Here is a 72,089-nt window from a genome sequence, read left to right as displayed (position 1 = left end):
TTGATGAACCTGCTAGCTTATGCCTGGATGAATTTGATAACTTTGTTGCCAAACAACAAAGTTTCAATGATTGTGTTAGCAGACAACTAGAACAGAATGTTCGCATGCTTAGTCATTTAAGTGCTTGTGTGGACAGGAATGTCAATGATCTTAAACTTCTGAGTAAACATGCCTCTATGGTTACTACTCAGGTAGAACAAGTACTTAAAGCTCAGAATGACTTGCTCGATGAGTTGAATGACAATTCCGTTAGAGTCGTCACTAGAGGCGGTAGAATGACCGAGGAACCTTTGTATCCTGAGGGTCATCCGAAGAGAATTGAACAAGATTCTCAAGGAGTTAGCACTGATGCACCTAGTCATCCTAGAAAAAAGAAGAAAGATGATAGGATCTTGCATGCTAGCAACCCTGTTGCTGCTACACCCGAGAGTCCAAATGATGCCTATGTTTCTGATGCTGAAACACAATCTCGTGATGAACATGAGCCTAGTGATAGTATCAATAGTGATGTTCATGTAGATGCTCAACCTAGCAATGATAAGGATGTGGAGATTGAACCTGTTGATCTTGATAACCCACAGCCTAAGACTAAGAGATACGATAAGAATGACTTTGCTGCTAGGAAGCATGGTAAAGAAAGGGAACCATGGGTTCAGAAACCCATGCCCTTTCCTCCCAAACCATCCAAGAAAAAGGATGATGAGGATTTTGAGCGCTTCGTTGAAATGATCAGACCTGTCTTTCTGCAAATGCGTTTGACAGATATGCTGAAGATGTCTTTGTATGCTAAGCACATGAAAGATATTGTGACTAATATGAGGAGGACACCTGAGGTTGAGATTCCCACCATGCTTGCTAATTACACCTTCAAGGGTGGAACTCCTAAGAAACTAGGTGATCCCGGTGTGCCCACTATACCTTGCTCCATTAAAGGCAACTACGTTAGAACTGGTTTATGCGATCTTGGAGCTGGTGTTAGTGTTATGTCTCTCTCTCTTTATCGTAGACTAGAACTGGATAAGTTGACACCCACTGAAATCTCTCTGCAAATGGCCGACGAATCAACTGCTTTCCCTATCGGCATTTGCGAGGATGTGCCTGTTGTGGTTGCTATCGTCACCATCTTAACAGACTTTGTTATCTTGGATATTCCTGAGGACAATGCCATGGCGGTCATTCTCGGAAGACCCTTTTTAAACACCACATGGGCTGTTGTAGATTGCAACAAAGGCAATGTCACTTTCCATCTCAACGGTAATGAGCATACGGTGCACTTTCCGAAGAAACAATATCGAGTACACTGCATCAATGCTATCGAAAAAACTTCATCGATTCTTATTGGGAGCTTTGAATGCCCTATTCCTCGTGTCAAGATGAAGTATGATTTGCTTGTTGGGTAGATACACATCCCCATTGAGGTGACCTAGTGACTATTCGAGAATTCTCCGTTCTCTTTTGCGATTCAAAAAAGTTTGTCAAAGAGGCTTGATCAACCTCACTGACGGATTTCTTTCGATGACCATGAGATGGATGAATCGAGGAGTCACAAACCTCTGTTCCAAGCTTTCACCTTCGGTTGTTTAGAAGAAAAATGACAAATTTATTAGTTTTCCCTGTTTCCTGTTTTAGCGTCCGGTAGAAAAGTACCCCGAAAATAAAAGTTCTCTGAGCGTCCTGAAAATCTAGTATGATTTTTTCTGGATTTTTTGAAAAATACTGAGACGAAGAGTTTGTATGGGGGTTGCACCAGTGGGCCACAAGCCCTTGGGGCGCGGGCACCCCCTTGGTCGCGCCACCCAGGCTTGAGGGGCCCACAGGCACCCCCTCCACTCATTCTTGCTCTCATCTGGTTCTCCTACCTCCAGAAAAAATCGTTTCGTAGCTCAATCCCGTGTTCTTGCTCCACTTGCTGGGATTTTTGATCTCTTTGCTCAAATCACCATTCTCCGAACTGTTTTGGGGAAATTACTCCTTGGTAAGTGCTACTTCTCAAACAACAGCGCTAGAAATTGACACGTTAACGGAGACCGGGCTTGCGTTGGTTTTTCCCTTGAAGAGGAAAGGGTGATGCAGCACAGGAGCAGTAAGTATTTCCCTCAGTTTGAGAACCAAGGTATCGATCCAGAAGGAGGGTCTCGTCAAGTCCAGAGTACCTGCGCAAACACAAACAAGCTTGCACCCAACGCTTCAAAGGTGTTATCAATCCCTTCAAGATTGTTTGCAAAGTGAGATCTGAAGGCGGAAAGTGCAACGAAGTAAAAAGTGTAAGGCTGAAAATATGGTGTGGAGTAGACCCGGGGGCCATAGTGTTCACTAGAGGCTTCTCTCAAAATAGCAAATATCATGGTGGGTGAACAAATTACTGTCGAGCAATTGATAGAACTGCGCAAAGTCATGAGAATATCTAAGGCAATGATCATACATATAGGCATCACGTCCGAGACAAGTAGACCGATACTTTTTGCATCTACTACTATTACTCCACACATCGTCCGCTATCCAGCATGCATCTAGTGTATTGAGTTCATGACGAACAGAGTAACGCCTTAAGCAAGATGACATGATGTAGAGGGATAATCTCAAACCAATGATGAAAACCCCATCCTTTTACCCTTGATGGCAACAACACGATGCGTGCCTCGCTACCCCTTCTGTCACTGGGTGAGGTCACCGCACGGTATGAACCCAAAACCAAGAACTTCTCCCATTGCAAGAATCATAGATCTAGTTGGCCAGACAAAACCCACAACTCAAAGAGAATTACAAGGATACGAAATCATGCATAAGAGAGATCAGAAGAAACTCAAATAAGATTCATAGATAATCTGATCATAAATCCACAATTCATCGGATCTCGACAAACACACCGCAAAAGAAGATTACATCGGATAGATCTCCATGAAGATCATGGAGAACTTTGTATTGAAGATCCAAGAGAGAGAAGAAGCCATCTAGTTACTAGCTATGGACCCGTAGGTCTATGGTGAACTACTCACGCATCATCGGAGAGGTCATGGTGTTGATGAAGAAGCCCTCCGTATCCGAATCCCCCTCCGGCAGGGCACCAGAACGTGCCCAGATGGGATCTTGCGGAGACAGAAGCTTGCGGTGGCGGAAAAGTACTTTCGATGATCTCCTGATTTTTTTGGGATTTTTAGGGAATATATAGGCATAACCCCTAGGGCAGAGGGCGTCGAGGGGGCCCACAAGCCTGTGGGCTGCGGCCTCCCCCCTGGCCGAGGGGTGAGGGCTTGTGGGGCCCTTGGGCCCCCCTGCCTTGGCTCTCAAGTCTCCTGATATTCTTCCGTTACGGGAAAATTCTTTTCGGGGATTTTATTCCGTTTGGACTCCATTTCAAAATCTCCTCTGAAAGGGGTCAAAAACATGGAAAAAACAGGAATTGGCACTTGGCACTGAGTTAATAAGTTAGTCCCAAAAAATATATAAAAGGTATGCAAAACATCCAAAGTTTGACAAGATAATAACATGAAACCATCAAAAATTATAGATACGTTGGATACGTATCAAGCATCCCCAAGTTTAACTCCTGCTCGTCCTCGAGTAGGGAAGTGATAATGAATGAATTTTTGATGTGGAATGCTACCTAGCATAGTTGTCCTTTGCAACTCCTTTCACGTGACATGAATGTTCAGATCCGTAAGATTCGAAACAATAGTTTGCTATTGACATGAAAGCAATAATACTTCAAGCAAACTAGCAAGGTAATCATGAACTTCCAAAATAACAAGGCGAAGGGAATTTATCCCTACAAAATCATATAGTCTGGCTATGCTCCATCATCCTCACACAACTAATGTAAATCATGCACAACCCCGGTATTGGCCAAGTAGTTGTTTTCGCACTCTTACTTTCTCAAACTTTTTATAACTATCACGCAATACATGAGCGCGAGCCATGGATATAGCACTATAAGTGGAATAGAGTGTGGTGGTGGTTGTGAGACAAAAAGGAGGAGATGGTCACATTGACTCGGTGTATCAAAAGGCTATGGAGATGCCCATTAATAGATATCAATGTGAATGAGTAGGGATTGCCATACAAGAGATGCACTAGAGCTATAAGTATGTGAAAGCCCAAAAGGAGAACTAGTGGATGTGCATCCAACTTGCTTTCTCACGAAGACCTAGGGCAATTTTGAGGAAGCCCATCATTGGAATATACAAGCCAAGTTATATAATGAAGATTCCCACTAGCATATGGTAGTGACAAAGCAAGAAGCTCTCAATCATGAAGAACATGGTGCTATAATGAAGCACAAGTGTGGAAAAAGATAGTAGCATTGTCCCTTCTCACTTTTTCTTTTTTTATTATTATTTGGGAACTTGGGCCTCTTTTTTCTCTTTTCTTTTTTTTTATTTGGGCTCTTTGGCCTCTTTTTATTTATTTCCTCACATGGGACAATGATCTAATAATGATGATCATCACACTTTTATTTACTCACAACTCAAAATGATGATGACTCCATAGGAAATGCCTCCGACAGTGTACCGGGATGTGCAACGATCTAGCATGGCGTATGACATTGAAACATCTCGCTAGCTATCTTACGATCATGCAATGGCAATATGAGAGTGACGACACAAGTCATGAGATGGAACGGTGGGATTTGCATGGTAATATATCTTGGAATGGCTATGAAAATGCCATAGTAGGTAGGTATGGTGGCTGTTTTGAGGAAGTAATATGGTGGGTTTGTGGACCGGCGAGAATCGCGCGGCACTAGAGAGGCTAGCAATGGTGGAAGGTGAAAGTGCATCTATACCATGGACTCACATTAGTCATGAAGAACTCACACACTTGTTGCGAAAGTTTTTATTAGTAATCAAAACAAAGTGCTAAACGCATACTCCTAGGGGAAGGGTTGGTAGGTGTTAACCATCGCGCGATCCCGACCTCAACACAAAGGATGACAATCAATAGATCAGTTATGCTCCGACTTCCTAACATAGCGGTTCACCATGCGTGCATGCTACGGGGATCACTAACTTCAACACAAGTATTTCTAGATTCACAACACCCTACTAACATAGCTCTTAATATTACCAAATCCACGTCTCAAAACTATTTGAGAGGAATCAGAACTTCTCTTTCTATTCAATGCACATGAAGATGGAGGTTTTTTGCATCCTCTTTGGGTATCTATCACCTTTGGGACTACTTTCATAGCATAAGACAACTATCAAGTCACGCACCGCCGTGCTCTAAAAGATATAAGTGAAGCACATAGAGCAAAATTATCTAGCTCAAAAGATATAAGTGAAGCACTATGAGCATTCTAGCAAAATCACGATGAGTGCATGTCTCTCTCTCTCAAAAAGGTGTGCAGCAAGGTTGATTGTGACACAACAAAAAGAAAAGACTCCTAAGGTACAAGACGCTCCAAGCAAAACACATATCATGTGGTGAATAAAAATATAGGTCCAAGTAATGTTACCGATGGATTGAAGACGAAAGAGGGGATGCCTTCCCAGGGCATCCCCAAGCTTAGGCTTTTTGGTGTCCTTGAATTTGGCTTGGGATGCCTTGGGCATCACCAAGATTGAGCTCTTTCCACTCCTTATCTCTTTTTCCATGAGAACATCACCCAAAACTTGAAAACTTCACAACACAAAACTTAAACAGAAACTCGTGATAACATTAGCACAAGAAAACAAACTACCACTTCTTTTGGTACTGTAGAAAACTTGAATTCTATCTATATTGGTGTTGGGCTACTGTATTCTCACTTTTTCATGGCTAGTACCGCCCGATACTAACCATAGTTTCATCAAAACAAGCAACCAACTCAACAAAAACAGAATCTGTCCAAAACAGACCAGTCTGTAGCAATCTGTATACTTCGTATACTTCTGGTACCTCACAAAATATGAAAAATTACGAAGGCCTGGGAAAAAATCATATCAACAAGCAGCAAAAAGAATCAACTCAAAATCTCTTTATGAATAATAATGAAAAATCATCTCGTGAGCGAGAATTTCTGTCTTTTTCCAGCAGGATCAAACAACCATTACCAAGACTAGTCATAAAGGTTTTGCTTGGCTCAAACACAAAAGGAAACACAAAAAACACAATCACAACAGAATTGTGATGGTGTGGACGCAACAAAACAGAAAGAAGAAAGATAAATTCGTTGGGTTGCCTCCCAACAAGCGCTATTGTTTAACGCCCTTAGCTAGGCATAAAAGCGATAGAATCACGTATCGTCGTCTTTGGTGCTTAACCCATAAGTGGCCCTCATCATGGATTCATAAGGCAATCTTATTTTCTTTCTAGGAAAGTGTTCCATGCCCTTCCTTAAAGGAAATTGAAATCTAATATTCCCTTCCTTCATATCGATGGTAGCACCGATAGTCCTTAGGAAAGGTCTACCAAGAATAATAGGGCATGTAGGATTGCAATCAATGTCAAGCACAATGAAATCCATGGGTACATAGTTCCTATTTGCAATAATAAGAACATCATTGATCCTTCCCATGGGTTTCTTGACAGTAGAATCAACAAGATGCAAATTAAGAGAACACTCTTCAATCTCATTAAAACCCAGAACATCACATAAAGACTTTGGAATCGCAGAAACACTAGCACCCAAATCACACAAAGCATTGCATTGATAGTTTTTGATTTTGATTTTGATGGTAGGTTCCCACTCATCATGAAGCTTTCTAGGGATAGATACTTCCAATTCAAGTTTCTCTTCAAGAGATTTTATCATAGCTTCGACGATATGATCGGTAAAGGCCTTGTTTTGGCTATAAGCGTGTGGAGAGTTTAACATGGATTGCATCAAAGAAATGCATTCAATCAAGGAGCAATTATCATAATTGAATTCCTTGAAATCCACGGTAGTAATTTCATTACTACTCAAAGTTTTAACATCTTCTACTCCACTTTCAATGCTTTTAGCATCAAGATAGATGGACTCCGAATCATTGGGGCACTTTTCAACCAAAGTGGATTCATATCCAGCCCCATAATCATTAGGTTTGACACAAGAAAACAAAGATTCAACGGGAGTCACACCAAGCACTTTAAGATCTTCGTGATTCTCATCACGAGAACATGCCTTTTAAAGCCATTCATGTCTAGCACGAATTTGGGCGGTTCTTTCTTGGCTCTCAATCATGGAAACACGCATAGCTTTCAAAGTTTCATCCATGTTGATTTTGGGAGGAGCACATCTAACTTTCAAAGCATCAACATCACTAGACATTCTATCAACGCTCTTAGCCAAATCATCAATTTTGAGTAGCTTTTCCTCTATGGACGCATTGAAAATCTTTTGAGAGTTGATGAACTCTTTGATATTACTCTCTACATCAGAGGGTAATCTATTGTAATTTCCATTAGTATTGTTGTAGGAGTTGCCAAAATTATTAGAGGAGTTACTAGGAAAAGGCCTAGGAACATAGTTTCCTCTAAAAGCATTGTTGTTGCCAAAGTTATTCCTCCCAACAAAATTAACGTCCAAGCTAGCGTTGCTACTCTCAATCAAAGAAGACAAGGGCACATCATTAGGATCCGAAGGAGCACTTCTACTAGCAACCAAATTCATTAACTCGTCCATCTTAGCACTCAACGAGTTAATTTCCTCTATAGCATGTACCTTCTTACTAGTAGGCGACCTTTCAGTGTGCCACCGAGAGTAGTTTGTCATGATGTTGTCTAGGAGCTTTGTGGCTTCCCCTAACGTGATTTCCATGAATGTTCCACCTGAGGCGGAGTCCAAGATATTTATAGAAGCGAAATTCAAGCGAGCGTAAAAGATTTGTATAATCATCCAAAGACTCAAGCCACGAGCGGGACAATTTCTAATCATTAATTTCGTTCTCTCCTAAGATTGTGCAACATGTTCATTATCAAGTTGCTTGAAATTCATGATATCATTATGGAGAGAGATGATCTTAGCCGGCGGAAAATACTTGGATATATAAGCATCTTTTCACTTATCCCAAGAATCGGTACTATTTTTGGGCAAAGAAGAAAACCAAGTTTTTGCGCGATCTCGCAATGAGAAAGGAAAAAGCTTCAATTTAATCACGTCATTATCCACATCTCTCTTCTTTTGCATATCGCAAAGCTCAATGAAGGTATTGAGATGGGATGCGACATCTTCACTAGGAAGGCCAGAGAATTGCTCTTTCATAACAGGATTCAGCAGAGCGGCATTGATTTCGTATGACTCCGCACTAATGGCGGGAGAATTCGGAGTACTAATAAAATAATTATTATTAGTATTCGAGAAGTCACAAAGTTTGGTGTTTTCATGCATGGTGACTTCAGCAAGCAAGCAAGCACACACGCAAAGAAAGAGTAGGCGAGAAAAAGGGCGAACGAAAAAGGCAAACGAAAAAGGCAAAGTGTGAAGTGGGGGAGAGGAAAATGAGAGGCAACTGGCAAACAAAGTAAATGCAAGAGATGAGTTTGCGACACCTACTTGGATAAGTTCTTGACTTGATCTTCCTCCCCGGCAACGGTGCCAGAAATCCTTCTCCTACTTCTCAAACAACAGCACCAGAAATTGACACGTTGACGGAGACTCGGCTTGCGTTGGTTTTTCCCTTGAAGAGGAAAGGGTGATGCAGCACAGGAGCAGTAAGTATTTTCCTCAGTTTGAGAACCAAGGTATCGATCCAGAAGGAGGGTCTCGTCAAGTCCAGAGTACCTGCGCAAACACAAACAAGCTTGCACCCAACGCTTCAAAGGGGTTGTCAATCCCTTCAAGATTGTTTGCAAAGTGAGATCAGAAGGCGGAAAGTGCAACGAAGTAAAAAGTGTAAGGCTGAAAATATGGTATGGAGTAGACCCGGGGGCCATAGTGTTCACTAGAGGCTTCTCTCAAAATAGCCAATATCATGGCGGGTGAACAAATTACTGTCGAGCAATTGATAGAACCGCGCAAAGTCATGACGATATCTAAGGCAATGATCATACATATAGGCATCACGTCCGAGACAAGTAGACCGATACTTTCTGCATCTACCACTATTACTCCACACATCGACCGCTATCCAGCATGCATCTAGTGTATTGAGTTCATGACGAATAGAGTAACGCCTTAAGCAAGATGACATGATGTAGAGGGATATCTCAAAGCAATGATGAAAACCCCATCTTTTTACCCTTGATGGCAACAACATGATGCGTGCCTCGCTACCCCTTCTATCACTAGGTGAGGTCACCGCACGGTATGAACCCAAAATCAAGCACTTCTCCCATTGCAAGAATCATAGATCTAGTTGGCCAGACAAAACCCACAACTCGAAGAGAATTACAAGGATATGAAATCATGTATAAGAGAGACCAGAAGAAACTCAAATAAGATTCATAGATAATCTATTCATAAATCCACAGTTCATCGGATCTCGACAAACACACTGCAAAATAAGAATACATCGGATAGATCTCCATGAAGGTCATGGAGAACTTTGTATTGTAGAGCCAAGAGAGGGAAGAAGCCATCTAGTTACTAGCTATGGACCGGTAGGTCTATGGTGAACTACTCATGCATCATCGGAGAGGTCATGGTGTTGATGAAGAAGCCCTCCGTATCCGAATCCCCCCTCCGGCAGGGCACTAGAACATGCCCCAAATGGGATCTTGCGGAGACAGAAGCTTGCGGCGGCGGAAAAGTACTTTCGATGATCTCCTGATTTTTTTGGGATTTGTAGAGAATATATAGGCGCAACCCCTAGGGCAGAGGGCGTCCAGGGGGCCCACAATCCTGTGGGCCGCAGCCTCCCCTGGCCGTGGGGTGAGGGCTTATGTGGCCCCTGCCCCCCTGCCTTGGCTCTCAAGTCTCCTGATCTTCTTCCATTACGAAAAATTCTTTTCGGGGATTTTATTCCGTTTGGACTCCGTTTCAAAATCTCCTTTGGAAGGGGTCAAAAACATGGAAAAACAGGAACTGACACTTGGCACTGAGTTAATAAGTTAGTCCCAAAAAATATATAAAAGGTATGGAAAACATCCAAAGTTTGACAAGATAATAGCATGAAACCATCAAAAAATATAGATACGTTGGAGACGTATCAGTAAGTAACTCCTCCATTGGTCCAATTAGTTTTTGCTCTAGTGCCTTATACTTCGCGTATTTTTGCTGCCTTGGTGACCATGTTCTTGAGCTTTGCATGCTAATTTTAGCTGGTCCCAAGTAGTTTTGATGCGTAATATGGCCTCTAGGCGCTTGTTGGAGTAGTTGCTACGAGTTTTTTTGAGCCTTGTTCACTTTTCCTTAGAATCACTAAAATTTCAGAAATTTTCAGAGATAGAAAAGGGAAAAGATGAGGAGGTTCTTAAGAGGCTCGTCAAACCGTGACCCCAAGGATGATGGGAGTGAGAAGAAGTCCAAGTATCTGGTCCCTCGAGTCGTAGAAGTTCGAGCGTGCGAGTGGCCAAGCGACGTGTTCTTACGCGCCGCTGGAATTTATGAGGACTTTTATCACTTGGTGGAGAATACAGGCCTTACCACCTTCGTCGAAGATAAGTGCCCGCAGTACCTCCTCCTCACTAATATCTTCGTACAAAGCTTTAACTTCTATCCGAGGAAGAATCCTCCTATGGTTGAGTTTAAACTTTATGATATCCCCCAGTGCATGTCACTTCAGGATTTTTGCAATGTTTGCAAATTGCCTTTTGTTGGGGATATTCATGAACCTCGTCCACGGGACTTGGAAGCTTTCATCGATACAATTGCTGTAGGAGAGGAGAGAGGAGTGTCGTGTGCTAGAGCTGCTAGTATACATTTTCCCGTGCTTCGGTACTTCACCCTATTTGTGGGAAAATGTTTGATTGGCCGTGGGAAAGCTGGGTCACTTAGTTCCCCAGATCTTGCGGTCTTGCACGAAGCCCTTTATAACAATAAAACTTATAGCTTGGGCGCTATAGTAGCTCAACGGTTGAACCTGAACCGTTCTAAAGGCATTGTCTATGGAGGTATCTATGCTACTTGTCTTGCTAGACACTTTGAGATACCAATTAGACTGGAGGAGGAAGAAGAGATTCTTATTCCCGAGAGATATCTAGATTACGATAGCATGGTTCGCCATGACTTTCTTGATAGAGATATAAATAGAAGGATGATTTATAACCTGGTGTTTAGTCAGGGTACTCGTGAGACTATTACTTTGCCTGCTCCTTCTTTGTTCAATCTTCATGCAGGCAGGTACATTATTATGCCCTCGGACATCTACGCATATTGGGGCTTGGCCCAACCACAGGTGCCCGTGCCCGAGCCACCGGTCGAGTACCAGACGCCGGTTTATCAGTGGGAGCCAGAGGAGCTCACACAACAGTGGCATCCTCAGTCCACTCCGGAGTACCCCGGAGCTGATTATTTCCCTCCTTGGGAGTAGACCAACTTAGGCCAAAAGCCTAAGCTTGGGGGAGTACGTGTTCTCACCGACTTTACATTATTGCTTATGCTTTCACTTTGTTAGCCGGTGTTCACACTTTGCCACTGTATCATTCATGCCAGTTTATTTCCTTTTTCTCATTTTCTTTTCATGTGTCTGTCTAGTTTGAGAAAAACCAAAAAGATTTTCTTTTCTTCTTTTGCTTGTTGGGAGCTTTCCCGTGTAGATAGTTTTCTTTTTCTTTGGGTCAAGGTAGAAGATTTTGGTTACAATGTTTAGTGGCTCTTGCATGCATACATGTTTAGCTTTCATAGAGCCATATTACTTTGTCTTATCCTTTGTGTTTGCCTGCAGATTCCAGCTTTAGTCCAATGCACGAGCACTCTTATTATTGTTCACATCGTTCGGTCGTGCAAGTGAAAGGCAATAATGACGATGTATGATGAAGTGACTGAGCCTGGAAAAGATGGTATGAACTCGATCTATTTTGTTTTTGTAAATATGACTAGCTCATCGTGCCTGATTCAACTTTGTTGTGAGAGAAACATGTTTGCAATGACAGCTTAGAGATCATAGTTGCTTATGCCATGCTTACTTAGCTAGGAGCTTATAATGGTTTGTCTTGGTTGCCAACATGAATGTTGAGATGACTATGATGTAGTATGATAGGATGGTATCCTCCTTTGAATGATTCAAGTGGCTTGACTTGGCGCATGTTCACGCATGTAGTTGAAACAAAATCAACATAGCCTCTATGATGTTCATGTTCATGGTGATTTATGTCCTACTCATGCTTGCACTCAATGTTAGCTAATCTCAATGCATTTTGATGACTGTTGTCGCTCTCTAGTTGGTCGCTTCCCAGTCTTTTGCTAGCCTTCACTTATACTATGCGGGAATACTTCTTGTGCATCCACTTCCATAAACCCAAAGTTGTGCCATATGAGTCCACCATACCTACCTATGTGCGGTATCTACCTGCCGTTCCAAGTAAATTTGCATGTGCCACTCTCTAAACCTTCAAGAAATAATCTGTTTTGCATGCCCGAACCGCTCATGTGGTGACAGGGGGATATTGGTATCTTCCATGCTAGGCGTGTTATCCTCGATATGTATTTATTCACTATCATTCACGAGAAAGGGGCTGGTAATTGGAATTCCCAGTTCCATGCTCAAATCGAAAAGATAATTGCAAACAAAACTCCCCCAGGATTGATGTTGGTATGGACGGTACCCGAGGATTCGGCTAGCCGTGGAGTGTGATCCATTGGTGGTGGGGGAGTCAAGACTTTACTTTTCTGTTTGGGAACCGCCTATAGCATGTGTAGCGTGGAAGCGTTGAAAATGAAATCATGCCACCCAAAATTATTATCTCTGTTTTCAAAGCTTGAGCTCTGGCACCTCTGCAAATCAATGCTTCCCTCTGCGAAGGGCCTGTCTATTTATGTTCCTGTTGAGTCATCCTCCTCTTACAAAAGCACCAATTAGAGAGCATCTCTGTCATTTTTATGCTTTGCTTTTAACTGTGTTGAGTATGACTGTGACTGGATCTTCATTGCCTTGAATTACAATGTTTAGTCAGCCCTTGGTCTTTGAAGGTGCTCTCATTTATGTTTTGCGGTCTCAGAAAGAGCTAGCGAGATACCATCTATTCGTACTGCTTCATGTTGTTTTGATTGAAGTGTTGACGTTTGAGACTTATTATTATTTGCTCGCTAGTTGATTATGCCATTGATATGAGTTTACCGTGAGACCTAGATGTCATTTGCTTATGTGGTTTGCTTGTGATCTTGCTGAAATTCTGGTTGTGAGTTAGACATAGTTGCGACAACAAGATCAAACAGAGTTCGTCAAAGTTTTTCTTTTGTCTCTTTCAGTTTGTCAACTGAATTGCTTGAGGACAAGCAAGGCTTTAAGCTTGGGGGAGTTGATACGTCTCCGTCATATCTACTTTTCCGAACTCTTTTGCCCTTGTTTTGGACTCTAATTTGCATGATTTGAATGGAACTAACCCGGACTAACGCTGTTTTCAGCAGAATTGCCATGGTGTTGTTTTTGTGCAGAAATAAAAGTTCTCGGAATGTCCTGAAAATTTACGGAGAATTTTTGTGGAATAAAAGAAAAATACCTGCGTAAAGATCCACTGGAGGAGGTGTGCGAGTGGGCCACAAGCCCACAATCCGCGGCCACCCCCTTGGCCGCGCCGTGAGGGCTTCTGGGGCCCACGTGGCACCACCGCCCCCAAACTCAGCTCTATATATTCCGTTTCACCCGGGAAAAAAATCGGAGAGAAGGTTTCATCGCGTTTACAATACGGAGGCGCCGCCACCTGCCGTTCTTCATCTAGAGGGCAGATCTGGAGTCCGTTCTGGGCTCCGGAGAGGGGAAACGTCGCCATCGTCATCATCAACCTTCCTCCATCGCCAATTCCATGATGCTCTTCATCGTTTGTGAGTAATCTCATCATAGGCTTGCTGGACGGTGATGAGTTGGATGAGATCTATCATGTAATTGAGTTTGTTTTGACGGGGATTGATCCCTAGTATCCACTATGTTCTGATATTGATGTTGCTACTACTTTGCCATGCTTAATGCTTGTCACTAGGGCCCGAGTGCCATGATTTCAGATCTGAACCTATTATGTTGTCGCCAATATATGTGTGTTTTAGATCATATCTTGCAAGTTGTAGTCACCTACTATGTGTTATGACCCGACAACCCCGGAGTGACAATAGCCCGAACCACTCCCGGAGATGACCATAGTATGAGGAGTTCATGTATTCACCAAGTGTTAATGTGTTGGTCCGGTTCTTTATTAAAAGGAGAACCTTAATATCCCGTAGTTTCCATTAGGACCCCGCTGTCATGGGAGGGATGGACAATAGATGTCATGCAAGTTCTTTTCCCTAAGAAGGTATGACTACATACGGAATACATGCCTACATTAGATCAATGAACGGGAGCTAGTTACATATCTCTCCGTGTTATAGCTGTTACATGATGAATCACATCCGTCATACTCATCCATCACCGATCCACTTCCTACGAGTCTTTTACTACTAGTCCTTGCTACATTACTTTGTCACTGCTATTGTTGCTACTGCTGTTACCTTGCTGCTGCTGTCACTACTGCTGTTACTTTGCTGCTACTTGTTGCAAGACTTTTCTGGAGCCGTTGCTAGGGAAGAATAGTTCCCCGTCAACGTGCTATTTACTGGGGCCATTGATACAACAATTAGGAATCGTCTGCCGTCAACAGATCTTTTTCTGACACCGTTGCTATCATACTACTTTGCTACTGATACTTTGCTTGCAGACACTAATCTTTCAGGTGTGGTTGAATCTGACAAACTCAGGTGCTAATACTTGAAAATATTCTTTCGCTTCCCCTTGTGTCGAATCAATAAATTTGGGTTGAATACTTTACCCTCGAAAACTGTTGCGATCCTCTACACTTGTGGGTTATCAGGAAGCATAGCACATGGCCTAATATTTTCTTATTGTACAATATGAACTTCCAACATACGAACATCAAAGACATCCCAACTAGCAATAAGACATCATCGTTCGGATGCTTTGAGAAAGGAAACAAGTACTACAAGAACGAATCAAGAGATTCATGCCATGATGCAACCTGGAAAAGAAAAGACAGGTTTGGGCCTTTGCAAAAATGAATGCATGAAGTAGATACTTGTTACCGAGACAACATTGGATTGATGTAGTAGATAGGTGTTCGTTGATCATCCTAACTTGGCTCCAATAATCACATTGTCTCATCACCTTCCTTATAGGTGAGCCGAGCATCCAACGCATCTCCAATTGTTCCGGGAACAACAAACAAACAAATTGGTGCCCAAGCTCATTGGGACCAAAGAGTTAGAAAACCAACAATACATAGGAAAAACTCCACATACATATGTGCACATAGATATGAATTTGAATTTCATGCACACTTTAGCCAATTTATGACAAGGTGGAGTTTCCCCTAAATATTGGGTCAAAGAAAGAAAGCAAGCAAAACAAGCTATAATAGAAAATATGCATGCTGAAGGCTTTCAAGAATCAACTCAACACAAAGTTGATAATACACCAAAAGACAAGGTATCAAGTGATAATAAGATACCAAACGAAAAACCATCACTTGAAGGATATCAATTAAAATATACCTCAAGGAATGAGATATCCATTGACACATGCCAAATAAAAGGAAAAAAGATGCCAAACAAAGCATCATAAAGATCAAAACTTGCCTCCCATCAACACACACTTGATGGGGATCAAAAGATTTTACGATGGGCGAGTAAAGAGAGTGTTCTAAAGAAAATAGGATAGCTCCCCCAGGAGATGTGCATTATATAGAATTTGCATTTAAATACAAAATGCACAAGATGGGATCATCACTTTCTCTATATCTATAAAACACTAGACATGTTAAAATAGATCCACAAGAGGCAAGGAAGACAAACGAAACACAAAATCCAATGTAAAGACGATTAGAAATTCCTACCACATGATGGGAATACCAATTGTCAAGGACAAGAAGTATTTTGGAAATAATACTCATTGGTAGATCGCAAATATATCCAAAATCATCTTTACCCATAAAACGCAAGCAAATGACACTTGTAGAGCTAACATGCCACCTAGGAACAAGATAATTTACAATATCAACACTAAGTGGCAATACCTCAAATGTACACATTTTCTAGGCTTGTAATATGCACATAGCATATTACTCCCCCATAATGTGATAACCCAACAATATTAACAAGTGGCAAATTAAAACCAACAAGAGATAATTAATGGACCATATAGAATTTGAATTTCTCATGAGTAAGACATACCACATAGAAACTAGATAATCTTGAAATATCAATACTAAGTGGTATTCCGCATGTATACACATTTATAGGATTGTGAGGTGTGCAAAGCACATCACTCCCCCACAATGGGATAATCCATTAATTTCTCACAACAGCCAACAAAGATACAAACAAGATGCAATAAGGCTCAATACAAGACTCACATGTACATGATATGCGAACCAACATACACATACTCGATTACTCAAGATAAGCAAGTTGGAAGCAGAACATATACAAACACATGCAAGGTACAAAACCACAACATTTAAAGGGGCAAGCAACTAACAATGTAAACAGTTTAAGTACAAGTTACCGTAAGGAGGCACATTGGATATAAGATAGAAACTCAATAATCCAAATGACTTGGCTTGAGATAATATGAATGATGAAGACCCCTTAATTCTTCATTATGTATCCAAGTCTCTAATGTCCTCCGCATTCACCTATAGATCAAGTTTGAGCTTGTTGGTCCCCAACCATGTTGGGTCCTTAGAGGTTAGTCACAATAGGCTTGGAAACCCAAATTGTACTTTTCTTGGCACCACTTTGAGTACCAACAAACTTGGCAAACACATTGCCAATCTTATCCTTGCCAAGAGAATAGATATCATCAATAATGATTGGGTTAGTTAAATTACCTCTCGTGCAAGAAGAAGCGGAGTGACCCTTCTCACGACATAAGTAGCAACATCTACCCTTTAATTTATTCTCTAGTGATTTCTCAACATGAGGAGTGTTGGCTTGGGTCTTCTTGGGAAGGGTCCTTTCTTCAACTTGTAGTTGAGTATGTGATTGAACTTGTGGCTGCTTCCGTTGTTGCTTGTGACTTTGGGGCTTCTTCTTTAGTGGGCAAGATCTAACATGGTGCCCTTCAATTTTGCACTTGAAGCAAATAATCTTGGCCGAATTCTTGACTTGTTCTTGGCCCTTCTTCTTGAAGCTTTTGGACTTATTCTTCTTGTTGGAGTTGAATCCAAGTCCATCTTTGTCATTTGGGGATTTTTGCCCACCCAAGACATTGTTGAGTGTGGACATTCCTTCATGACTCTTTTCCAAGTCTTTCTTCAAGGAAGTGACTTGGGCCTTGAGCTCTTTGATTTCCTCTACATGGTTAGTATCAACACAAGTACTAGAGGAAGTATAAGCTTCATTGTTAGAGCAACAAGGCATGGAAAGTAATTCATTACAAGATGTAGCAACATTATGAGTAGATGAATTACGAGGACTAGCACATGGCAATATAGCATTTTGACTAGAAGTAGTGCTAGTGTCCACATGAGGCTCCCTCGATGTTACCTTGGTAGTAATAGCCTCACGAGCCAATTTTAGCACATTATGAGATACTAGAAGATCATCATGAGAGCTTGTGAGCATTACATGACTTTCTTCCAATTTCCCATAATTGCTAGATAACAACTCAAGTTGAGCCCTTAGCTCAACATTCTGCTTTAAAATGGATGCTTCGTAAGAAGTAGAGTTAGTAGCACAAGCATCATTATTAACAATAAGAGGAGAAGGCAACCTGGCAAGCTCTTTAGCATATGAAGCTTCAAGTTGAGCATGAGACTCGGTGAGTTCGATGAGCGAACTCTTAATAGCCCTTGATCCATTTTCGAGGTGCTCATAGTCCTCAACGAGTTTAGCATGTGCAACTTCAAGCTTATCGTTTTTAGTTCTAAAATCAATAGCCACCTCGAGAGCTCTATCATGGGATTCCTTTAATCCAGATAATTCTATAGAAAAGGTTTCCTCAAGAGATTCCTTGGTGGTTTGTTCATTTTGAAGAGCTTGAGATAGCCCCGCGATCTCGTTATTGTAATCACGCTCATGACCTTCCATTGTCTGAATGGTGGCCTCATGCTCCTCGAGATGAGCTTCCAACTCCTCAATGTATTTCTTGCCCTTGGTGGCAATAGGCATGATTTCCAAGAAGTTAGAACAATCAAGTTTATTTTTATAAAGAGATTTAAAAATCATTTCACCTTAATTTTTAAGGATGCAATAATATCACGCTCTTCATCATTATTCTCATCCTCATTATCATCAACATCATCATCATGAGATACATTGGGATTCAAAGTAGGAGATACCTTTGAAGCCTTAGCCATAAGGCAAGAGTTTGTAACAATAGATGATGATGTAGGATCCCTTGAAGCATCATTCAAGGCCACATCTTGTTCCATGGAGTGATGAATTTCCTCTACATTGTTAGCACAACAACTGGAAGAAATATATACATTTTTATCATGGCAACAAGATATAGGAAGCATATCATCATGAGATTTAGTCAAGCAGTTTTTACATGATATGCAAGGACTATCAACACAAGCATGTAAAACATTTAAAATGCTCGAAGTGTTAATGCCCAAAGATGAAGCATTGCAATAATATAGTGAAGAAGGATCATCAACAATAAACCCACTATCATCATTGCAATGATCACCACTACTCACCATATCATTAACTTGTGGCAATCCACATGTAGGTGAAGTAGATGAAGTTGAGAAGAGCAAACGACCGGAGCTGGAGGGAGAACAATCATTCCCACAGATCTTGGACGTACCATATTATTTTGAAGCTTTGTACACAACTCATGAGTATCCCGGAATGGCATGAGTTGAAATATAACTACATTGCTCAAAGCATCAATAAGCACATTAGAAGCTTGAGCATCGAGATAAGTGTTTTTCTCATCCTCTAAAGATATATTTTGAGAATCCTTTGGAGGAGAACAACCCATATCTACAATTCACTCTAAATTTGGGTCCAAGACCCGAAAGTGATTAAGCATGCGAATTACCCAAACATCAAAATTTGTGCCATCAAAATTAAGAGTGTCAGTGAATCCTAAACCCCTAGTCGACATCCTTACTCTCTAGGTGGTTAAACCTAATAAAGAGAGACCTAGATCTGATACCAATTGAAAGGACGTGGATGTCGCCTAGAGGGGGGGGGGGTGAATAGGCGCTTTAAAATAATTACAGTTTAGGCTTGAACAAATGCGGAATAAAACTAACGTTTAATTTGTCAAGCACAAAACCTAAAACAACCAGGCTCACCTATGTGCACCAACAACTTATGCTAAGCAAGATAAACCACTAAGTGATAGCAAGATATATGACAATAAACAATATGTCTATCACAAAGTAAAGTGCATAAGTAAAGGGTTTGGGTAAGAGATAACTGAAGCACGCGGAGACGATGATGTATCCCAAAGTTCACACCCTTGCGGATGCTAATCTCCGTTGGAGAGGTGTGGATGCACAATGCTCCCCAGGATGCCACTAAGGCCACCGTAATCTCCTCACGCCGTCGCACAATGCAAGATGCCGTGATTCCACTAAGGAACCCTTGAGGGCGGTCACCGAACCCGTACAAATGGCAACCCTTGGGGCGGTTACCAGTACCCGTACAAATTGCTCGGGGCAATCTCCACAACCTAATTGGAGACCCCGACGCTTGCCCGGAGCTTTACACCACAATGATTGAGCTCCAAGACACCACAAAGCTTCTAGGACGCCAAAGCATCCACGAAGAACAATCTCTAGGGTATTAAGTACCAAAAAGTAATATGGCTTCTGAAACTTCACTTCCACGTATCACCGTGGATAACTCAAACCGATGCAACTCATGCAATGGCAAGAACACACAAAGTTGTCAAGTCCCTCACACTCAAATCCCTCCACAACAACAAAAGCTATGGAGAAATATGAGAGGAAGAACAAGGAGCTCACAAAGAACTCCAAGATCTAGTTCCAAGGGGTTCCCCTCACATAGAGGAGAAAGTGATTGGTGGAGATGTGGATCTAGATATCCTCTCTCTTTTCCTTCAAGAACTAGCAAGAATCATTGGAGGGATTGAGAGTTAGCAAACTCTAAGAAGTTCAACAATGGGGGAAGAGCACGAGATCAACGGATAAGAAAACACCAAGGGGAAGAAGGACTCCTTTATAGGGTGGGGGAAAGAATCAGACCGTTACCCCCACTTACGGCCCGAGCACAGCGGTACTACCGCTGCCCCCAGCGGTACTACCGCTCAGGGAGGAGCGGTACTACCGCTGCCCCTGGCGGTACTACCGCTAGCCCGTGGCGGTACTACCGCTAGAGAAAGTCTTCGCAAAAGGTCCGATGGAGAACAACCGCTCAGAGAGAGGTACTACCGTCCCGAAGCGGTACTACCACCCACCCGGAGCGGTACTACCGCTCCTAGAGCGGTAGTAAAAATAACTACCGCTCCGGGGGCATTACTACTGCTCCGGGGGCGGTACTACCACTACATGAGCGGTACTACCGCTGGCACGAGGAGCGGTACTACCGCTGGATACTGAAACTGCTCTAACTTTCGCATACGGACTCCGAATTCAACGAAACCAAGTTTGTTGAAAAGCTAACGACATGGGATAACACAATCTTGATATAAATATCAATAAGAAGGAAGTGATAAAAGGCCCATAAGAAAATGGTGAGAACCCTTCTTCAAATAAGATCGGTAAAAACTCCCAACATCGAAAACATCATAGAAGATGCATATGGACTCCGTTTTCGATGAACTCGAGCTTGTCATGAAGATGACCATAAGCATTAAAACTCACAAGGAGAAACACCAAACAAGAACCAAGAAGTATGATGCAAGGATGTAAATGGTTTGAGCTCTCAACGAACGATACGGTTAAGCTACTCACTTGAGAGCCCCCCTTGACAGTAAGACAATCTATCCTAAAATAGAAAACCTATCAAGGGCAAACCTATACCTTGCACCTCGTCCTCTTGAGCTAGATGATGATGATCTTGGCTTCCTCAAGATGGACCACCTTTCTTGATTGTGTTGGCTTGATGAAGACTAGTCGATTGCTCCCCCATACTCACTATGGGTGAGCCACTCTTCAGCATATCTTCACAAGGCCATTACCACCACAATGGACGACAAGCTTCAAGCATTATATATTCGTGCTGCACTTGAACTTGTACAATGCAATCTTGATGACAATCACCACTTGACGGTCATCCTTCATGGGTTGTATGAGATCTTCCTTTTGACGCAAGCCCATGGAAACACACCTAACCCTCACATAGAACTCTCACGAAGACCATGGGCTAGTACATAAACACGTACTGGACAATGCTTCCCATACGATGGGATCACCTGATCCCTCTCGGTACATCTTGTACACTTTGTGTGTTGACCATCTTGATTTACTCTTTGTCTGACGATCTTGATCAACCTTGTGTCTCTATGACCATTCTTTGGATAATACCTTGAATACCATCTTGGTCATCATATAAACTCCTTGAACCCAACATATGGACTTCAAGATATGCCTATGGACAAATCCTATAAATATAACTTAAGGAAACCATTAGTCCATAGTAATTGTCATCAATTACCAAAACCACATATGGAGAAATATGCTCTAACAACGTTGCCCTCGAGCTCCAGTGCGCGGCTAAGCTCGCCACGGCGGCCGTCCTTATCTGCTTCCGTCGCCGCATCTATTTAAGCAGCCCCATGTGCCTCGACCCCTCCATCCTCCTCTCCTCCACCCCAGCAGCCTCCCCAACCAGTCTAATGAGCTCCCGGAGCCCTACTGCTCTCCAATGGACGCCACGGTCGCCGGCCTCACCCTCCTAAATTGGCGCGGTCCCGAGCTCTCCCTCTCCATTTTGCTTAGTGGGCAGCGTTCCCTGGACCTTCTCGAAGCCTCCGCCGCCCTCCTTGCCTCCGGGATACCTCTCAGGCGTGCCCTCCCCGTTGCAGCCTCCGGCCGCCGCGACCTCCCCATGGTGCCGGCGATGTGGGCACCCTCAACCAGCCCCACGGCGACCCACGGGCGCGGCGAGGAGCGCTCGATCTCCTGCGCTCGTCGGCCGGCCCTCCGGAGTGGCGAGGGGATGGCAAGGACCGACGCCCGATCTCCTCTGTCCCTGCGTCGCGAGGAAGAAGAAAGCATGAGGAGGAGAGAGAAGAGGGACTCGACACGTGGGCCCCGACCCCACCTGTCGATGAGAGGAGTCGCCGCGAGCTGGATTAAGTGGAGATGCCCCGACATAGTTATGCTTTCCCCAAGGGAAAGCGTATTCTTCCAGAGTGCGCGACCCGCTGAGCTGCGAGGGACCCCAGTTAAAATATTCTTTTTGCACATAGGTCCCTGACCAAAAAGCATTCAGATCTTTTTATCCGTAGCTCCGATTCCGGTGATTCCAAAGCCCACGTCTTCGTCTCGTCGAGCCCGTCCAGATGGTATCAGTTCCACTATGTGATCACATAGTGGAAATGACCATGTTTCCCTTGCCGTAGACAACCCCTCCTCCGAGAGAGAACTGTTTCCGGCGATTCCTTCCGCGAGCTCCTCGCACTTCTTCTCGGTGGACCCCTCATCCCAGGCAATCCACAACTCCCATTTGCTTAATCGCATTGCAATACCATAGCTTAATTAACTATTTCAATCACAAGTATATCTGGTTAGCGTCTAGAATTTGAGTATGCAATGTTTGGATAGACGACCACTATGATGAGTATGGGATTATTAGTGACTAGTGTCTTACACACTAGTCGATGTCATGATGTTGAAATTACTGTCTATGATTACTTTGGGTTTCATCCGACAGTTTATGGATATGGATCAACATTAGTAGTTGAGCTTAACGGTCATTGGATTACTGTGACATCGGAGTGTCAACTATAGCAGAGATATTATTCGGAGATAAGATAACTGAGTGGTTGATCTAGAGTCACCTGTCCGGGCTCATCAGTGCAACCACATTTGCCGATATGGGACGACCTTGACTTGGTCTGATTGCGTACTCTTTCACCGGTACCTCCAAAGAGGGAGGGTTATGCATGTGTGCTACCTTGGTCCGGTAGGCGGTGATAACCCTGTGAGCCAGTTGAGTTGTTTTGTGCGCACGTCTCTGTTTGGGACAGTTTAATTTGGCCACGACGGTGGCAGGTGTCATGAGGACACAGGGCCACCCAGGGTAGGACTCCGGGGGAGGATGAATGCCGGTGGTACGATGAAAGAGTCACGGGTAAGGCAAGTTTCGTTGGAGCAACACTGGTCCACCCGAATGGGATCACAAGGTCAGTTCTCCATGATGTTGGTAAAGTGTGCAACCTCTGCAGAGTGTCAAACCTATTCGAATAGCCGCGTCCACGGTATTGGACAGCCTGACCAGACCTCAGTAGGTGGTCAACCGTTACTATGATAGTAATGATGGAAGAACTCGTCTGAGTATGGTAACAGTTGGGCATCAGGCCGGTGACAAGTCTCGGTATCCGTCTTGAGGATATTCATTAAAGGTTCTTGGTAAGATCACAAGAGTTGGTATCACCAGAGTACGGTGAGAGTAGCCTGGTATATTTATTTTTCAATTAGCCCTTTATTAATAACAAATCTTTACTTAAACTTGATTGCTATGATGTTGTCTTGCCTTAATGCTCATGTTTGTTGTGAGCTTTCGAGTACATTCAAAGTACTCACCTGGCTTGTCATGCCAGTTTGCAGGTCATGCCATGATTGCTTGCTTGTCAACGACTCTGAGTTGCGAGCTCGGATGCGCATTCCAGCCATAGTCCCTGCGGAGTGGAGTTCATCACATCCGACGTTGTTATGCTGCTAGTGTAGGATTTACCATAGGCAGGTGTAGTAGCGCCAAGGCGATGTAATCTAAGAACCCGTGTACTCTTTTCCATAGTAATAAAGAGCCGATTTGTTCTGTGCCAACGGTTCCGTATTCCAGAAGACTTGTCCTTGGGCTGGAATACGGGGCGTTCCGGTTTCCTCTGAGCCGGGGTGCCACAAGAGTTGGTATCAGAGCAGGTCTGGCTGTAGGACGCCCTAGACCGCGCGAGCGTTAGTAAACGGTAGTATAGGATCTAGTTGGTTTGCTACACTTGTTTGTTGCATTTGTTTGTGCATGGCATGCATATAGATTAGATACTTTATTACTAATGATGGATCTGGTGAGTGTAGGTGGCATCGGTTTAGATTCACCACATGCGCTCTCCAGCTTGCATTCTTGGTTTTTGGTGTGGTGTCATCTTCGCCCCAGCGGAGTGACGCCAAGGTGCGTGGATGTGTCGATACCTTGTCGGATTAATGCACCGGTACCGCACCAATGCATTCTCTTCAGCCGCCCTATTGTTTCGGTGATAGACCTCCTTCTATCCCGGATCTTGCCCATCCCTCTAGTCGCGATGGCAACCCTTACTAATCTTGCTTATCAGAAAAGGGCAATGCCCGCAAGCCCTTCTTTTCATCGTTATCCTTCCCTGCCATCCATCCTCTGGACGAGTACGGTTCTCTTCGTACGCTTGATGATGACGTGGTCGAGACCCCTGTGTTCCGACCCACGATCACCAAGTTCGTCCTTGCCACCGTGTCCGTCCAGACGAAACCGGTGTAAGCCCCTGTTTGGTCTAGCTTTGTTTACACCGACTCCCTTCCACACATTGATTCACCTTCGTGCACACCGCCACAACATGTTAGACCGTAGTACCGGAGTTCTTGCGAGATTTTTGTGCCTAAGTAGGAATGCATATCATTGCTGTGAATAGCTATAAAATATGATATTGTCGGTGTGTGATCTTGCTGCTTTGTGTGTTTGTCGTTTGCTTCTTTGGGCCCTTGGTGTTACCTTATTTTCCCCTTATGGAAGTTGCTCACCAACATTGGACTCAAAGGAACCAGTGAAGAGACAGTCATTTGGAAGCTCAGTTTAACAATATAGAATTTTCAGCAGACTGCACTATATCGGGAATATCGAGCCTGAATATAAATGATATCCTCACTGGATGAGTTATCGACATCAAGTATACATCAGTGCAACCTTCGCAGCAGCATTCATCGAATCAGCAAGAAAGCAAGGATGTGTACACTTCGAGTCAAAGGTATGATTCATATACGCGGTTGAGTCTGTTATGAGCATAATTTGAAACCTGCTACACTACGAAAGGAAGTCAGAATGAGCTATGAACTTAGTGTCCATGAAGACGGTTAGCCGAATATACTGTTGCATACAACAAGTGACCGACATCAGGAACTTTAAGGAGATATTTATGCACTTAGCATGCATATGAAAAAATAAAGCTTCAAGTATAAGCAACCCAGTCTTTCCCCGCAAGCTACCAGAAAAGTTTATGACACAAGGTTCCTGTGACTTCATCAATACGACGCACAAATATTTGCCATACACGACATGTATGCTTCTCCAGTAAGTTATCACAGCAAGTTTCCGGCATAAGGTACTGAGTCTTACCGAGCAAGTCATCAAGGAAGGAAAGCACTTGAGATATGGTACCCCGTGCTTCTTCAAGAAGCTACCCCGATCGAAGCATCGAGCACAAGCTATCCAGTCTTCCTTGACACGATACTCGGGATGACCTACAAGACGGACTAAGTAACACTTGTTGGGAAATCATCGCATTCTCACTGATACAAGTTATTCCACCGACATTTGGCAGCATATGACCATGCATCTCAAGGATCAAATCCGCAACAATTGGTCAGAAGGCAAAATAGCCAGTCAAGACACAAGCCTGCTTCAGGAATTAAGCACTCCGCCATATGGACCCAATATATACGGTGGACATGCTACCAAGTCCGTATGAGTTAATCATACAACGATGTCAGCCCGATGAGAATCCGACTATTGCATGAGCTATATAAGAAGAACAAGAATGCGAGTTATACACTTCACTGAGCTGACCAACAACCTATGGATAAGCTGTATGTGACATGGATGAACCCTTGCACGTCTTTCTTTGACGGCACCACGCCTGTGTTCTGAGCTGTTTTCGGCCGTCCGGGGTGGATGCCGACTTCTATTTCTCTTGTCAGCAACTGGCCTGTGTTCTGAGCCGCTTTTCGACCGTCTTGGACAGCTGTTGTATTTCTTTTTGTAGTAGTGACCCTATGCTCTGAGCTGTTTCTTGGCCGTCTTAGGGAACTGCTACTTTCTTCTTATCGACACCATCTCATGCTCTGAGCTGCTTTTTAACCGTCTTGAGTCGGGGTTGAGTTACTCTAGTAATGTCCCAGATCTGAGTTGTAAAGACTGTTCTGGTGGCTATTGGTTTATTTGCCAGTTCTATCCAAGGGTTCAAATGATCGTTACCTTACAACCACAACTTGTTAAGTAATATGCCTACCGGAATATTGCAACTGGCAGCACCCATGGTCATCTAAAGCATAAAGAACACATAAGACCAAGCTCTTTCACCTAAGGATTCAGGCAAAGAGAACTATAATGAAGGAGCAAGATTGTCCATACCGGTATAATAAGGGTTGCAAGATCAACATGGTACATATGCTCAAAATAGTATGGATCGATACCAATCACCGTGGGTACACACCCATGGGATCTATCCCATTTGCAAGGACCCTATATCGAGTCAACCCGCTCAGCGCATCCAGATATGCTCAGCATTGTTTGAAGGGTCTAGAGAGAATCTTTGATGATGACTCAGCAGTTAGATTGCAGCAATAATGATACAGCATTGCACGTCCTACTATTCATTTAAGGATGTCGACAAACAAAAGGACCAGAATGTTGGACGACAACCACAGAGCATGTGTCCTCACATATGGGAATTCGTCAGAAGACCGTATGCCGTGAGCAAGATCTTTCTACAAGCACCTCCGTCAATAAAGTCAGCACACATAGACGGATGGAAGTTAGAGTAGCATATGAGGATCTAGTGAAACAAACCACCCCGAAGTGAGACAGTTAGTCAGTTAAGATTTACTGAGAGCATTATATTAAGGTAAAAAGGAAACCCGAGTTGGAAACAGTTTCCTCAAGTGAGATATTCATGCCTGAGCACTAAGCAACCAAATGTCGGGGACGAGATTTCTTTAAGGGGGTAGGTTTGTAACACCCTGGATTTTGCCCATTTCTTTTTCTTTTGAATTTGGTCTGGTTCTGCTTTTCTGTGGCTTGGTAGTTTTGAAACCTAAAGGGATCACCCTTGATTCCTCTTCCCTAGTGGCTTGCCAATCCCTAAACCATTCCAAGAGCCAATCCCAATATTCTTTTCCCTGGGAATATTCCTTTTTCTTTTCAAGGAATAATCCTGTTTGCCTTGGGTTATGAAGGAACCCCCATTTCTATCTTTCCAAAAACTCCCAAATAATTCTCATAAATATCATGGGTCATATCTTCCTCAGATATGAAAAAACCTTTCCTTGATATGTTCAAAAATATTCCTCAAGTATTCCTTTTCTGATTCTGCCCTATGTGTCAAGTTGTCAAGCAAGTACCCTTTATATTTGTTTGATCACTCTCAAAATTTGTGGGCACTCTTTCCTATTAATATCATTGCCTCATGCCAAAATTCAACTCAATTTAGCTAGTAAATATTTCTTGGAAAATTTCCAAATTTCTGATCCATAGGAAGCTTTGTGAAGCAAGTACTAGCTAGGAGTGTTGAAATGAGTTGAAACTTCTCCATCATCTCAATATGCTCAAATAATGCGTCTCCACCAAATTTGAGCATCACTCCTTCAACCATGTGACCATAGCATCAACTCTTTGTCTCTGGTCATTATTTTGGATTGTGAAGCAACTATATTTTATGTTGCTCCATAAATTTTGAAATTTTACCAGGACATTCTCGTACCTATAAAACCTCTATCAACCAATTTTGAGCTCATTGTATTTAGCCAATTATTCCCAGTAATTCTCCTAATATTCTGCCCAGCAGGATGCTCTATGAAGGAAGTATAACTTTGGTTTATCCAAATGATATGAAATTTATACATCATCTTCATAACCCTAAAAAATTTATATCCTCCAAGTTTCAGCTCCATCCAGGCCAGTATGTGAGTGCCACATCAAAATCCTTGTTCTGGACCAGATTAGTCATTTATAAAGCAACCCTATCAAATATTGGTCATGTGTTCCTCAAATTTCACTGGATTGTAGTCCTTCCTACCGTAAACCTCCCAGACATGATGCTTTGCCCTTATCTCTTCTCTGTTGATATCAGTAATAGGACCAAGCCTTCTATAGGTAACTTCTAGTGAAGTTTCCCATCAACTCTTGGTGTCTTATGGTGATCTATCACCTCAGTTGGACCCCTCTTTAGAAGGGTTATCTGCTAGACATAGTGTTGCATGCCAGAGTGCACCATGTGCACCAGTTCGCTTGGTGACCATGCAGCTGACATGCAATAACCATGCTCTGTGTAATGGAGCCCTTGGCCTCGCCGGTTTCTTCCCTCCCTCAATCTCTAGTCATGTCCAGAAGTTTCCCCTTGTCGTACCCTTCCTCCTCGAGCCCTCTCCCCCTCTGATTTCTGCCTCGCCACGCCGCGACGAGCTTCGCCCTGTTCCACCAGTGGCAACATGTCGTTTTCCTCCCTCGAGCTCTCCCGAAGCCTCCCCGAGCTCTCTCGTCTTCCCTAGCCCGTCCCCGATGCCGCTAGCAGCCAGCCACGTCGCCCTGGAGCTCCAGTGCGCGGCTAAGCTCGCCACTGCGGCCGTCTTTATCTGCTTCCATTGCCGCAGCTATTTAAGCAGCCCTAGGGTGCCTCGACCCCTACATCCTCCTCTCCTCCACCCCAGCAGCCTCCCCAACCAGTCTAATGAGCTCCCGGAGCCCTCCTTCTCTCCAATGGTCGCCATGGTCGCCGGCCTCACCCTCCTAAATTGGTGCGGTCCCGAGCTCTCCCTCTCCATTTTTCTTAGTGGGCAGCGTTCCCTGGACCTGCTCGAAGCCTCCGCCGCCCTCCTTGCCTCCGGGAGACCTCTGACGCGTGCCCTCCTCGTTGCAGCCTCCGGCAGCCGCGGCCTCCCCATGGCGCCGACGCTGTGGGCAACCTCAGCGAGCCCCGCGGCGACCCACGGGCGCGGCGAGGAGCGCTCGATCTCCTGCGCTTGTCGGACGGCTCTCCAGAGCGACGAGGGGATGGCAAGGACCGACGCCTGATCTCCCCTGTCCGTGCATCGCGAGGAAGAAGAAAGCAGGAGGAGGAGAGAGAAGAGGGACCGGACAGGTGGGGCCCGACCCCACCTTTCGGTGAGAGGAGGCGCCGCCAGCTGGATTAAGTGGAGACGCCCCGGCGTAGTTACGCTTTCCCCAAGGGAAAGTGTATTTTTCCAGAGTGCGCGACCCGCTGAGCTGCGAGGGACCCTAGTGGAAATATTCTTTTTGCACATAGGTCCCTAATAGAAAAGCATTCATATCGTTTTATCCGTAGCTCCGATTCCGGTGATTACAAAGCCCATGTCTTCGTCTCGTTGAGCCCGTCAAGATGGTATCATTTCCACTATGTGATCACACAGTGGAAATGACCATGTTGCCCTTGCTGTAGACATCCCCTCCTTCGAGAGAGAACTGTTTCCGGTGATTCCTTCCGCGAGCTCCTCGCACTTCTTCCTGGTGGATCCCTCATCCCAGGCAAGCCACAACTCTCATTTTCTTAATCGCATTGCAATACCATAGCTTAATTAACTATTTCAATCACAAGTATATCTGGTTATCGTCTAGAATTTGAGTATGTAATGTTTGGATAGACGACCACTATGATGAGTACGAGATTGTTAGTGACTAGTGTCTTACACACTATTCAATGTCATGATGTTGAGATTACCGTCTATGATTACTTTGGGTTTCATCCGACAGTTTACGCATATGGATCAATAGTAGTAGTTGAGCTTAACGGTCATTGGATTACTGTAACATCGGAGTGTCAACTATAACAGAGATATTATTCGGAGATAAGATAACTGAGTGGTTGATCTAGAGTCACCTGTCCGGGCTCATCAGTGCAACCACATTTGCTAATATGGGACGGCCTTGACTTGGTCTGATTGCGTGCTCTTTCACCGGTACCTTCAAAGAGGGAGGGTTATGCACGCGTGCTACCTTGGCTCGGTAGGTGGTGATAACCTTGCGAGCCAGTTGAGTTGTTTTGAGCGCATGTCTCCGTTTGGGACAGTTTAGTTTGGCCACGACGGTGGCAGGTGTCATGAGGACACAGGGCCACCCAGGACAGGACTCCGACGGAGGATGAATGCCAGTGGTACGATGAAAGTGTCACGAGTCAGGCAAGTTTGCTGGAGCAACACTGGTCCACCCGAATGGGATCACGAGGTCAATGCTTCATGATGTGGGTAAAGTGTGCAACCTGTGCAGAGTGTCAAACCTATTCGAATAGCCGCGTCCACGGTATTGGACAGCCCGACCAGACCTCAGTAGGTGGTCAACCGTAACTATGATAGTAATGATGGAAGAACTCGTCTGAGTATGGTAACAGTTGGGCATCTGGCCAGTGACAAGTCTTGGTATCCGTCTTGAGGATATTCATTAAAGGTTCTTGGTAAGATCACAAGAGTTGGTATCACCAGAGTACGGTGAGATTAGCCTCGTATATTTATTTTTCAACTACCCCTTTAGTAATAACAAATCTTTACTTAATCTTGATTGCTATGGTGTTGTCTTGCCTTAATGCTCATGTTGTCATGAGCTTGCGAGTACATTCAAAGTACTCACCTGGATTGTCATGCCAGTTTGTAGGTCATGCCATGATTGCTTGCTTGTCGAGGACTCCGAGTTGCGAGCTAGGATGCGCGTTCTAGCCAGAGTCCCTGCAAAGTGGAATTCATCACATCCGACGTTATTCCGCTGCTAGTGTAGGATTTACCGTAGGCAGATGTAGTATCGCCAAGGCGGTGTAATCTAAGAACCCTTGTAATTTTTTCCATAGTAATAAAGAACCGATCTGTTGTGCCAACGGTTCCGTATTCTAGAAGACTTGTCCTTGGGCTGGAATACCGGGCGTTCCGGTTTCATGTGAGCCGGGTGCCACAATGCCCGATGTGGACCCAGCGGCGGAGCTCGCCGAAACATGCGAGGTGGACGGTGGTGACGCGGCCAGCTCGACAGAGTGGCCGGAAGGTGGCCCAGGGGCCGCCCCTGCCCGACGCGGTACACTCTCATTGGAGAGAGGAGGTAGTACCATGATCAGAGGAGGAGCGCAGCGAGCTGATTCCTGCACAGGTAAGGATGCAGTGACGATCAGGCTGCAGGTGGAAGTGGGTTTAAGTGGGACTAACTTAGCCCACCCACTTATATTGCTTTAGTGGGATCCCATTGGACAGAGACAAAATTAATCGGGCTATCCCACTTAATCCATTGAAAGCCCACCTCGCCCTATTAAGCTTACTAACAGCACTAGACGAGTGTTTCTGACCGCCCTCAACCTGCTGCAGTTTTTTCATCTCTACTTCTGTTTCAACACGGATGAAAAGAGGGGGGCAGCTAGCTAGTCAAGGGCTCACGGCTGGACATGTTTGTGCCATCCCACAGAGCCGGATGTGTTGCTGAGACTGCCTGCTCTTCGCGGGCAACACCGACGGCACCATCGATCCTTCTGAGCGCTTCAAGGTGCAATGGTGCGTGCAGGGAGAAGCTCAACTCCATGGACCTGCTGCAGTACATGGCGCCGGTGGCCGTGGTGCTGCTGGTGCCGGCAACGTTGATGATGGAGCCGGACGTGCTCGGCGCGGCGGCAGCGCTCGCCTGGGAGGACCCCAGCTTCGTGTGGATGCTGATCGGCAACTCCTCGCTGGTCTACCTGGTGAACCCGACCAACTTCCTCGTCACCAAGCACACCAGCCCGCTCACCCTCCAGGTTCGTCCTGCCAACCATGGTGCTCTGTCTACTCATTGACACAACTCTTCAGATGAACACACACAAGTTGATGCTCACGCACCTTGTGCTTGGTCGGTCGTTGCAGGTCCTCAGGAACGCGAAAGGGGCGGTCGCCGTCGTGGTCTCCATCCTGATATTCAAGAACTCGGTGACCGTCATGGGGATGCTGGGCTACGGGGTGACCATCGACGGCGTGGTCCTGTACGGCGAGGCCAAGAAGAGGAGCAAGTGAACTGCACCGGCATGGGGAACAAGACCTCAGAAGATATGCTGACTGTCATAATGATCTTTCGCTGGAGCTCTGGCAGAGTCCTGATGGTGGGACGATGAAGACGACCAACTCATTTGTATATTTATTGTTCATTCATGCTCTTACTCCTTCGACCCTTCCCAGCGCTTCAAGGCCTATGGCTTCACCGACGCCGGCGATCTCTTGCACTCCGTAGAACACTTCTTATGTGGGATCCCACTTAAACCCACTTAATCCATCTAATTTCTGGTGGACTGTCCCTTAATGCCCATCAAGGAGCGGTGGGACTTAGAGGGTGTTTGTTTCCAGGGACTTATTGGTTTTGGGACTTAAAAAAGTCCCTATAAGTCCCACCTAAACCAAACACAAGGGATTTATTGGGACTTATTATGGTTATTTGGGACTTATCAAATAAGACTCTCTAGTAGGAGCTTATTGGGACTTATTGCTGGTTAGGCCCGCGGAAGTCGATCCAGTGGCCGCTGCCCTGCCCCTCGTCGCTCGCACCGCCCCAATCGCCGCCGGCCGCCCGCCCCGTCCCCGCCCGCCCCGTCGCCGCCCGGGCCGCCCCGTCGTCGCCCAATCGCCGCCCCGCCAGGTCGCCGCCAGGTCGCCGCCCCCGCCCCGTCGCCGCCCGGTCGCCGCCCCGTCGCCGCCCAGTCGCCGCCCCGCCCCGTCGCCACCCGGCCGCCGCCCTGTCGCCACCCGGTTCGTCCCTCCGCCGTCCCGTTTTCTGCAACATGAACTTATAAGTCCCTGTAAACAAACAGGTAGGGACTCGGGATTTATAAGTCCCTGTAAACAAACAGGTAGGGACTTATGACTTATAAGTTGGGACTTAAAAAAGTCCTAGGACTTATGAAACAAACAGGGCCTTAGTGGGATTGTGATGGGAGTCCCACCTCCAGTCCCACCTGCAGCCTGAAGTGACGATCCGGTTAGAGGGCGATCGTTCAGCGTTAGAGATGTCTGGGAAGGAAAAAGGAAAGGTGGTTTCGTCGAAGGTGACATGGCGAGATATGAGAACGCGACGGGAAACAGGGTCAAAACATCTGTAGCCACAGTGATCGAAGGGATAGCCGAGGAACATACATGCTATGGAGCATGGGGAGAGTTTATGGCGAGCGGTGGAGCTGGTGTTGGGGAAGCATAAGCAACCGAAAACAGACAACAAGTTGTAGTCAGGGGCTACACCGAGGAGAAGCTCGTGAGGTGTGTGTGGTGAGCTAGACCGACGGGGACGCTAGTTCAGTAGATAAGTAGCAGTGCACAGAGCCTGGACCCAAAAACGGAGCGGCATGGAGGCGTGGAAGAGCAGCGCACGAACGCCCTTGTTGATCGTGCAGAGGGCACGTTCCGCCTTGTCATTTTGCTGGCTGGTGTACGGGCAGGAGAAACGGAAGACGGAGCCGTGAGCAGAGAGGAAGGAGCGAATGCGATCATTGTCGAACTCACGACCGTTATCGAGGGCAGAGGATGGGCCGCTCAAACTGTGTATGAATGTAGGCATGAAAAGCGAGAAGAACAGAATACATGTCAGGCTTGTTGCGCAATGGAAAGGTCCAAATATGGTGAGTGAAATCATCTATGATGACTAAGTAATACTGAAAACCAGAGGTACTCATGACTGGAGAGGTCCATACATCCAAATGCAACAGTTGAAAAAGGAAATAAGTACATGATCGCGACGAGGTAAATGGCAGGCGCACATGTTTGCTGGTGCGGCAGGCATGGCAGGTGTGCGGCATTGATTTGTTACATGTAAAAGGAAACAATGCAGATGAACTATTGATAGATGACTGGCCGGGGTGACCCAGTCGTTGGTGCCACAGATCTACAGTGACGACGCCGGCCAAGTGTCGAGCGGACGGGGCCGGGGAACTTGGCGCCACAAGGTAGAAATCGCCGTTGGAGTCACATCACAGAATCATTGCCCGAGTGCGGATGTCCTTGACAGAGAAATCAAAACGGTCAAATTCAACTGAAACGGGATTCTCACGAGTTAGTTGACGAACAGACAGCAGATTGCAAATAAGAGAGGGAGAGAGGAGAACATTGCGAAGTTGCAGGGAGGAGTTGGTAGCGACTGAGTGCACCTTCACCAACACTGCCCAAGCCTACCGTCAACGGACCTGGCTCCGCTGGCTCGTCAGAAGTTTGACCTTCCTCTTCATATTAAAATTTGAAGCATAACATAACAATGATCACCGTTGCCAACGAAAATACGAGCAGAGGTGGAAACAGGGCGGACAGAGTGCAAGTTACCGGCGTTGCAGGTCATATGTGCTGAGGCCCAAGTGTCGAGGACCCACTCCGATCTCCGATGTCGACCCAGACGGCGACGACTGCGTGGAGTGCTGCAGCGCGCTCTGGAGAGCGCCCATGTCCCAGGGCTGAGGCGCGGTGGATGTGGACGCGCCGGGGGTGAAGCCGGGAGCATAGCCGCTCGGTGCAGCTCCGTAGCCGACGTGGTTGAAGGCAGGGGCGTAGCCGTACGTGTAGCCGGGTGGTGGAGGAGCCATGGGCGCGGCCATCATGGCATGCTGATGCGGAACGCCGGGGCGGGCGCCGAGTACGCCGGCGCCCGGCGAGCGCCAAGGGACCGGCCACGCCTGGACAAGCCTAGTCTAGGAGTTCGCGCCAGGAGCGGGCGTCGGGTAGGCTGGGTTGCATGGGGCAGGAGGAGCCGTGGAGGACGAACTGCCCCCCGTTCCCACGACCGCGACGGCGGTTACGGTTGCGACCACCGGTGGGGCTGGGGCCGGGAGCAGTGCCGGAGCTGGAAGCGCTAGGAGACTGCGGCACGGAGCCACCAGCACGGCCGGCGAGGAGCGCATGGGCCGACTGCTGGCGCACCGCCTGCTCGGCGCGGAACTCCTCCAGCATGAGGAAGGAGCGGGCCTGCAGAAAGCTAGGCAGAGGCACCTGCAACGTGAGGTGACTTGTGAGGGATCGCACCATGGAACTGACGTCCGAGCCCGCGGAGGAGGTTGAAGACCTGCTGGGACTACGAGACGGGCTGACCCAGATCGCGGAGTTGATCGCTTCAGGCGGGTGCTGTACTCCAGGACGGTCAGATCGCCCTGGACGCACGCGTGGTACTCCGCGTCGACGTTCACGGCGCGGGAGAGCTGCTTGTCGTGGAAGATGCCCTGGATGGCGGCCCACACGGCGGCGGCGGTGTCCTCGGGCTGCATGACGATCTCGAGCAGCTCCGGCGAGACAGTGGTGTACACCCTGCCAGTGCACCACGCAGTGATCGACGATGACAGTCAGGGTTGTCGAGAGGAGCGACGAAGTCAGCGTCCAAGTGGCTGCGGTGGCCAAACATGCCGATGACGGGGTCGAAGAAGCGCCGCCACTGAGCGTAGTTGCCGGCCGCCAGGTCGAGGGTGACCATGACATGCTGACGGATGTCTACCGTCTGCAGGATGGAGGCAGGAAGGAGGGCGCCGCAATGTAAGACAAAGGGTTTTGGGGGAACTGGCTCAACCCTCTACGGATGGCTTATCACATATATTTATAGACGGTGTACCAAGGGTACGTTACAATATACACGTATAGGTACAGATAACTATACAGTATAACACCCTCCCTCAATCTTAACTACTTCCTAAAGAATCTAGAAGAGTAAGATTACGCCTACATGCCTCAAACTGTGGTAGAGGCAATGGCTTGGTAAAGATATCTGCAAGTTGATCTTTTGAAGAGATGAACTTGATCTGTAATAGCTTCTGAGAAACACGTTCCCTCACGAAGTGATAGTCAACTTCGATGTGTTTTGTTCGAGCATGGAATACCGGATTCGCCGAGAGGTACGTAGCACCGATGTTAACACACCAAAGTATAGGAGGCTGCGGTTGGGAAATCCCCAATTCCTGAAGCAAAGAATGTACCCATATGAGCTCTGCAGTGGCATTGGCCACAACCTTATATTCAGCTTCAGTACTGCTACGTGACACAGTAGCCTGTTTCCGAGCACTCCAGCGATCAAGTTGGAGCCAAAGAACACAGCATAGCCCCCCGTGGATCGCGTGTCATCCGGACTGCCAGCCCCGTCCGCATCAGAATACGCCTAGAGCACCCCAGTAGGGTTCGGCCGAAGATGAAGCCCGTGAGACACTGTGAGTCGCACATAGCGCAAGATGCGCTTAACAGCAGACCAATGAGTGTCACGGGCGCATGAAGATACTGACAAACTCTGTTAACCGCGAATGAGATATCTGGCCTCGTGATCGTCAGATACTGAAGACCACCAACAATACTCCTGTACATAGTAGCATCAGCAGAGGACAGGAGCTCACCATCAACAGCAGTGATCTTGTCAGTAGTAGACATAGGCGTAGTGGTCGTCTTGCACTTAAGCATCCCAGCTCGCTGCAACAAGTCCAATGACTACTTCTTCTGTGTCATAACAAGACCATAAGCCCGAGGAGCCACTTCCACACCCAGAAAGTAGTGAAGTCTCCCAAGATCTTTGACAGCAAAATCAGTACCAAGAGCACGAACAAGGGCGTCAGCAGCAAACTGTGAAGAACTGAGTAGAATGATACCATCTACATAAACCAGCAAGTACATAGTGACCTCAGGCTTTTGGAGAAGAAATAATAATGAATCAGCAGTAGACGGTGCAAAACCATGAGCACGAAGAGCTGTTGCAAGGCGGGCATGCCAGGCACGAGGAACTTGCTTCAGACCATAGAGTGCTTTGGTAAGACGACATAGATAATCAGGACGATCAGGATCAGAAAAACCAGGAGGCTGTCGCATATAAACCTCCTCCTCCAATAAGCCATGAAGGAAGGCATTCTGCACATCAAGCTGACGGAGAGACCAGCCTCGAGTAACTGCAAGGGACAAAAGGAGCCTGATAGTAGTAGGCTTGACCACAGGGCTGAAAGTGTCCTCATAATCAAGACCATAACGCTTCCGAAATCCCCTCGCAACAAGACGCGCTTTGTAGCGCTCAATAGACCCATCAGAATGCTTTTTCACCTTGAAGACCCATTTAGAATCAATGACGTTGACCCGAGGTGGTGGAGGAACAAGATTCCACGTCTCATTGCGAAGAAGAGCGTGGTACTCCTGCTCCATAGCCTCTCTCCAATGAGGAATACTCATAGCAGCCTGGTACGTACGCGGTTCCGAGGACGGATCCGCAAGGGCAGCAGCCATGCAAGAGGCATACCACGCAACAGTGCCGTCAGTGCGCTTAAGAGGGCACACAACACCACTGCTACTGCGCGTGTGTGGGCGGGAGACCACAGGAGCCGGCAAGGGCCCAACCGGCGAGGGACCGGGCGGTGGCGAAGAAGGCCCAGCCGGCGAGGGGCTGGGCGTTGATGAAGAAGGCCCAGCCGGCGAGGGGCTGGGCGTCGGCGAAGAAGACCCAGCCGGCGAGGGGCTGGGCATCGGCGAAGTGGTGGGCGTCGGCGAAGGGTGCCCAGCCGGCGAGGGGCTGGACGGCGCCGACGAACGAAACGGCGGAGAGCATGCGGGCGAGGCAGGGCTAGTGCCCACCACGGGTGACGCATGCGTTGACGGCCGCGCGGGCGAGGCGGGGCGAGGGCTCGCCTGGGGTGACGCGGGCCGAGAGGCATCGACGACAGCAAGGGCGCAGGCGAGTCGGCCGGTCGGACCGGCGGCAGGGAGGCCGATCGAACCGACATCTCCAGGAGACCGCGGGCGTCGCGACCAGCAGCAGCCGGTGCAGCTGCAGGCTCGTCCAGGAGCTCAAGACGAGTACCTCTACCAACACCTGGACCATGGTTAGGTAACAAAATAGGAGCATATGCGACATCATCAAATTGGTCAGAGGCAAGAGAGGATGTATGCATAGATGGCGACTCATTGGTGGACATAGGTAAGTTGGCAAAGGGAAACACATGTTCATCAAACACAACATCCTGAGATATATAGACACGATTTGTGGGAACATGAAGACATTTGTATCCTTTATGAAGGGAACTATAGCCAAGAAAAACACACTTCTTAGATCGAAACTACAACTTACGTTTATTGTAGGGACGTAAATGTGGCCAGCAAGCACACCCAAACACCTTAAAAAGGTATAATCAGGTTGTTCATTAAGAAGGAGTTCGATGGGAGTCTTCATGTCTAAAACACGAGTGGGAGTACGGTTGATGAGGAAACATGCGGTGGTAAAGGCATCACTCCAAAACCGAAAAGGAACAGATGCATGGGCCAAAAGAGTAAGACCAGTCTCAACAATATGACGATGCTTACGCTCGACAGAACCATTCTGCTGATGTGTATGTGGACATGCTAAACAATGCGCGATCCCAAGCGAACTGAAAAAGGAATCAAGGTTGCGATATTCGCCACCCCAATCTGACTGCACATGAACAATCTTATGCTTGAGAAGGCGTTGAACATGTTTTTGAAATTGAACAACTATATGGAACACATCAGATTTACGCTTAATAAGATAAAGCCAAGTAAAGCGACTCTAAGCATCAATGAAACTGACATAATAATTATGACCACTGGTAGAAGTCTGGGCAGGACCCCATACATCTGAAAAGACAAGTTCAAGAGGATGTTTGACCTCACGACTAGACTCTGAAAAAGGAAGTTGATGACTCTTCCCTTGCTGACAGGCATCACACACTGCTACATCTTTATTACTAGACATGCTAGGAAGCTCATGACGACGCAAAATATGATGGACAATAGGAGTGGCAGGATGACCAAGGCGAGCATGCCACTGTGACGACGAAACGCGAACTCCACTAAAAACCCGAGAGACGCCAGGATGCTCCAGACGATAGAGACCCTGGCATAGCCGTCCGCTAAGAAGAACGTCCCTCGTGGCCCGATCCTTAATAAAAAGATCAAAAGGGTGAAATTCACACAAAACATTGGTATCAGCATTAAGCTTAGGAACTGAAAGGAGATTACGCGTCACAGCAGGAACTCTAAGGACATTACGAAGCTGAAGACTCCTATTTGTATGGCTAGTGAGAAGAGATGCTTGACCAATATGAGAGATGCACATACCTACTCCATTGGCGGTGTGAACCTTGTCGGTGCCGTGATAGGCCTCACGAGAGTGGAGCTTGCCGAGCTCGCTCGTGAGGTGATCCGTAGCCCCACTGTCCATGTACCAGTGGGGGTCGACGGGATAGGACTGCGTGTGTCCCTGCTGCTCCCGAGGTGCTGGCTTATCAGCCAACTGTGCCTGATGCTCGTTGTTGAGGGAGTCCTTGCCGTCGTTATAGAGGCCGAGGAAACTCTTCTGGAAGCGGCGGTGACACTTAGAGGCGTAGTGACCCGCACGTCCGCAGAGCTGGCACTCCCGGGTAGGACGACCCGCCCCAGAGGACGATGCAGGAGGGGGGGCCGAGAGAGGCGGCGCAGTGGGACCCTTGCCCGAGGGGGCCGAGTGGGCACCAGGGCCAGGAACGCCACGACCCGCCTTGTAGGCGGCGTTCGCCGAGGGAATACCTCAGCCACGAGTGCGGCGCGCCTCCACGCGTTGCTCGGTGAGAAGAAGGCGCAAGTAGAGCTCGTGCGCCGGCATCGGAGACGTGTTGCCACGTGTGACAGCCCGAGACCGACATTCCAGAAGATTCCCCCCTTTATTCCGTTTCCGTCGTGTGTTTAGTTTTATTCGTTGCATCGTCATGTAGTTGCATCATCGCATCATGCATGGCATCATGTCAACCGTGTCTTGTCGGTGTTGCCTGTTGCTCCGTGTTGTTGGGTGTTAGTGCTTCGTGAGTGGCGTCGTTTGTTGGCGCGATGAGAATGCGTGCATGAGAGCCACCGCTAAACCCCGTTGCACCGCAGACCTAAACCTTCTCTCCCCTCTCTTTTATTTGTTTTGCGGTTTGCTAAAGTTTCCGTTTTAACCCCGTCAAAAGATTCGTCTTCTTTTAAAAGGTCCTTTATTTAAATGCGGGGGCAACCAAGGTTTTCTTTATATTTCTCCTTTGGTTTTATTTTAAATCCGTATCATTTTTTCTTTTCTCTTTTAAAGCACTTTTATTTTATTCTGTAAATAAAAGAGGTCTATTTTATTCTTCAAAAGATTTTAATTTTAATTCTTAAAAAAAGGGGTTTATATTATTTCTTTTAAAATGCCCAACTATTTCTTATAGTTGGGAATTTTTTATTTTTTTCAAAAGAGGTCAAAAACATTTATTCTTATTTTATTTGTTTTTGTTAAAAGCCTTCCTTTATTTTAAATTTTCTGTTTTAAAAGTTGCTAAATCAACAAAAGATCAAATAGGGGGAGGGAAGCCGGCCCAAGGCCCAGCTTCCCCCGTGACCTAGCCCGTTCTCCCCCTGCGTCTCGTCCCCCTCGCGCCGTCACCACCCACCTCCTCCCCTCGTTCTCCCGGCTCCTCCTCCCAGTGCCCTCCACGCCATGAACGGCCAGCTCCCTCCGCCTCGCCAGTCTCTGCGCCGCTGCTCTGGCCTCCCGTGCGCGCGTCCCCTTTCCCCAGCGCCGCCCTAGCCCCGAGCCCCTGCCGTCGGCCCCTCCTCGCCGCGCCTCCTCTCCCCTGCGCCATGTCCGCCGGCCTCGCGCGTCGCCTGCTGCAGGGGCCGCCGCCGCCCCGCCTGAAGGTCCCCTGCGCCGTGTCCCTCGCCGCCTGCGCCCCGCCATGCAGCTCGCCAGCCGTCGCCCTGGTCCCGCCCGTGCTCACCCCGCTCGACTGCTGCAAGGGGCCCCGAGGTCCTCCTGTGCCCGCGTCGAGGCCTCCGCCGGCCGCCGCCCTTGGGAGCAGTTCCTGAGCCGCCTTGGCCTCCCGTTGCCGGCACGCCGCCCGCCGTGCTCGCTTCCGCTGGCCGCCGCTTGCCGCCGTTTTGCTGCTCCTATTGCTGTCGCGTGTTGCAGGTTGCTAGAGTTGAGGTGAGTTGCTGCTGCCGCTACGGCCTCGCTGCACCTGTAGCAGTTGCTGTCGGCCGCCTGCAGTAGCTCCCCTGCCTGTCCCTGTGCTGGTTCCTGTTGCCGTGTGCTGCCGCGATCCGTTGTGCTGCTGTCGCTGTTGCTGCTATGTGGCCGAAGATGCTATTGCTAGCAGTTGCTGTAGCTCGCTTATCATCACCTAATTTGGGCATCAGGGTGTATCTCATGATGGTGTTCGTAGTGGGTATTCCTGCTTGCAAGAAATAGACAGAGCCAAACTTGTGAGAAGGGACAAACTCATGGGGCACTGGCTTGTACATGTTAGCCATGGTGTTGTGGTTCATCTTGAGTTGTGAGTACACATCCAAGTCTCCTTCTTGAGCTTTTGGAGCACCAATTATAGTGGCCCATTCATCAACTGTAGACTCATACTGGTGACGCTCAGTCATCCATAAAGTTCTTCCATTAGAATAGAAATGAGCGGTGGAATAAAATCACATGATCATCTCATCATTCCAAGTAGTCATCTCTTTGCCAACAAAGTCTTCAATATCAATCATACTGAAATTTTTCTCACATGGGGAAAATAGTTTTCATTGGCTTTGATGTATTCCCAATTGACATATCTCATGTCGTTGACTGCTGGATTCTTGTCAAGCAAAACAGTCTCATACAAATCTTGTTGTTCCCTTGTGTGAAAGCAGGGATCAACAATAGTTCTCCTTCTCATAGCATATGCATCTTCAGATCTCCATTTCCTCACACCCGAATCTTTCCTCTTCTTCATGTCCTGAGCAACAAGGTGAGAAGCATCATGGGTTGGTAGATGAGCTCTCAGCTTCATAAGCATAGGAGCATCCTCTCTTCTGTCGCAACAAAATCTCTGGATGCACAACCTTTGTTCTTTTCAGCTGCAGGAATATCCTTTGTAGTACTCTTGGGAGCTATAGACTTCTTAGCCTTAGGTACCGAAGGCTTGGGGGCAATATTCTTAGACATAGCATCAGCCATCAACATTTTCTTCTTGGGAGGAGGAACTTAGGTGGAATTTCTTCCTCCTCATCATCAACACCTTCTGCTGGATCTTAATACATTGAGATTGGCCTCCCAACAACATAGAAAATCCTCTTCCTGTCTCTCTTCTAAACTGGCTTATTTGAAAACCTAGCTTCTAGAGCTCTAGTGTCAGCACGTTTGGCATACTCCTTCCTCACAGTCTTCCTGACTGTGGTCTTCTCCTTCTGCTTCTAGGGAGCAGATTCCTTCAGGATGAAGTCAACATCTTCTTCATCAGAATTTATCTTCCTTCTGGACCTGGTAGCTGCCTTGGGCAAGCCATGGGAGCTAGGAGTACCTGGGTTAGAAGGTGTCCTCTCAGGACTAGTGTGTGAGTCCATTTCACAACTCAGCTCACTGAAGTTGTTCTCACTATCCTCTGAACCTCGCATTCTGACAAGACCAAGCAGACAAGCAGGATGGTAGAAAAGAAGACAATCAAACCATATGAAAAGATATAAAAGAGATGTAATGGATGAGCATCACAAAGTTACAGAAGTTATGTAAAATTAGAACTCTAAAAACTTAGTGTTAACATTCAGCAAAAGAGGATTTTGGCTCCACCGAGTCAATAATTTTGGAGCTACCGAGACATATGTTCTCATTAATAGAATCTTGGCACCCTTTTCGGTTTCACTAAAAAGGAGAACTCGGTTCCACCAAGAACATTCTCAGTAATCCTAAAACCAAAATTGGTAAGACCGACTTTTATGAATCGGTGACAACGGGATTCGATTTTGCGGACTATTAACCCTAAAATTTTGCTAAACTATGAGAATTCTCTTTTGGGTAGAATTAATAGCAATTGGGCAGATTTGTGCGTGCCTATTTGTGCAAGAATCATATTTAATTGAGCGAAAAGAAATTGGATTCGTACCCTAACTCGGCGAGGCTCCGCTACGACGGTGATGGTCGTGAAGGTTTCGTCGGCGGCGAGTACTCCGGTAGCGAGAGCACATGGGAGGATCAAGAAGAAGTCGAGGGGACTATGGCGTGGCAAACAACATTTGAAGAAGAGTTTCAATCGTCGGGTTCCGCTGGATATATATATCTCCTCGCTATTGGTGACACCGAGATTGATTTTTTGGTGCCATCGAGTTCCACAACTATTAGTTGACAGAGAAACTCGGTGAAGCCTATAAGAACGATTTGGTGGAACCGAGATGAGAAAACCTGATCAACCCTAGGCTTTGGTGGGACCGAGATTTTAAGGTTGGTCACACCGAGATGCACTTTGGGAGGTTTTGGAATTCAGCCGTGGTCGAGACGGATCCTCGAGTGCTCCTCACATAGAGTGTCCCTGAAGTGCTTGCTCAAATTTTGTGATGAAGCCTGAATGGAAGTTGAGACGAGAATGCATAAATAGCTAGAGAAAGGTACTTAGGAATTCTTGTATATCCAATTGGCCAAAAGAAATATAAATCCAAATAACAACAATTGGATATCCTTGAATGAGCAAAATATACATACCAACATGCTCACACAATAAGATGTCAAATAAAACATGGTGAACATGCACAAACATTCTAGCATCTATCAAGCACTTTGGTGATAACGAAGTCATCTATATATGAGTATATTGACTTAGGATACAAGTAAGAATACTTGATCATAGGTCATACTCATTGATTAAGTATAAGTGGGGTTGCCACTTTTACATAAAGCATTAATATGTTCACATCATTTAGGAGACGCTTATACTATAGTCTTAGAGTAAAGCTCCACCTAGATGTGACATCCCCCCTAAGAGTGATAAACTAACCTTGGGTTTTATCGTAGAAGACTTCAAGTAGGTGTAGTAGTGGTGTATGCTCATTGTTGATGAAGATAACCTTGAGTTAGGAGCAATCCTTGTTGTTTCTAACTCTTCTCACCTACATGTGTTAGTCCCAAAGAAAAAGGGACAAATGCAAGGATATCTATGGAATAGAGTGAAATACATGGAAGGTGATGTCCAAAGATACATTAATTACCTTGTACCTTTCTCAGCTTTGAGGGAATGTGTGACTCCTTGAACCATTGTTGAGGAAATCGTTAACTGGTAACTGCTTGGTTGGCTGGTGAGTAGGGGATTAATGGGCTAATCGGCAACTTAATCGTCCATTTAATCCATTAATCACGTGATTTATTAGTTAATCGGCTACTCGGTGACCCTGCGAGTAGGGATTAATCGGCAAGTTAACTGGTTAACTGGATGAATTCTTGAACACGACCTTGAACTAATGCTTATGGTTGGAGTTGATTACATATAGTTCTTGCCGAAATGAGTAAGAGTGAATTTCGTTGGTGGATTCACCCCTCAAGAACTTTCTAGTTCTTTCTCTTGGGGACCCACATCACCTTGATGGGGATCCTTGGAGTTGTGGTAGCAGTAGATGAGGTAGTGCTAGAAGTGTCCTTGGAACCCACTCGACCTTGGCTAGGGGTTCTTCCTCTAATGAGTCAATCTCCTTTTGAAGCTTTCCCTTTCCAATGTGGTCTTGTGGTAGAAAGCCATATTGAGATCTTGTTGCCTTGAGAGGAGTAGGATCATCCTTCTCCTCTTGAGGAGCAAACTTGGGAATGGGATATGGACCTTCTTTCCAAACATCTCTGTTGACATTGAAGTAGCCAACACCTTTCTTCTTCCGATGTCCTCCTTGCTTGTGCACAATTTCCTCGAATTGCTTACTTCCGGCAAGACCGTTGAAGACAACCTTGTCTATAATCCCTTTCAATAAATCATTTTCTTGCTCAAGTGTAACTTGGCTAAGAGAATCATTAGTGGAATCAATAGAGCTACTAGCAACAATATCATTTGATCTAGCTTTAGAATTGTTGTTACTAGATGAAGAAACTTTGTTGCCTTTGTTACTGGTGTTCTTTGGTTTAACTTGTGGAACAAAATTAGACAAGAGTAATCATTTGGCTAGATAAGAAGAACTCTTCTTTCAAAGATCATCATTGATTTCTTTTAGAAACTCATGCTCTTGCTCTAAATTTGGCTTCTCGAAGCGTAGCTTATCATGAGTTCTTGGAAGATCTCTATGATCTTCTGGAGTAGTTTAATGAGCTGACTTAAGATTGTTTAATTCTATAGTTAGTCGTTCAATCTCTTTCTTATCATCATCATAATTCGATTTCTCTTGACTAGCATGATTATTTTCAAGTTCATTTTCGATGTTATCACTAGTCTTAATAAAGAGCAAGTCATCTTCCCCTAACAAGTCATCCTCATCCCTATCCAAGTCAAAGTACTCTGGGTATGATACTTTGGGGCCTTTTGCCATGAAGCCATTTCCAATTCCTTGAGTTGGTGAGTCAAATAAGTTATACGAGTTGGAGGAAACGAGTGCAAGACCGGCAACACCTTCACTTGACTATAGTTGGAGTTGGAGTGATAGCTTGTCTCAGATTGGTTGTCAGACTCGGAGCCGGAAACCCATTCATCAACATGAACTTGATGTCTTCTTCTGGAACTGCTCTTGGTGTACTTATCCTTCTGCTCCAATTCTTTTCCTTTCCGGGAGTGTCTTCGTTCATAATGATCTTCTCTACTCCTCTCTCTGCGAGGTGACTCATCTCTTGAGCCTCGTCTTCTAGGTGACTCTTGTCTTCATTTGTGGGGAGCCGAGCACTCATTGGAATAGTGTCCGGGCTTTCCACAGTTGTAGCAGTTCCGGTCACGACTTGACGAACGCTTCTCATCATATCTTGAGATTGAGCTTCTGTCTTTACCTCTACTCTTGTAGAACTTGTTGAATTTTTTGACCATGAGTCTGATCTCTTCATTGGTAACGACGTTGTCACTTGAAGTAGCGGGAGTATCACTTGAAGCTTTGTAAGCACCGCTTGACTTGTATTGCAAGTCATCTTTGTCCTTGATTGACATTCCATGAGCAACAATCCTTCCAGTGACTTCAGTTGGCTTGAGATCCTTGTAGTTTGGCATCATTTGGATTAATGTGCACATGGTGTCGTATCTTCCATCCAAGGCTCTTAGTATCTTCTTTATGATGAATTTGTCGGTCATCTGTTTACTTCCTAAGCCGACAATCTCATTTGTGACGAGAGCTAGCCTAGAATACATCTCAGCGACTCCTTCACCATCCTTCATCTTGCACTTGTCAAGCTGACTTAGAAGCACAACCAACTTAGATTCCCTAACAGAGTTAGTACCTTCGTGCATATCAATAAAAGTAGCCCAAATATCCTTTGCATTCTCAACGCGACTGTTTTTTTGAATTCTTTGGGACACATGCTGTTGAACAGGATATCACATGCTTGAGCATTGAATTGCAACATCTTGAGTTCTTTCGCTGTTGCATCACGGTCCAGTTCTTTTCCTTCTCCGAAGAAATCACCTTGCACAACAACACGAACAACAGCCCAAACGGTAGGATCATGACCAAGAATATGCATTTTCATCTTATGCTTCCAACTAGCGAAATTAGTACCGTCGAAATATGGACCTCTACAGTGGTAATTTCCCTCACTAGATGCCATACTCTCCTAGGTTATGAAACCAATGCAATGGAGACCAAAGCTCGTATAGCACTTGTAGGATCGAAAGTATGTCTAGAGGGGGGCAGTGATTAGACTACCCGATAAGATAAAAACTTAGCCTTTTCCCAATTTTAGTTGTGGGCCAGTTTTAACAATTATGACTAGTCAAGTTCACCATACACATGCACATCTAAGAGTATAGCAGAGGAAAGTAAGACATGCAAATTTAAAGTAAAGGGTAAGGTAGGGAGATCAAACGCAAAGGTTGACACGGCGATTTCTAGCATTGTTCTGATAGATGGCGCTATCGTACGTCCGTGTTAGTGGATACTTCAACCCATGGAGGGTAATGGCTGCGAAAGTCCACGGAGGGCTCCACCCACAAGGGGTCCATGAAGAAGCGGCCTTGTCTATTCCACCATGGCTTCCGTCCACACAGGACTAGCCTCAATCACGATAGAGCTTCACGAAGTAGGCGATATCCTTGACCTTTCAAACATCTTGATTCAACTCCACAACACGAAGTAGGAGGCTCCCATGCGACACCTAACTAATCTAGGAGGCACCACCCTCCAAAAGGTAATAGATGCGATAGAACGATGAACTCGTTGCACTTGTGCTTCTAAAGATAGTCTCCTCAATACTCAATCACTCTATCTCACATTTGGCAGGGGTTGGAGAGATTGATCTTGTGGAAAGCAACTTGGGAGGCTAGAAGTCAAGGTTCAAATGGTTGAATGGAATCTCTTGATCTCAATTCATGAGTGGGTGGGTTTCTTTCAGAAAAATGGAATTGGAAAGTGTAAGTGTGTTCTGAGTGCTTCCTCTATGAATGACAGGTTGGTGGAGGGTTATATATATGGGCATGCCCCAAAATACAACCGTTACAACATTATTTCCCAACTCGGTGACACCGAAATGAATCTTGGTGGTACTGAGTTTCACTAAATGTGGCAACTTTTGGATTCTCGGTGAGACCGTTATAGGAATCCCGGTGGTACCAATACTATGACCTGGACCAGTTTCCAAATCTCGGTGAGACTTCAAAATCGGAAATTCCAATTCTTGAAATCTTCTCAACACAAAGTTGGTTCCTGAATATCTATGGAACCATTTAAAAGTTAGTGGTACCGAGATGGTAGGGTTTGGCATAGGATCTTTCAAGTGTAAAATCGGTAGGGACGAGTGGAAATAGTTGATGGCACCAATTTTGCAGGTTTAGCTTTGGGCCGAGATATTTTGTGGGAGAATGGCTGAGTATTTTTGGTGGCTACCTCTAAGCACTTGAGAAACCAATTCATCATAATACCTCATCCCCTTTTAATAGTATTGTCATTTCTATGGACTCAAAGCGATTTCTCACAAATGTAAAATGTAGAGTCTTCTTGCTTGAAGTTTGAGCCAATCCTATTTCTTTCCTTGCATCAAGGGGCATCTCCTCACAATCCTATAGCTAAGGCATCTTTGAACTTTTGTGAAATATTCTTGGATAAGATCATCAGTCCAATGATGCATATGTTGTGATTAGTTACCAAAACCACCTTAGGGAGCAATTGTGCTTTCACATGACTAAAACCCCGTTTTTTGGTACAATGGAATGGGCAAGTGACTTGTTGGAAATCATACATGCTGATGTGTGTGGTCCCATGAGCGTGAAGGCACGCGGTAGATATCGTTACTTTCTCACCTTCACCGATGATTTAAGTAGATATGGGTATATTTACTTGATGAAGCACAAGTCTGAGACATTTCAAAAGTTCAAGAAATTTTAGGGTGAAGTTGAGAATCATCGTAACAAAAAGATTAAATTCATGTGATCTGATCGAGGCGGAGAATATCTGAGTGATGAATTTGGCATGCACTTAGGACAATGTGGAGTTGTTTCACAACTCACGCTGCCTGGAACACCACAACGTAATGGTGTGTCCGAACATCGTAATCATACTTTATTGGATATGGTACGTTCTATGATGTCTCTTACCGATCTGCTAGCATCGTTTCGGGGTTATGCATTAGAGACAGATGCATTCACTTTAAACAGGGATCCATCTAAATCCGTTGAGACTATGCCATATGAATTATGGTTTGACAAGAAACCTAACCTTTCATTTCTTAAAGTTTGGGGCTCTCATGCTTATGTCAAAAGTCTTCAGCCAGATAAGCTCAAACCCAAAGTGGATAAATGCGTCTACATAGGATACTTGAAGGAAACTGTTGGGTACACTTCCTATCTCAGATCCGAGGGCAAAGTGTTTGTAGCTAAGAATGGGTCCTTTCTCGAGAAAGAGTTTCTCTCGAAAGAATAGAGTGGGAGGAAGATAGAACTTGATGAGGTTGTGGAATCGTCACTTCATCTGGAGAGTAGCACGACACAGGAAGATGTTCCTGTGGCGCCTCCATCAGTTGAAGAGGAAGCTAATGATGGTTATCATGAAGTTTTGGGTCAAGCTACTATCGAACCTCGTAGGTTGACAAGGGTATGCACTGCTCCTGATTGGTACGGTAATCCTGTCTTGGAGGTCATGTTGTTGGACAACAATGAACCTACAAGCTATGGAGAAGCGATGTGGGCCTAGATTCCAACAAATGCTTAGAGGCGATGAAATCCGAGATGAGATCCATGTATGAAAACAAAGTATGGACTTTGGAAGTATTACCTGAAGGCCGGAAGTCTATTCAGAACCAATGGATTTTTATGAGGAAGAGAGACGCGGATGGTAATGTCACCGTCTATAAAGCTCGACTTGTGGCAAAGGGGTTTCAAAAGTTCAAGGATTTTACTACGATGATACTTTCTCACCCATAGTGATGCTTAAGTCCGTCAAAATCATGTTAGCAATAGCTGCATTTACCGATTATGAAATTTTGCACATGGATGTCAAAACAACGTTCCTTAACAACTTCCTTCAGGAAGTGTTGTATATGATACAATCGGAAGGTTTTGTTGATCTAGAAAATGATATCAAAGTTTGCAAGATCTAGTGATCCATTTATGGACTGGTGTAGGCATCTTGGAGTTGGAACATTCACTTTGATGAGGTGATCAACGCGTTTGGGTTTATATAAGTTTATGGAGAAGCTTGTATTTACAAGAAAGTGAGTGGGAGCTCTATAGAGTTTCTGATATCATATGTGGATGCCATATTGCTAATTGGAAACAATATAGAATTTTGGAAAGCGTGAAGATATATTTGAACAAGAGTTTTTCAATGAAAGACATTGGAGAAGCTGCTTACATATTAGGCATCAAGATCTGTAGAGATAGATCGAGACGCTTAATAGGACTTTGACAAAGCACATACCTGGACAAGGTTTTGAAGAATTTCAAAATGGATCAGTCCAAGAAGGGAATCGTGCGTGTACTGCAAGGTGTGAAGTTGAGTAAGACTCAATGCCCAACGACTACAGAGGATATGGAAAAGATGAGTGTCATCCCCTATGCTTCACAAGTAGGCTATATAATGTATGTAATGTTGCGCACAAGAACATATGTCAACCTTACCATAAGTATGGCTGGAAGGTTTAAAAGAGATCCAGGAGTGGAACTCTGGACGGTGGTCAAGAATATCCTTAAGTACCTAAAAAGGACTAAGGAGATGTTTCTCGTTTACGGAGGTGATCAAGAGCTCATCGTAAAGGATTACGTTGACGCAAGCTTTGACACTGATCTGGATGACACTAAGTCTCAATCCGGATACATATTTATTCTAAATGGTGGAGCGGTAAGCTGGTGCAGCTCCAAGCAAAGCATGGTAGCTCATTCTATATGTGAAACCGAGGACATAGCTGCTTCAGAAGCAACGAAGGAAGGTGTCTCGATGAAACAGTTCATGACAGATCTTGGAGTTGTGCCTAGTGCACTGGATCCAATGACCCTATTTTGTGATAGCACTGGTGCCATTGCTCTAGCCAAGGAACCAACGTTTCACAAGAGGACCATGCACATAAAGTGATGCTTCAATTCCATCCACGATTATATCGAGGAGGAGGACATAAACATTTGCAAAGTATATATAGACCTGAATGTTGCAGATCCGTTGACTAAACATCTTCCACGGGCAAAACATGATCAACACAAGAGCTCTATGGGTGTTAGGTGCATTACCTTGTAATACTAGATTATTGACTCTAGTGCAAGTGGGAGGCTGTTGGAAATATTCCCTAGAGGCAATAATAAAATGGTTATTATTATATTTACTTATTCATGATAAACGGTTATTATCTATGCTATAATTGTATTGATTGGATACTTAAATACATGTGTGGGTACATAGACAACAAAGTGTCCCTAGTATGCCTCTACTGGACAAGCTCGTTGATGAAAAATGGATAAGGTTTCCTAGCCATATACATGAGCTGTAATTTGATAACGGGATCACATCATTAGGAGAATGATGTGATGGACAAGACCCAAACCTTAAGCATAGTGTATGACCGTATCTAGTTTACTACTATTGTTTTGTGCATGTCAATGTATCTGTTCCTATGACCATGAGATCACGAAACTCACTAATACCGGAGGAATACCTGGTGTGTATAAAATGTCGCAGCGTAACTGGGTGGCTATAAAGATGCTCTATAGGTATCTCTGAGGGTGTCTGTGGAGTTTGCATGGATCAAGAATGGGATTTGTCACTTCGTACAGATAGGTATCCACTCGGTAATACTACATCACAGTAAGATTTCATGCAATTAGGATAAGGAGTTAGTCACGGGATCTTGTATTATGGAACGAATAAAGAGAGTTGATGGTAACAAGATTGAACTAGGTATGGAGAACCAGCGATCAAATCTAGGGCAAGTAGTATACCGATGGACAAAGGGAACTGCATACAGGATTAACTGAATCCTTGACATTGTTAGTTCGATCGATATAGATCTTCGTAGAATGTGTGGGAACCGGTATGGGCATCCAGGTCCCGGTATTGGTTATTCACCGTAGAGGTGTCTCGGTCATGTCTACATAGTTCTGGAACCCGCAGGGTGTGCACACTTAATGTTCGGTGACGATATAAATATAGTTGAGTTATTGTGTTGTTGACCGAAGGTTGTTCAGAGCCCCGGATGAGATCCCATACATGAAGAGGAGCTTCGGAAAGGTCCAGAGTTAAAGATTGATATATGGGAAGTTGCATTTGACAACCCGAAATGTTTCGGGTGTCACCGGTATTGTATATGGAATGTTGAAACGGTTCCGAGATCCACCAAAAGGGTCCACCCGCCTCGGGGGAGGGGGGCACATGGGCTGAGTGGGGTGCGCACCAGCCCCTAGTGGGCTAGGAGCCCCTCCCAACTAGGCCCATGCAGCCAAAGGGGTAGGTAGGGCGCAAACCCTAGGGGGCCGACCACCCTAACTTGGGGGCCAAGCTACCCTTGGCCGCCGCCCCATCTCTTAGGCGCGGCCCTAAGGCTGGCCGCCTCACCCCTCCCTCTAATATAGATGAGAGGAGAGAGAGAGGGAAATGACATGGGCCATGGTGCGGCCTTGCCTCCCCCTCTCTCTCTCTCGTAGTACTTCTCCTCCGTCGTGAGCGCTGCAACACTTGGCGAAGCCCTGTCGAGATCGCACCACCACCACCGCCAGCACGCCGTCGTGCTGTCGGAGAACTTAGCCTCAACTTCACCATCACTCACTGGATCGAGGAGGTGGAGGCACCATCGAGCTGGACGTGTGCTGAACACAGAGTGGCGTCCGTTCGACACTTCATCGGGATGTTTGTGATCGGAGCGCGGGAGAGATCGTGATTGGATCACAAAGACGTTCCACTACATGAACCGCATTTCTCAACACTTCCGCTTAGTGATCTACAAGGGTATGTAGATGCACTCCCACTCTTGTAGATGTTATTCTCCAAAGATTGATCTTGGTGAGTGTAGGAATTTTTTTGTTTCCCATGCAACGTTCCCCAATACGCATTAGCTGTACCTACAACAGTTGTTGTAGTAATATTTGAGACACACGGGCTCAACAATCTAATTTCCCAGGGTATCAAGACTAGCAAAGCTTAGTTGGTGAGGCATGGTTAAGTGGTGAGGCTGAAGCAAGGACTAAGCATTTATTTGAGTGGCTAACTTACGAGTATAAAAAGAGTGATCTACGCATAAACGGACGTGAACTAGTAATGATCAAGAAGCGATCCTAAACACCTACTTACTAGTCAATCATAACCCCACTGTGTCCCCTTCTTGGTTCAAACCTCACAAGAAGAGATGGTTACAGTTACACTCACGGTTGTCACATTTTATTTGAGTTTACTTCAAATTTGCTATAACCGGGTGTTAAACAAATTTCCAAGTTACCACACAACCGTAGACACAACTCTCAGAAAGATTTAACCCTAGAGGAGTGCTCCAACTCATCCAGCACAAACTAGCTACAAGCTGCATGGAAAACCTCAACCTCTAGATAGCCAAAAGTATCCTTGGAATCCTAGTGCACAAGACATTCATGAAAGGTATTAAAAATCCAGCAAGGCCATGTGACGTGTCGACGATCCCGATAGGATCCTCTTATCTTGTTCTAAGGACATGACCGGATTGTCCAAACTTCCGGTAGGGCAATCACATAGTTACGTGTGGCGGCCATCGGTGGTTGACATGTTGGACCAACACTCATGAGGAGCACTGGCTCAGGTTGTTGAATAATTATCCATGGGTTTATTACTCCCTATGTAGGTTTATTAGTTAGGCAAGTGATGTACCAATGCTGGGCCTTGCCAGAAGAGTTTTATCCGAAAACGAAAAATCAAGGGGGTCCCCATAACAACCCCAAGCATGTTAGGAGCGCTCAGTATGGAGCATAACACCGGTACACAAGTAAATAGGGCGTCAAAGGTGGAACAAAATGGTGAGTAAAAGGCCAAGCCTTCCACCTTTTGCCAAGTATATATGTGCACTAAATTAAATAGCAATAATATCGTGATATCCCAAGATATCCATGTTGTCACATTGAACAACCCGCAACTTCAACTAGCAACACTATAAGAAGGGATGAGCAAGTGGTAACTTAGCCAAACAACGGTTTGCTATGATATGGAGGGTTTAGAGGCTTTTGAGAGCAATGTTGGGAGGATTGACAAATAAGTGGTAGAGAACGAGACAAACCGATAGAAACGAGACAACTAGTATAACAACGATAGTAGTCGTATCATAGTAGTCGTATCCAGGGAAATGTTCATCTTGCCTGAGATTCCGCTTGAAAGAAGAACGAATCCATGAAGTAGATGAATGGGATGTAGTCGAACGAATCCTCACACTCTAAATCAGTTTCAAAACTCTACCGAGAAGAAGCAATCCAGAAACAAACAAATGACATGGTAAACACCACAACATATTCATGACATGATGCACAATCAAATATGATGCATGTCCCATTTAAATATGTGAGGCATGGCAATCACAACAATAAAATACTACAAATCAAGTGAAGCTCAATATGCAATGATTTCATATTGATGAAACACAACGATCAATTTATTTAGTCCAGTCTCGTTTATGTACTTAACAATTTTAAATGTTGTTGACCATTGCAAGAGATGAAGCATGAATAAGTACACTATCAAGACATTTTAAATGAGGCCAAAAACCACATATAGTATTTCTGAAATGACCTCATATGCATATTATGAATTTGTTCATGTTTTTCATAAACATATTTAATTTAACAGGAAAATAAAGTGCACCATATTATTCTACGCATCTTTTAGGAATGTTACTTATACAAAACATTTCAATCAGACCTATGGTTATTAAGATATGAAATAAACCATTTTTAACGTGGTATTATGCAAATTTAATCGAACATGAAGTTTAAACATTCTTATCATGGATGAAAGTTGGCTACTGTGAAACTAGGTAAAATTGTGAACATTTTCAAATAATTTTTTTTACGCGTGATGCACTATTTATGATTTATTAAATGCATGAAGTTTGAGGTTTTTTTTGCAAATATGTAATTCCCTGGTTATTTAGATAAATTCGCCTCATGGAAAAAAACACGAGATGGGATAAATATAGATTAACTGGGCTACCAGAGAGCGGGCGCTGGATAATACAAAACGCCGTGGGCGTTGCCTAGGCAGGAATGGCAAGCTCACCTATCGGGCTACGACCCAGGGCGGTGAGGAGGAGGGAGAGCCCATGGGAGGAGATCTAGGTGGGGGACGGTCTCGCACACGTTGGCGTCATGCTTGGCCGCTCGCTCTAGACAGGGAGCTCGAGCAGAGGCCATGGCTTGGCGACGACGAAGAGGACGACGGGGGAAGGACGAGGTGGATCCTGTGCAGGGTCAGAGGGGATCGTCACTGGTTCAACGGACTTAGCGGAGGCAACTCAAAACTATGACGGGGGGGATCTCCATTGAGGGCGCTATCCATGCCGGCTCGAGGTCATAAGGTGTCCCTGACACAGAGAAAAGAAGAGGTGAGATGGGGAGGACGAGCAGGGTGGCGACAATGCGACTAAGCGGCATGGTGACCTCCCAGGCCGGAGGTTGAAGACAGCGGTGGAGATTGGTGTCAAGGCGAGTAAGATACCTTGGGGACGAGGAGGCGAGCGAGCTCGGGCATAGAGGCGTTGGTTGCGGTCGGCGGCTAGGATGCGGGTCTAGGCCCGCCTCCAAGTGGGCTTCATGGGCCCATGATATTGGAGGACGAAGACAACGCTGAGAGGTGGTGGCTGTGGGTTCGGGACACATGGAAAAGGAGGTGTGGGGGTTAGGGTTCCGAAAATGGCATGGCAGAGATGCTTAAATAGGCAGGTTTTCTAGTGTTTGGTTTATTTTTGTGCAAATTCGAACCGTTTGATTGCAATCGGACGTCTCTAGTAGTGTGGGTACGCTAGGTTGGGCTAGATGGGCTGTGTAGAGTTGTTGGGCTGAGATGGTAGGGAATATTTATGACCCAACATTGCGTTCTATAAACCGAAATGTCTGACGACTAAACAAGATATAGTGCCTTTATAGGTTTAACAGTTGGGGTATTGAACGAACTCCGAATGCGACGAAATTTGGGTGGCGGTCTACCTACAATATAATAAGACCGCACGGCAACTTTCGGCCCATTCCAATAATATTGTATATGCACTTTTAAAAACAATATTTTTACGATGCTCCGGGCGCGTGCGTGTGTGGTTGGTCACAAAACGGTCATTGACAAGAATGGAGAGAACCGACAACTACGAATGGATGCAAGTTTTAAAAAATGACGATAATGGAGTGCTAATGCAATGCGGATAATGCGAATGATGCGATGATGAGTGCAACAAACAAATAAATCACGTGACAAAACTCAAAATAAAGGGAAGGCGTTTGGAGTATTGGTCTTGGCGTGTTACAACTATCCTCCACTGACAAGAGAACACGACCCGAGATCTTAGAATGATAAGAGGAACAAGAAAGGAAGAGGTAAACGTTAATTTCTTCTTTGACAAACGAGTGAAACCAACAAAACTTGGAGGTTGCAAGGAGATGGAAATGTGACAAGAAACAAGTAGGAATTCAAAACCACTCCGGTCGAAACTAGATAGACAAGGAATGAGAAAGAAGAATTTGGGCAACACTTCGGTAGAAATAGAAGCAAAACTTAATAAGATGGAAAGGATTTGAAAAAGAGAAGACAACACTCTGGTTAAAATTAAATGGATAAGCAAGTAAAGAACATGATCTCGATAACACAAGATGGTTTTTCAAATAGAGCAACATCACAATGCCTCTGGAACAAAAGAATAGAAGTTAGATCTTTGGACAGAAAAGAACGGAGAAGAAAACGATAACTTCTACCACAACTGAATTGAAAAGAATTCTTTATGAAGAACGATTGAACGAAGTTGTTGGAACATCAACAACAAAAAGATTGTGCTTGTTGTGGGCTTATGGAAAACATCGCAAAATTATGAGGTGAGAACTAGACACTAAGAGAAAACAAAGATTGCTTGGGAGCAAGAAGATATGTGAACTTCCTTTCACCAAGAGGATACCTTGACAACTTGGATCATGATAAACACCACAATTGTCAACAATACTTATGAAATGTGTTAGCTGAAATCCAGTCCAGGATAGCTCAAAGGAAGACAAATGGGTTTAAATATCTCACTCTTGATAAATTCTATTTGAGAATCCTCATGAATCAAGAATGCTATAACACCATCTCAAAAGATAATGGAGATAAAATCACACTTTGGAATGCAAGAGAAAGAATATTTGAGGTACTACCAAAAGAATCTTGAAGAACACTTTGAGTATGAATTAAATCCTTGATAATCACCTAGAAGAACCTCTTGGAGGAACCCAAGGAATAAAATGATGATATAATTTAGTCAAAAGTTCCAAAAAGAACAAGATTGAGGGCTTGCCATGATTTAGATGAAGCTTCACGACGAGATACTTGAGAAAACTAGGAACTCCGGAAAACAAAAGATGAACAACTTAGCACCAATAATTTGGTATCCTGAACAACTACGGAATAGGATTAAAATGACCTCACATAAACAAGAAAAGAATTGTGTTATGCTTATCCTTCATCAAGTTAAATTGATGGCAATCAATGGATTTGGCATACCACTTATTCTTCTTGCAAAAATTGATGAGAGATAAGAGCACCGACTTGAAGAGTCTTGAACGAACCACCAGTAAGAATTTGAAACGAATAAGGATACTACGAATGAATGGACATGCATGAGAAAGAATAGACCATGATCCACCTAGCAGAATACTTGAAGAAAGTTGTTGGGACCCCAATCCTAAGCCACACAATTCTAGCTTGTAACACATCATATCACTTTGTGGCCTCACGCACGGTAATCCCCACGACTGCCACCTTACCTTGGCCGGGACCGTTTGCGCCTTTTGGCTCACGTATATGACTATGTCGCCAGCAATCATATGTCAGAGAACCCGGGTCGACTTGACTAGTTATGAACCCAAGTGGTATATCCGCACAGGGACATGCATACATAACCCAGCAAAGCAGGTGTCGGTCAACAACGTGTGTAGACGAGTCGTAGTATGCTACAAGGACTGCCTTACACCACGTGACATTTCCCCGAGGGGAAGACATAGCAGCTAAGAAGATACATGCTGGTCAATCAATGTGTCCGGAGCAGTAGCAAGCTACCTAGAGGAAGCACAAAGAGGCATTTCCCTGTAAAGAGTACTACTAGAGGCACACAACTAGGTGTAGAATCCCACACATACCAATGCATTTCAAACATACACACAATATGCATGATATCTGTAGATACAACAATGGCATCACAACAACTCTATGACTCATCATTTATTTAATAGGCTCAAAAGAGCCAACATAGTATAATGTTACAAACAGAGGGGTCACATGACCCAACATTCAGAGCATACAAGCATCAAGCGGAAGTTACATGTCTGAGTACAGACATCTATTAAAAGGGGCTGGAAGAGCGTGAAAAGCTACAATGACCCTACCATAGGAGCCAGACCACTATATGGGTTCCCAAGCTATTCCATCAATGTTAACGTCAACAGGAAAATGTAGAGAGAACAATGTCTATCTCTGCAAAAATGAAAATAAGCAACTGTGAGTACAAAGTTACTCAGCAAGACTTACATCAGAACTAACTACATATGCATCATGTATCAATGAACGGGGTTGTGGGGTTTACTGCAGAAAAGTCATCTTTGACCCTTGGCTAACCTAAACTACAACAATGTTTTATACCTCTCTCGTCTCCCTACATGAGAGCGCACACGATTCCACATATCTACCACAACAATACACCACCATGGATCCTCTCTCGTCATCCTATGAGAAGTCCATCCATAGCACTCACACTTATCTGGACCATTTTAAAGTCTACGAACCATGTAAGTATCCAAGTAGTCCATATCCGAGGACACGGCTATTTGAATAGATAATTACCCTGCAGGGGTGTACTTCATCACACATGCTCCCACCACTTATCGCCATGTGCACATAAAAAACAAGCACCTCAGCAACCTTCAAGCGGAAGCCCAGCGAGGGAGTCAGCCACGGACGTTAACCTACAATGACTCACGCCCAAAGCAGTCGCCTATCTGAGTTGGAACCCATAATGGAAGTCCGGCCGAGGTGTCCAATATGGCCTCAAACGATGTGAGCAGGGCCCCATGTCGGTCCCGATTGGACCGTTCATCCACTTAGCAGGCCGTGCCACAACCTATGAACGTTTTGAACTACTGTGACTCCTGGACTACGAACAGAGTAGTTAATAAGCCGAGAGGGGTCGAGTTACCGGAACCCAATGTGCGGTAGTATCTAATCTTGAAACACTAACACAAGATCTCAAGTCCTAAGTGCGGTATCAATGAGACAACCCACCATGTACTCTTACATGGCCTCTCATCGCTAACTTTACCAAAACAGGTTCACACACTTAACTCTCATCAGTAGGACATGATCATTCCAATTCATCATCCAGATGATCAGACCAGCTCAACTCTAAGCATAGCAAGCATATCAGGGTAATGGCACAACATGGTTCAAGCATCTACCACGTATGCTAGGTTGCTTGGTTTAGCTATTTATTGTGACGAAGACAGGTCATGCAAAGGAATGGATTCATCTACCAAAACCTAAGTAGTAGTTGAATCTTTATGTCCTAATGCATTGAAATGAGAGCAAGAGCGAGAGAGTGGGATTGTATCAGAATGCTCAAGGGGGTTTGCTTGCCCGTTGATCAGAAGAACTCAGTTGTTCTTCGATGTCGGTCATAAGTACATCTCGCAAGGTCTAACAACAAGATCAATATAGAACAAATTAAGCACGACAATTGCTTCACAATGATGCATAAGCATGGCATGTTAACATGATGCTAGTTTTATTTAATGCAAGTGATCACAAGTTAATTGGGGTTTATTTGATCAATATAGATAATTTGCAAACTCCAAACATAAGCATTTATATGCCTATTGTGTAATTGTCCTATTCAACAAGTTAAACTTGTTCAAACATGCATGAAAATGGTACCATTGGATTCCTTGCATTTTTCTCATAATTTTTCATGTATAAATTATTTTCATCCGAGTTATAATTTAATTTTTATGTATTTTCAAAGTTTGGATAATATTCTGGAATTATTTGAAACTAAGAATTGAATTACTGCATTGGCTGATGTCATCACTGCGTGAGGAGGTCAACTGACCTGGTCAAAGTCAACCCTGACGTGTGGGGTCCACACGTGAGTGTTACATCTACTTAACGGAGTTTAATTTAACTTTAATTCCTAATTTGGAGGTGTTGGGGCCCACTGTTAGTGTGTGTGGGGGGCAAATTAGTGCCGAAGCTAATCCCTGACCGGCCAGGCCCACATGGCAGTGGCCCAGACCGGTGAGGTCGACGCCGGCTACCATCAAGGTGACAGAGGCTTGCGGGAATCGCGGCTCGGGTGACCAACTGATGTGCGGAGGGGCGGAAAGGACCGGCCCCTCACCTGCGAGTCCGAAAATAAACATCTGAGGGGCTGGGGTGGACCGGAGCATCGCCGACGGTGAGATCCAGCGGCGGCGGCGCTCGGTCAACAAGGGGGCGACGGCTACGGCGAGGGACAAGCCACGGGGAGAGGGGGAATGAAACCGGTGGCTCACCACAAGGAGGTTGGGGCCAACGGCGAGCTCAGGGAGGCTCTCTAGCCAGCGAATTGCGACGACGAGCTCCGGCGACCGGAGGTTGAAAACGACGACGGAGGCAGCGCTTCAGGGGGCTGCGGCTCGATTCCTTCGGCGCGGAGGAGCTGCTCGTGGTGGCAGAGACGACATGCTGCTCGAGGAGGCGATGCGGTGGCCGGAGGGGTGACAGTGACCTCGAGCCCGAGCTCGGCAATGACAACGAGAAGGAGGATAGAAAATAGGGGAAATGGAGAGAGGAGGAGGAGATAAGTGAGAGAGGGGTCTTGCTGGCGCGGTGGAGGCGAGGGGAGGCTGCCAGCGCGAATCAGGAGGTGGCGCGACGCTGGCCGTGCTTGGCTTCGCCTCTGCCTACTGACAGAGGTAGAAGACGAGCCTGTCCCTTTGGGCTGGGCTGGCTTCTGCTCCAGGGAGGCCCAGGTAAGCTTCTGTTCTTTTTTTTGTTTCTTTTTTTTCTTTTTCTGACATTTGTTTGGACTTGAAAATAAATTCAAATCATTTTATAAAATCCTGATAATATTTTTATGTGGCATAAATATAATTGTCCAATGCCACATAATAGTTTGAGAATTTAAGAAACTATATTTTATATATAGCAAATATAATTCCATTGCAAATAATTGTTTGATTAAATTAGAAGTCCAAAATAAAATATTTCTGTGATCCAAAAATATTGGTTGACTTTTTTATATCATGCCAATAATTTATTGGAAAACCACGGACATTTTCTTGGATCTATTTGAAGTAGTTTTTATATTGCCTATTTCACAAATTTTTGTTCCTCACGCTTGATCATTTCCCCATTTCAAATTCAAAAGAAACTAAATATGCGTGCATGAATGCTTGACAAGCGAAGTAAATTTGGGCTGTGACAACTAACCCTCACTAAACAAGAATCTCGTCCCGAGATTTAGGCGTAGTCGGGAAGAGATCGGGGTACTCAAGCCGAAGACGATTTTCGCGCTCCCAGTTTGCTTTATCCTCGGAATGATCAGACCACTGAACCTTGAGAAACTTGATGTTGCGATGTCGAGTGCTGTGCCCAGTTTCATGAAGAATACGAACGGGATATTCTCGATATGAAAGGTCATCTTGGAGATCAAGCGTTTCGTGGTCCACTTCGCAGATAGGATCCTTGAAGCAACGCCTGAGTTGAGAAACGTGGAACACATCATGAACTTTGGAAAGCTAAGGGGGCAGTTCCAATTGGTAGGCAACTTCTCCTCGTTTAGCAAGAATGTGGAAAGGACAAATGTAACGAGGAGCCAATTTGCCTTTGATACCGAAATGATGGGTACCCTTGAGAGGTGAAACCCGAAGATAAGCCTTCTCGTCAACTTCATAACTTACTTCCTTATGACGACGGTCATATTGGCTTGTTTGACGAGATTGGGAAGTTTTCAAATTTTCACGAATAATGCGAACTTGCTCTTCTGCAGTGTGGATCATATCCGGTCCAAAGAATTGTCTTTCACCAGTTTGTGACCAGTTTAATGGCATTCGACATCTTCATCCATACAGAACTTCGAAAGGAGCTTTGCCCAGACTAGACTGGAAACTGTTGTTATAAGCAAACTCGGCGAATGGAAGACATTTCTCCCAGTTCATTAGGAATGAGATAACACAAGCTCTGAGCATATCCTCGAGAATTTGATTGACTCTTTCTACTTGACCACTTGACTGAGGGTGATAAGCAGTGCTAAAAGAGAGATGAGTTCCAATAGCATTTTGGAAACTTTCCCAAAAACGAGAGGTGAAAAGACTTCCACGGTCTGAATTGATTTCCAGAGGAACACCATGAAGAGAAACTATTCGAGAAATATACAGGTCTGCTAACTGACTAGCAGTTATACTCTCTCGAACTGGAAGAAAATGAGCAACTTTCGAAAGACGATCGATGACGAGGAAGATGGCATCATTCCCTTACTTAGTCTTTGGAAAGCCAATGATGAAATCCATACCGACCTTGTCCCATTTCTACTCGGGAATAGCCAAGGGCTGAAGGTTTCCAGCAGGCCTGTGATGCTCTACCTTAATGCGACGACAAACGTCACAATTACTAATAAATTGAGCGATTTCTCTCTTCATCCGGGTCCACCAGAACCTCTGGCGTAGGTCTTGATACATGTTAGTACTACCATGATGAATCGTGAGAGGAGATTCATGCGCTTCCTTGAGGATCAATTCTCGAAGTTGTTGCTTCTTGGGAACCACTAAACGATTCTCAAAGAATACAACACCTTTATCATTTACCAAGAAACGACCAACAACTCCTTTGGCAACGCTGCTCTTGATCTAAGAAATTCCCCTATCATGTTTCTGAGCTTCTATGATCTGATCCTTAAGAGTCGGTTTCGTCACCAAGGTAGAAAGGAATTCTTGAGGAACAATGTGAAGATTAATCTTATGAAATTCCTCATGGAGAAGTGGTTGACTTTGTAGCAACATGAGGTTGTTACAATAGGATTTACGACTCAGTGCATCAGCCATGACATTGGCTTTGCCTGGGGTGTAAGATATTCCTAAGTCGTAGTCCGTGATCAACTTAACCTAACATATTTGCCTGAGATTCAAATCCGGTTGGGTGAATATATACTTGAGACTCTGGTGATCAGTGTATATTTCTCAATGATCACCCAGAAGGTAATGTCGCCAGGTTAACAATGCATAAACTACAACAACAAGTTCCAGATCATATGTTGGATAATTCTCCTCATGTGGAAGTGACTGTCGAGATGCATAGGCAATCACATGACGATCTTGCATAAGAATGCATCCAAGTCCTTGACGCGAGGCATCACAGTAGATAGTAAAGTCCTTTGTGAAATCAGGGGGCACAAGTACCAGGGTAGTAGTCAGTCGTCTTTTCAACTCCTGAAAACTCTGACACTCTGGGGTCCACTCAAACTTCTTAACTTTCTTGAGGAGTTCAGTTAGAGATTTGGCAACTTTGGAGAAGTTCTCAACAAAACAGCGACAATATCTCTCTAAGCCAAGGAAACTCCTAACTTGCTTCACCAATTCATGTGGAGTCCAATCAAGAACGACCTGAACTCTCTCGGGATTGAGTGCAATACCCTTCGCAGGAATTACGTGGCCTAGATACGTCACTTCTGGCAACCAGAATTCACATTTAGAGAATTTGGCGTAAAGGCAGTGCTCTCGAAGTTTCATCAATACCAGCCTAAGATGCTCGGCATGTTCTTCTTCGTTCTTCGAGTAAATTAGAATATCCTCAAGGTAAACCATGACGAATTTGTGCAAGTACTCCATGAAGATTGAATTCATTAAACGAGAGAAGGTGGTTGGGGCATTGGTTATACCGAAGGACATGACAGTGTACTCGTATTGGCCATAACGAGTGACAAAGGACGTCTTAGGAATGTCCCCGTTCCTAATTTTGATTTGATGGTAACCTAATATCAAATCCATCTTGGAAAAGACAGCACATCCAGCAAGCTGATCATACAGATCGTTGATCCCGGGGAGCGGATATTTGTTCCTTATCGTGACCAGATTAACCGGTCGATAATCTACAACCATCCAATCCGTACCATCCTTCTTCATGACGAAGAGGACAGGACAAGCCCAAGGAGAAGAACTAGGACGGATGAAACCTTTCTTCAAAGATTCATCGAGTTGGATCTTAAGCTCAGCTAATTCTTGAGGAGACATCTTATAGGGTCTTCTAGCAATTGGGGCGGTTCCTCGAATACGTTCTATGACAAACTCTACTTCTCTGTCAGGTGGAACACCTGACAGTTCCTCTTGAAAGACTTCCGAGAAGTCACGGACTACCGGGATGTTTTCAAGGTCTGGAAGAGGATTGGCATTGAGGGCATATATCTGGCGTTTTGAAATACCAGACGAGACATTGACTATCTAGCCAGAAGGATGAGTAAGCTGAACAGTCCTAGAGAAACACGCAATTTTGGCATGATGAGCTGTCATCCAGTCCATCCCCAAAATGATATTGATATCTGAAGTCTTGAGGGCTATGAGAGAAGCAAGGAATACTAAACCATCGACAAGGATTTGGTTCCCATGGCTTACTGCATTAGTTTGCCATTTGGAACCTGGAGCCTGAATTACTAATGGAATGGGCATATCTTCAAAAGCAATTGTTATGCAAGGAGGCATAATGTTCAGAGATGAAGGAGTGGAATGCTCCTGAGTCAAATAGGATTGAAGCTGGATGAGGATTGACAAGAAGCGTCTTAAGCACGAGATCATCATGATCTTGAGCTTCTTCTGCAGATACATGGTGCACACATCCACGAGTTGGAGAAACTAACCTTTCATTAAGCTTCTTTGTTGGCCGCTTGCAACGAATAACGCCCATTCCTGATGGGGGTGGAACATAACCACGCACAAGACAATCCCTTGAATAGTGTCCTGGCTGGCTACACTTGAAGCATGCTCCATAAATAGGACAAGGATCTGGGTTGAACACTTGGTTGATGAGGTTGTTCTGGGGAACACTTGGCATCGGCAAACGAGGTGCCACATAGGATTGCCTTGGTACATATCTCAGAGGAAGAGCTGCATTCGGGATCCATATCCTGCGCTTCTGGGACATAGAAATTGAAGATGATCCAACATCACGGTTGTGCTTGCGAGATTCCTCGTAGGTCATTCTGCTTATTTCTGCTTGGATGGCTTTGTTCACAAGAACCTCGAAACTGATGAACTCATGTAGACTAAGATCATTGCGAAGCTTTGGGTTAAGACCTTTCCTGAATCTAGCTTGCTTCTTGGCATTTGTGGATACTTTTTCTGGTGCATAATGCGCAAGGCGTCCAAACTCACAACTATAAGCAACCACATCCAACTTGTCTTGAGACAAATTGCAAAACTCCTCTTACTTCCGATCTGTCAGGGCGTGCGGAATATGATGCTCACGAAAAGCTTCACAGAACTCCTTCCATGAAGTAACTTGGCCTTCAAGACGCATGGCCTCAAAGTTCTCCCACCATAGGCTAGCAGAACCTTCAAGGTGATATGTGGCATAAGTAACCTTGTCTCCTTCAGCCACGTTTGCATAACGCAACTTGTTGTTGATACTTCAGAGCGAATCATCTGCATCTAGTGGCTCATTGGAATGATGGAAGGTGGGCAGATTCAATTTGATGAAGTCTCTGATGGATACTAGCTCATTGCGCTGATGGTCTGTATTCTGCTCAATGTGCTCCAATGGACGGTTGGTGGCACGCTTGTTCCTCTCAATTTCTAACATAACCTCTGTCATCAAAGGCGGATCGAGAGGACCTTCTTTATCCCTACCATATCCATGGTTTTGACCACGACCAGCAGATTTCCGGATTACTGGCGACATCCTGAAGCAAACGACCAGGGTTCAGAAATAAGGAAAAATGCTAAAACACCGCAAACCTAGGAAAAATCGGGCAGCATAACGGCTGTACCGGCATGAAATATGAGGCAATCTGCAAGAGATTTGGGCGGCATAACAACTCAACATCATGGGTTCCAGGTGCAGCAAGAACATATGCAATACTTCTTAGAAAATGGATGGATATAGAATTGACACCCGACCATCCTATAAGTCCATGGTTCAGTAACTCGTCATCCTGGCAGATAGGTAAGAAGCCTAGTCCTTAATCCCCGTAGAAGAGGAGAGGGTGACTCAGAATAGAGTGACTCGAGGAAAGAAGTAAAAAGAATCTACGTTCCCTTTCCATAATCAATTCCCTTATATAACTATAGTGTTACTAGACTCAACATCGACCGGTTTGGCTTGGTAATCCTACAGACAGTCAAGCTCTGATACCAACGCTGTCGGGACCCCGATCATAAGCCACCCAATTCTAGCTTGTAACACATCATATCACTTTGTGGTCTCACACACGGTAATCCCCACGACTGCCACCTTACCTTGCCCGGGACCATTTGAGCCTTTTGGATCACGTATATGACTATGTCACCAGCAATCATATGTCAGAGAACACGGGTCGACATGACTAGTTATGAACCCAAGTGGTACATCCGTACAGGGATATGCATACATATGCCACCAAAGCAGGTGTCGGTCAACAACGTGTGTAGACGAGTCGTAGCAAGCTACAAGGACTCCATTACACCGCATGACATTTCCCCGAGGGGACAGACATAGCAGCTAAGAAGGATACATGCCGGTCAATCAATGTGTCCGGAGCAGTAGCAAGCTACCAAGAGGAAGCACAAAGAGGCATTTCTCTGTAAGGAGTACTACTAGAGGCACACAACTAGGTGTCGAATCCCACACATACCAATGCATTTCAAACATACACACAATATGCATGATATGTGTGGATACAACAATGACATCACAACATAACTCTATGACTCATCATTTATTTAATAGGCTCCGAAGAGCCAACATAGTATAATGTTACAAACAAAGGGGTCAAATGACCCAACATTCAGAGCATACAAGCATCAAGCAGAAGTTACATGTCTGAGTACATACATCTATTAAAAGCGTCTGGAAGAGCGTAAAGAGCTACATCAACCCTACCATAGGAGCCAGACCACTATCTGGGTTCCCAAGCTATTCCATCGATGTTAACATGAACAGGAAAACGTAGAGAGAGCAACGTCTATCTCTGCAAAACTGAAAATAAGCAAAAGTGAGTACGAAGGTACTCAGCAAGACTTACATCAGAACTAACTACATATGCATCATGTATCAATGAACGAGGTTGTGGGGTTTACTGCAGAAAAGCCAGCTTTGACCCTTGGCTAACCTAAACTACAACAATGTTTTATACCTCTCTCGTCTCCCTACGAGAGAGTGCACACGAGTCGACATATCCACCATAACAATACACTACCATGGATCCTCTCTCGTCATCCTACGAGAAGTCCATCCATAGCACTCACACTTATCTCGACCATTTTAAAGTATCCATTAAAGTTATCTATGAGCCATGTAAGTATCCAAGTAGTCCATATCCGAGGACGCGGCTATTCGAATAGATAATTACCCTGCAGGGGTGTACTTCGTCAACATGCTCCCATTATCGCCATGTGCACATAAAAAACACGTACCTCGGCAACCTTCAAGCAGAAGCCCAGCGAGGGAGTCGACCATGGATGTTAGCCTACAATGACTCACGCCCAAGGCAATCGCCTATCTGAGTTGGAACACATAATGGAAGTCCGGCCGAGGTTTCCAATATGGCCTCAAACGATGTTAGTAGGGCCCCAAGCCGGTCCCGATTGGACCGTTCATTCACTTAGCCGGCCCTGCCACAACCTATGAACGTTTCGAACTACTGCGACTCCTGGACTGAGAATAGAGTAGTTAATTGGCCGTGAGGGGTCGAGTTACCGGAACCCAATGTGAGGTAGTATCTAATCTTGGAACACTAACACAAGATCTCAGGTCCTAAGTGCGGTATCAATGAGACAACCCACCATGTACTCCTACATGACCTCTCATCACTACCTTTAGCAAAACAGGTTCACACACTTAACTCTCATCAGTAGGACATGATCATTCCAATTCATCATCCAGATGACCAGGCTAGCTTTACTCTAAGTATAGCAAGCATATCAGGGTAATGGCACAACATGGTTCAAGCATCTACCAGGTATGCTAGGTTGCTTGGTTTAACTATTTACTGTGACAAAGAAAGGTCATGCAAAGGAATGGGTTCATCTATCGAAACATAAGCAGCAATCGAATCTTTATGTCCTAATGCATTGAAATGAGAGCAAGAGCGAGAGAGTGGGATTGTATCGAAATGCTCAAGGGGGTTTGCTTGCCTGTTGATCAGAAGAACTGAGCTGTTCTTCGATGTCGGTGTTAACTACATCTCACAAGGTCTAACAACAATATCAATAGAGAACAAATTAAACACGACAAATGCTTCACAATGATGCATGAGCATGGCATGTTAACATAATGCTGGTTTTATCTAATTCAAGTGATCACAAGTTAATTGGGGTTTATTTGATCAATATAGATCATTTCCAAACTCCAAACATAAGCATTTATATGCCTATTGTGTAATTGTCCTATTCAGCAAGTTTAACTTGTTCAAACATGCATGAAAATTTTACCATTGGATTCCTTGCATTTTTCTCATAATTTTTCATATATAAATTATTTTCATCCGAGTTATAATTTAATTTCTATGAATTTTCAAAGTTTGGATAATATTCTGGAATTATTTAAAACTAACAATTGAATTACTGCGTCAGGCTGATGTCATCCATGCGTCACCAGGTCAACTGACCTGGTCAATGTCAACCCTAACGTGTGGAGTCCACACCTAAGTGTAACATCTACTTAACAGAGTTTAATTTAACTTTATTTTGGAGACGTTGGGGCCCAGTGTCAGTGTTTGTGGGGGGCTAATGAGTGCCTAAGCTAATCCCTGACCGGCCAGACCCACATGGCAGTGGCTCAGGCCGGCGAGGTCAATGCCGACGACCATCAGGGTGACGGAGGCTCGCCGGAATCGTGGCTCTGGTGACCAACCAACGTGCGGAGAGGCGGAAAGGATCGGCCCCTCACCCGTGAGTACGAAAATAAACATCTTAGGGGCTGGGGTGGATCGGAGCATCGCCGACGGTGAGATCTAGCGGTAGCGGCGCTCAGTCAGCAAGTGGGTGACGGCTCTGGCGAGGGACAGGCCACGGGGAGAGGGGGAATGGAAACGATGGCTCACCACGAGGAGGTTGGGGCCAACGGCGAGCTCGGGGAGGCTCTCTAGCTGGCGAATCACGATGACGAGCTCCGGCGACCGGAGGTTGAAAACGACGATGGCGGCGGTGCTTCAGGGGGCTGCGGCTCGATTCCTTTGGCATGGAGGAGCTTCTCGTAGTGGCGGAGACGACAGGCTGCTCGAGGAGGCGACGCGGTGGCCGGAGGGGCGACGGTGACCTCGAGCCCGAGCTCGGCAATGGCAGCGAGAAGGAGGAGAGAAAACAGGGGAAATGGAGAGAGGAGGAGGAGGAGGAGATAATGGAGAGAGGGGTCTTGCTGGCGCGATGGAGGCGAGGGGAGCGTGCGAGCGTGAAGCAGGAGCTGGCGCGGCGCTCGCCGTTCTCGGCTTCGCCTCTGCCTACTCGAACAGGTAGAAGACGAGCCTGCCCCTTTGGGCTGGGCTGGCTTCTGCTCCACGGAGGCCGAGGTAAGCTTCTGTTTTTTTGTTTCTTTTATTTCTTTTCGGACATTTGTTTGGATTTGAAAATAAATTCAAATCATTTTGTAAAATCCTGATAATATTTTTATATGGCATAAATATAATTGTCCAATGCCACATAATAGTTTCAGAATTTGAGAAACTATATTTTATATATAGCAAATATAATTCCATTGGAAATAATTGTTTGATTAAATCAGCAGTCCAAAATAAAATATTTCTGTGATCCAAAAATATTGGTTGACATTTTTATATCATGCCAATAATTTATTGGAAAACCATGGACATTTTCTTGGATCTATTTGAAGCAGTTTTTATATTGCCTATTTCACAAAATTTTGGTTCCTGAGGCTTGATCACTGCCCCATTTCAAATTCAAAAGAAACTAAATATGCATGCATGAATGCTTGACAAGCAAAGTAAATTTGGGCTGTGACAAAAGTCCCAGAATAATTTATATACGAATGATGAGACAACAATTGAAATTTTTTTGAGAATGAAAGGAAAAAGCTGAGAATGAAGAATTCTTCTGAATGGTGGCCTTTGGAGGATCGAGAAATCAAAACAACTCTGAAATGCTCCAGATAGATAAGAAAAGAATTTCTCATGATTGAGAACAATTTGAAAGGATAGCAACAGGCTAGAAACACGAACATTCATGAGAACAAATAAAGATTTAAGCGACACTCTCCTTTGGTCTTTCAAATTGAGAAGGATGACGAGGAACAACACCATGAATTACTGAGGCACACAGGTGAAGAAAGAAAGGTTGAGGCAATGATGAAAATGATTCAAAGCGGTCTTGGAGAAGGAATATGACTGATGGAATCCATTCTTACGCCTTATTTGAAATGAACTTGAGATCTCCGGAAAAGATTAGAAGAGCCAAGTAAGATCCTGGGAAAAAACCTATGGTTTATGGTCCCACTCAATAGAAACCACCGTTGAAACGATTGCTTAGGTAGGAGAGATTGCACCGGTACAGATTAAGAACTTGATGAGGTGAGACCCTCAAAATAGGTGAAATGATTTTGAATGAAAACATGAATCTTCTCAGAATTCTTCAGCACTCCAGATAGAATAGAGAGAGAGAGATAGATAGATTGATAGTGTCGGGCCCCTGGAACCGGGGATACCCAGGCCCGTCGGCCTCTGGCCCAAGGAGCAACACGCTACAGAGGCCTGATTCAGCCTAGCGACAGGCCTAGCAAGAAAGATCCTCACGAGGGCCCTCCCCTCGCGAGACAAGTGCCAGAGGATCATTGTCAAGGACTGCATGAGGCTGCTCGCTACAAGGACACGCCCCGAGGCCACCGCTGAGGCCCTTGTTGGGCGGTCTCATCAAGGGCGACCAGGCAGGGTCTCGTGACCCTGCATCTTCACATGGGTGATGCAGGCTGCATAGGTGGAGCAGGAGCGGTGCCAGCGGGCACAGACAGAGAGGCTTTCCACTTTCATGCTAAGGGAGCGTGGCGAGCTGGCGGGCGCCCGAAGAAAACCCCAAAGACATCCCATTTAGTGCAAGAGGACCAATGCTGGGGGCTCGGCACGACGGAGGTCACCCCCGAGCCCACCAGTGCATCACGACGAAGAGCTTTGGCAAGCAAAGACCACCTTTGTCAGGATGGGCTGCAGTTCTGTCCCCTTTCAAAATGGCCGTTCTGGCAACCCTTCCCGCAGAGTGTATGTTTGGGGGGTGGGAAGAGGACCAATGCTTGTATAAAAGGGGGGTCCGACTTTCGTAGCAAGGGATGCACTGTCCCCATTAGGGGAAGAACCCACCTTGTACTCGCTCCCTCGCCCACAAGCAATCCATACAAGCAGGAGTAGGGTTTTACACCGTAAGGTGGCCTGAACCTGGGTAAACTATGCATGTGTTATAGTTCATCTTCCTTAGTTCGAGCCGTCGGGGAGTAGCTATAAGGATGAGAGGCAGAACATGGTAGGAGAACGATCACACCTAGTGTCCGACCCTTTCTCGGTCATTGGAGCCCTCATTCTGACATTTCGCGTGCTTGGTAGGGGGCGCAACTGTCCTCCACCTCCAGTTTCATCTCCAGCTTCACAGACCCCATGGGTGAAGCTCGTCGCGCGCGCCCCGAGCTCTCGGTGCCGGACGGCTGTCACTGACCGACCAACATCACGGCCACCACCGTCGTCATCCGTGCCGCCCGTGAGCAACAGGGCTCCCCACGACCCCCGGTGCGGCAAGCCGCCCGCTTGGCCGCGCCCCCCGTGACATCCTCCTCAGCCTGTGTCCATGTGGTAGACCTGAACATGCAAGATGCATAGCTCAGGGCAAGCAAACTACTCTGCTACCGCCCAACGTATGGAGGATATGACGCCTCGGTGGACCACATCGCCTAGCTTGTCACCGTTGCTGCGAGGGCCCTCGCGCCCTACGTCCTGCTTCAGCCCACGGCGCCAGAAGTGGGGTCTTGGCTAGCGAGCCGCCTCCACCGCCCCACAGTGAATCGCTCGTCCGCAGCCCGAGGGACCTGAGTAGGGCCCACCTCGCGCCGTACTCGTCCTCCTCCAGGTCCCGGTAACCTTCTTTGCGCTACCGCCGGGGCCCTGTTGCGACGCACCCGAAAGAGTCGGTGGGATGTTCTGCGCTCACCACAATGCACACACTCACAACATAGAGGATGCTAGGTAATCAGGACTTCTTGTAGTAAGCGCGCCACCCGGCGCCGTGACCGCACCCCCACTCCTGGGCGCGACGGTGGCCGCGACGTCAGCGGAA

This window comes from Hordeum vulgare, chromosome 4H (assembly GCF_904849725.1).
Source record: "Hordeum vulgare subsp. vulgare chromosome 4H, MorexV3_pseudomolecules_assembly, whole genome shotgun sequence".
Lineage (NCBI taxonomy): Eukaryota > Viridiplantae > Streptophyta > Magnoliopsida > Poales > Poaceae > Hordeum > Hordeum vulgare.
This window is presented reverse-complemented; position numbering follows the sequence as displayed.